General features: G+C 46.7%; 2 protein-coding genes across 6 annotated transcripts; one reads left to right on the top strand and one right to left on the bottom strand.

Moving 5' to 3' along the window:
• Window positions 1–13,481: 13,481 nt before the first annotated feature.
• On the bottom strand, window positions 13,482–53,532 carry Slc37a3 (solute carrier family 37 member 3). Of its 5 annotated transcripts, none has more exons than XM_032906707.1 (15): window positions 53,413–53,532; window positions 44,312–44,469; window positions 42,116–42,224; window positions 38,349–38,441; window positions 36,225–36,308; window positions 33,774–33,919; window positions 31,081–31,177; window positions 28,141–28,225; window positions 27,392–27,570; window positions 25,319–25,460; window positions 23,952–24,053; window positions 23,362–23,409; window positions 22,646–22,797; window positions 16,363–16,428; window positions 13,482–14,854 (listed from the first exon to the last, which is right to left on the bottom strand). In XM_032906707.1, the coding sequence occupies exons 2-15, from the start codon at window positions 44,398–44,400 to the stop codon at window positions 14,762–14,764; spliced, it is 1,485 nt and encodes a 494-aa protein (XP_032762598.1). In that variant the 5' UTR covers window positions 44,401–44,469; window positions 53,413–53,532; the 3' UTR covers window positions 13,482–14,761. The 5 variants fall into 5 exon arrangements, with proteins under 5 accessions (XP_032762598.1, XP_032762599.1, XP_032762600.1 ...); XM_032906708.1 differs by having other exon boundaries at window positions 44,312–44,465; window positions 53,413–53,501; XM_032906709.1 differs by lacking the exon at window positions 53,413–53,532 and adding an exon at window positions 53,037–53,356.
• Window positions 53,533–56,546: 3,014 nt separating this feature from the next.
• On the top strand, window positions 56,547–66,181 carry Rab19 (RAB19, member RAS oncogene family). Its single transcript, XM_032906706.1, has 4 exons — window positions 56,547–56,879; window positions 59,244–59,467; window positions 64,057–64,240; window positions 65,332–66,181. The coding sequence occupies exons 2-4, from the start codon at window positions 59,267–59,269 to the stop codon at window positions 65,598–65,600; spliced, it is 654 nt and encodes a 217-aa protein (XP_032762597.1). The 5' UTR covers window positions 56,547–56,879; window positions 59,244–59,266; the 3' UTR covers window positions 65,601–66,181.
• Window positions 66,182–71,427: the final 5,246 nt, after the last annotated feature.

Raw genomic sequence — 71,427 nt, 5'->3', positions numbered from 1 at the left:
ATACCTTCAGATGTAGAGGATCGCCTGAACACCCACGGCTGGTGACAGTGACTGTCAGCTTGGACCAGAGCTCTCTGAGGTACATACTGGCAGCTATGGACAGCTAGCTATGTAGAGGATGGACGCAAGGGGCAGAAAACATGGGCTAGAGTGTGGCACTAGTGCTCAGGCTTAGCATTCATGAAGACCCCAGCATCGGAAGTGCATGGGGAGCCAGAAGTACAGAAGCAGGCCTGTAGTTCCGATGGGAGTAACAGACCAGCATGGAGGCAGTCATAATCGGATGACAGTAAAGGACATGCAGGAGGGAGGGGGCTGGGACAGGGATAGAGTTACACTTAGGAACACTTGTTGCTTTTCTAAGGGACCCGGGTTTCATAGAAGCAGCCATGCTGGTGGGTGGCTCACAACTTCAGCTCCAGGAACCTGACCGCCTCCTCTGGCCTTCTCACAGCCATGTGGAACACACAGAGACACAAACACAAAATAATAAAGAAATAAAAGAAGGAGCAGGTGTACAATGTTATGGTGGGGACTAACCAGAGTCCTAGATGAGAAAAAGAGGGAACGAGGAAGGCCAGAGATGGACATGGTGTTTTAGCTAAAGGAAAAATTTGTCTGGCATGATAGCGTATGCCTTTAGTCCCAGCACTGGGAGGCAAAGGCAGGTGGATATCCGTGAGTTTGAGGCAAGTCTGGTTTACAGAGAGTTCTAGGACAGTGAGGGCTACCCAGAGAAATCCTGTCTTGAAAAACAAACAAGAACAACAAGAACAACAACAACAACAACAAAACAGAAAGAAAAAACTTTAATCCAGAGTGAGAATGCGGACATCATAATAAGAGAGAGATCAGTAGTGATCCTCCCTGTGACCGGTGGTGGTCCTCCCTGTGACCGGTGGTGGTCCTCCCTGTGACTGGTGGTGGTCCTCCCTGTGACTGGTGGTGCTCCCTGTGACTGGTGGTCCTCCCTGTGACCGGTGGTGGTCCTCCCTGTGACCGGTGGTCCTCCCTGTGACCGGTGGTGGTCCTCCCTGTGACCAGTGGTGGTCCTCCCTGTGACCGGTGGTAGTCCTCTCTTCGAAGGTGAGTGGCCATGTGGATGACCAGAATAAACTCATGCATAAGTTACAGTGATCAGGGAAGGAGAGGGCAGCCTGGGAGTGACCACCCAGGGTTACAGGAGGAGCTCTGGGTGTAGCGGAGAAAGTGCAACCAAAGTGGAACAGACAAGGCAAAGACTGACTGTGAGAGAATGAAGAGGAGGAGAAGAGGTGAGAGGTGATCTTCCCACTTCAGATATGGATGAACATTAGAGTTAGTCGTTACACAAAGCCCAAATGTGCAGGAATAGCAGCCGAGCCACGGCAGAGGTAAGAGACACATAGTTAACAAGACTGCAGAACACAGGCTCTGAGTGCAGAATGCAGCCTGTATCGCCATCCAGGAGATCCAACTGTCAGGATAGGATGTGCCCCAAACCGCGACACAGACTCTGCACCATCCCAGCTCGAGCAAGGACAGAAGCTGACAAGCCGATTCTGGGTTCCATGGAAACACAAGGGACCGAGCCTCATCAAACCAACTGTGGAAAAGGACAACGTTGAGGGACTTCGAGCTTCCTGGTTTTCAAAAAGTACAACGAAGCGTTGTCTCAGTGGACCACAAGCCTTTAGTTCACAGAGACGTCTGACTACAATTCAGAGAGGGGAATGCCACCGGGAGACTTTTATTTTAAAGGTTTTGAGAAGCATAGCCTGTGTGTGTGCTGGGTGGACACACAGGCCTCAGCACCCCTGTGAGGTCAGAGCACAGCCTCTCTGGAGGCAGCTCCCGCTCAGCCTTTACCTGGGCTTGTCAGACTATGGCTGCAGCACTTTCCCAGGGAGGTCCAGGAGAAGCCGCAGGCCTGGTCAGGTGGCTCCTAGCTAGGGGAAAGCCCCACCAAGAGCCTTTGTTTTCTGTAGGAAAGGCAGGGCAGGGTGGGGCGAACAGTTCAGGATTAGTGGTTAGAATGATTTGCAGGCTTGGAGTACAGGGGCTGGCCCTGTAGGCAGGTACCTACCCCTGTGTTGACTTAGGGAAAGGCAAATAGTCCTCCTTTACCATCCACAAGGAACGGCCTCAGGAACCCACGCCCTGCGCTCTAAAATCCGCAGGAGCTCAGACTCCTTAAGTGCTAGGTACGGTGGCACAGGATGGTCACCCAGCCCAGAGAATCTTACTTTTTCTGACTTCCATGGGTACCAGACACACATGTGGTACAGAGACATACATGCAGTTAAAAACAAAACAAAACCCTACGTATATGGTCCCATACACTCATTTATTATTTTTTAAATGGAGTAATACCGTCCAGTATTAACACTGTTTATTATATATAAGTACACTGTAGCTGTCTTCTGACACACCAGAAGAGGGCATCAGATCCCAATACAGATGGTATGAGCCACCATGTGGTTGCTGGGATTTGAACTCAGGACCTGTGGAAGAGCAGTCAGTGCTCTTAACCGCTGAGCCATCTCTCCAGCCCCCAAAGATCTCATGTTTAATTATGAGTGTGCATATCTCTGTGTGTGCCTATGTGACTATGTAACCTGCAATACAGAAGACCAACTCCAGGTGTGTGTAAGACACACATGTGATAAGTATTTATAGCTAAAGACACACATGTAATATGTATTTATGGCTAAAGATTAAATGGCATTAGACTCTGAGAGTAAGAGCTTCCTACTTTACCCCATGCTAGCGATATGGCCTTTGGGCTATGACTGATGTATGCTGTCCCAGTTCAAACGAGTAGGGCCTTTGAATTATCACTGGTGTATGCTGTCTGCTTTGACTGAGAGAGTTACAAACATGAGCTCTGGACAAACGCAAGTGTCCTCTGCTCTCTACGTGACCATCTCTGGGAAGGTCGGCTTCTCCTCACTGACACCACAAATAACCAGACATCAAGAATCTAAAAATTAAACAACAAAAAAAAAAAGAAAGAAAAATTTAAAAAATCTATAGTTAATACAGCTGGCTATGATAACCAGATATGAAACGCAGGATGCAGTAGCCATGAAATAACGCAAGTGAAGAGGCCGGGCGCGAAGGACCACGTTTGGAGGACTCCACTCAGACGGCATGTCAGAACACGCAAACCACACACAGAATGCCAGTCAGTGCTCACTAGGAGCAGGGGCGGGGGCGGGAGGAGGACGCAGTGTGGCCACCGACGGGGTGGGTTTCTCTTTTCTCAAAGCAATAAAACAAACGGTTACATAACTTTTTGAATAAGACCAAAAAAAAAAAAATCCAGTTGCTACTATAAAAGAGTATAGTACAGGAATTACATAAAGTAAACACAAGCCAAATGTCCATCACATGCTAGACAGCATACGCTACAAAATAGTTCTCGCACAATAAAAAGGAAGAGCTAGGCCATTCTTCAATACGGTTAAGTCATTTTGTTTTGTTTTGGAGACAGGGTTTCTCTGCGTAGTCCTGGAACTCGCTGTGTAGACCAGGCTGGCCTTTAACTCAGAGATCTGCCTGCCTTCGCCTCCCATATGCTGGGATTAAAGGTGTGCACCACCACTGCCCGGCATGGGTAAGTCTTTTTGTTATTGCTGCTGTTTTGAGACAGGGTCTCATGTAGCCCAGGCTAGCCTCAACCCTGTATGTAACTGAGAATGATCTTGATCTCCACAGCCTCTTCCTTCCACGTCCTAGTGCTGGGTTACAGGTGTGCACTGGGTTACAGGTGTGCACCGGGTTACAGGTGTGCACTGGGTTACAGGTGTGCACTGCCACGTTCACTATAACATAAATAAATCCTGAAAACATGCTAAGAGAAGGAAACTCATTACAGAGGGTCATGTCCTATTATAAGCCACCCCCTACATTGAGACAGAGACAGGGTTTCATATAGCCCAGGCTGGCTTCAAACAAGTGGGAATCCTCCTGCATCAACCTCCTGAGTATTGGGATTACAGATATGTACTAGCATACCTGTCACATGACTCTCTTCAAAAAGGATGAAGTGTTCACTACCCTTACACATGATCCAGCAGAGGGAGAGGCATGTAGCCTTAGGGTATTAAGGTTTTCTGGTGACATGAAGATCTGTGTCTCACCAGGACAGTGACTTTCTGTGTCTGAGAAGGGAGTCACTGTAAAGTGCTAAGCACTTGGTTACTCTGAGAGCTAAGTGCGGTGCACACTGGACAAGACAAGGCCAGGAGCAAAAGGCCAACCACAGGCTGCTGCCAGTTATCCAGACAGAAGATGGCTCTGGAATCAAAATGGAAGATGAACTGGGTATGGTGGCTGACATAGAGGGAGTTAAGTCTGGGTAACAGAGAGTTCAAGGTCAGCCTGGGAGGGCTTGTATCCTCCTGCCTGCCCCTGCCTCTCTACCCAAAGTAATTAGAATATTTAAGATTGACAACCTAATATGAAAGACACCAACCAATATCCTTAAGGCTGTGAGGCTGGGGAATGGCAGACTGTATAGCCCTGAGAGTTACGGTGAAACTGGGCCCAAGTGAGCCTTCGGCACAGTGAAGGACAACTATATGGCAATTACTTGTTGAATAACTAGACGAGGGCTGAGATCAGTGTCAGAGCAACTGCCTAATAAGCACGAGGTCCCCAGTGCCAGGGCACACCTAGGTAGACCTCGACATTCAAGGATACGCCAAAACATTGCAAGCCGTTTATGAAACAGGACCGCCAGGGACTCAGGGGAGGTGGGTGTGTAGACTGTCCTGAGGGCATCTGCTAACCCATATTCAGACATCCTTCGGATTTGTAAGTCACCCCTCGGTCCCAGAAATGGGCAGTGTGAGGCATCGAACCCTGCACCCAGCCCTGAAGACAATTTGAGAATTGGAAATTTTGTAAGAAATTGAGGTTAGACATAAAATGTACTACTTGAGGCCCAGGGCCTTAATCCCAGCCCTTGGGAGGCTGAGGTAGGCAGATGTCTGTGAGTTCAAGGCTAGCCTAGAGTTCCAAGTGAGTGAGTTCCAAGACAGCCAGGGCCATACAGAGAAACCCTGTCTTGAAAACCAGACAGACAGACAGACAAAGTGCTACTTGGTCTAAAGGTTTAAGCAAATAAGTGGTGGATGTTTAAGCAAAGGTGAAAGGCATGGTGGATCACACCTTTAATTTTGGGAGGCAGAGGCAGGCTGATCTCTGAATTTGAGGCCAGTCTGTCTGCATTGCAATTCCTGGTCAGCTAGAACTACACAACAGGACTTTTGTGTCAAAATGGGTGGTGTATACTAGAGAGATGGTGTAGCAATCAGCTCTCTCTCTCTCTCTCTCTCTCTCTCTCTCTCTCTCTCTCTCTCTCTCACACACACACACACACACACACTATTAAAATAATGAAAATAACTTACAGAAAAAAAACCCCACAAAGGAGTGGTATGTGAAACAATTTGCTAAAGAACAACCTCCCATTCTCCATGGGCTGTCGGAGGAATTTTAAAAATGCTTTACAGAGTTGCGGTGCAGCTGGTGAGCTATGAATGCTTGCCATGCATAAAGTCCTGGGGTCAATGCATATAGGCACACACACAAATTAAGATGTGGTCCTGAGGACTGGAGAGATGATTCAGTGGTTAAGAGCACTGACAGCTCTTCCAGAGGTCCTGAGTTCAAATCCCAGCAAACACATGGTAACTTACAATTATCTGTAATGGGATCTGATGCCGCCTTCTAGTGTGTCTGAAGACAGCTACAGTGTACTTATATATAATAAATAAATAAATAAATCTTTAAAAAGATGTGGTCCTGGCTTTCTAATTATGCAAATGGAAAAACAAGTTTAAAAACAGAGTGCCAACACAGGACCTGAGATGTTTATCTAGGATTCTCTTGGGATTAGCAGGAGAAGCAGAAACTGAACAGGAAAGAGTAAGAAGGTAGCAACAATTTCAAATCCAAAGAATAGGGCCTGGCTTGCTCAGAGTAGTAGCCATAGGAACAGTTTCAAGCCTTCCAATTTAATAAGAGAAAAGACAACCAGGTTCCATAGTACATGTCTGAAGAGAGACAGAGTTCAAGGCCAGCTTGGGCTGTGTAAGAAAGACTGTCAAAGACAAGCAAAATATAATGCCTCACCCAGAGGAGGAGGGGAAAGTAACCTGGATTGCTTTAGAATTGAGAACAGGAAGAAATTGAAGGCAATTTTCGTTCAGGAGAACAATGAGTTTCCTTACAGTTAAAGCCATTCAGCAAGAGAATGGGCTCCCAGGAAGCTGCACGCACTTTCCTGGGAGAGGACAACTCCCAAGCAAAGCTCAGTGACCAACCGGGAAAGTGACAAAGAGGACAAGGCATAGGATTCTTCTGCAATGTCAGCACTCAGGAAGCTCAGGAAGGAGGATTGTGAGTTTGAAGACAGCCTGGGCTACACCATGGAACCTGTACCAGAATCACACACACAAACTAAGAAAGAGCTGGGGAAATGGCTTTGTGGGTTACCCTGACAACCTGAATTCAATTGTTATACCCACCATGTAGGGGCACGTGTATATCTGTATCCAAGCACCCTAAAGTGATATGGGAGGCAGAAGCTTGTGGGCTAACTAGCCTGGACTACCCAATGCATTAGAGAGAGACAGACAGACAGAGAGAGACAGAGAGACAGAGAGAGACACAGAGAGAGAGACAGCCTGGCTCAACAAGACAGAAGGAAAGAACAGACTCCTGAAAAATTGTTCTGACTTTACACACACACTCCAGCACGTGCACACCATGTATGTACATATACACAAACACATCTACACACAAAATTAATTAATTAAATGCTATTTGCTTTTTTAAGACGAAGGACCCAGGCATACTGCTATAGGCTTTTAATCCCAGCACTTGAGAGGCAGAGGAGTGGGACCATTGTGAGTTCAAAGCCAGTCTGTTTACAACGCAAGTTCTAGGCCAGTCAAAGCTACACAGTTCACAGTTCACCTGTCTCGATGAAATAAAACACAAAGTTTAAAAAGTAAGGTCTCACCCAAGGAGAACGTAGATTTCAGCCCTGAAGTCCTTAATTCTAAACTGAATTGTAGCCTAATTCAGAAGGAATAGTTGGCGAGAAACAGTGAAGTCTGAGGAGGGAACTTTTCACTTAAAAATATACACCTCACTGTGCCCAGCAGCAAGGCTGGATGGTGGAGGAGAGAGGGTGGTCCAGGAGTTCCTTTTTCCTGGATGCATGACGACTTATGGGCTGAAAGGAGAGGGGTGCACCTGATGTCAGAGTGACCAGGAAGCACCGGAGGAGGAGGCCATCCCCTGGGAGGCTTCTTCCCGGTAGATCAGGAGGATGGGAGGGAAATGAGAACTCACGCCGTAAGAAGGGAACAGAAAGACCTAGGATGCCTCCGACTGACCTGGAGTAAGAATGAAATACAGAGCAGGTTCTGGCGTGAGATCTGGAAATCTGTCTCCCCCTGCGGAGTCCAGAGGCACAGCAGGTCTGCAGAGGGCAGAGAGCGTTCACGTGGGAGGAAGGGAAATGAAGACATAAACAGAAGCCTCTTTCCTCAGAACCACGGCTGTCTTCCAGGTAAGCTGGAGAGTTCCCAACAAAGCCAGGAGGCTGATGCCCGAGGAGGGGCAAGCCCAGCTTCCTAGGGCAACTCCCGCCAGCCTGTTCTCAGCCTGACCCTTCATGCAGAGGCTCCTTCAGTGACCTCTGACTGTAGAGACTGGGCTCTCCTCCTGTCTTACCTCAGCTAAGGAGCTTCCCTACCAGTCAAGCCACAGGCTTGCTTTCAGAAGTTCTATTAAATATAAATCCAGTGACAGGGCAGCCCAGCCTCGCCAAGGGTTATTCACAAGGGTTATCCTGTCTGAGCCCAAACTGTCCCACTATGGTAAGAGCCCTTAACGTGGTAGACTGCTGGGAAAAGGGCCAAGCCACACGCACCTCACACGTTAGCTTCCCCTCCCAGCCCTGGGCTCCTGGTCCCAGAGTCAATAGTGAGGCTGTTCTCTAGTGTTAGCAACTCAAGGCGGTTTTAGGTGCTTGACATTGTACGTAAGGAGCTCGGGGAAAACAAAGCAGTGCTAAATAAACAAACGGATACACACAGAAACGCACCCAGGATTATGGCCTTCTGATGCCCCTCTCCAGGGCTCAGGACGAATAGCTGCTACCCAAAATAAAAGGCTTTGAAGTCTTGGGTGACACTGTACCTCGGTACGATTCTCCCACAAAATCCCCAGCATGCCTGGCAAATGCAGCGTTTTATCCACAGCTCTCTAATGCTGAGGTTGTGAGATGGGAACTTTCTTGGGCCACATAGACAAAAGGGATGATGGAAGCTTCAGGTGATCTTGCCACTTTCTGTCTGAAAGGGCACAAAGGTGTGTGTGTGGGGGGTGTTCTTTTATTTTTAAAAGATTTTATTATTAAATTTCTTTATTTGGTGATGTGCGTGCCTATCTAGGTCAGAAAACAACTTTCAGAGGCCAGTCCTCTCCTCCCACCAGTAAGTCCTGGGGACTCAAACTCTGCTCACCAGGCTTGGTGGCAAGGGATCTCACTGGCCTCCAGGTCATTCCCTTTCACCAGGGGCAATGACAAGCAGTTCAGGGCTGGCTAAGGAAGGAACTTCATCCTAAGTCAATGAAACAGTCAGAGGGAGAAAGGTAACTGAGCGGCAGGCAAGGCGGGAGGGTCAGACCTGGGTAAGCCATGCGCAGGACGCAGCCCCACCCTCGCCGACCGTCCTGCCCAGCACCACAGAAGGGGTGTAAGAGTTTACTGGGTGCCAGCATTCTCCTCAGACTCAAACAGAAAAATCCAGAAGGACAGTGAAGAGGTACTTGTTAACGACACAAAGGGGAAGTCAGGTGGAGGTGGCTTACGCCTTTAATCCCAGCACTCAGGCAGATCTCTGAGAGCAGGAGAGGCAGCAGCAGCAGCAGCAGCAGCAGCAGCAGCAGCAGCAGCAGCAGCAGCAGCAGCAGCAAAGGAGCTGAGGAGATGCTCGGCTCAGAAAGTGGGGCTACAGAGGTGGCTTCGCAGTTAAAAGTACCGTCTGCTCTTGTGGAGGACCAGTTCCCAGCACCATCCTGGTGGCTCACGACTGCCACTGACTCCAGTTCCAGAGGGCCCAACACCTTCTTCTGGACTCCTTGCACACTGGAACACACACATGGTACACAGACATACATACCTGCAGACAAAACGCCCATATACAAAAACCATTTTAAATAATAAGGTGGAGAACAGTAGAAGATACTCAACATTAACCTCTGGACTCTGAGTACTAGGTAAGAGCACCTGTGCACACATGCACATATACACCACACCCACGCCACACCCACCCAAACTAAAAGTAGAAAACTACTACTATAGAGAGGGGCTAGGATCTGGCAGTGCCATAGACCCCCCGAGTGGCCTGGTCACCTCTGCAAAGTCCTGAGCCCAGTGGCAGGTGCAGGGGCCACAGGGAGTTTTCATTAAACACCTCACAACTGCCAGTTCTGCTCGAGACTCATGCACTACACAACCACAGCTTGGAAGAGAGCCTAGGACAAGAGTCAGCTGGAGGGAAGGCCAGGCCACGTGGTGAGATGGAAAAACACTGGTACTTGGTTCTCTCCTATCTCTTTGCAACCCTAGCCAACACGGTCATCTTCTCTGGGCTCTCGACTTCGAGCCTCAGAACCACAAAGCTTGTGGAGCACACGGAACAGTAAATTGGACAGTGGTTTTCTAAAAACTTCCTTACTTTAGGAGTGTGAGTCTGTTGTCTGTCTTAAGGTTTCTGTTGCTATGACAGAAACCATGACCAAAATCAAACTGGTGAGGCTTGTCCCGATCATAGTCCATCATATAGCAGGTACCTGGAGGCAGGAACTGGAGCAGAGGTCATGGAGGAGTACAGCTTGTTGGCTTGGTTCCCATGACTGGCTCAGACGTCCTTCTTTTATAGTCTAGGACCGTCGGCCCATGTATACATATATGGACAATCTGATGGGGGCATTTTCTCAGTTAGGATTCCAGCTTCCCAGATATATCTAAGTTTGTGTCAAGTTGACCAAAAACAATTGGCCCAATGAGGCCAGAAGAGGGCACTGAGTTCCCTGAAACTACCTCTGTATAGGTTTGTGCTTCTAACACGCCATTAGTAACATGTAACTAAAGATAAATGCTAGGTGTAACATTAGCACCTACATCTCCAGCTGAGGGCTCTGTACCGCCTATGTCTACACTAACACTAGTAGTTCACATTTAAGCTGAGTTACTTAAGATACAAGTTATCTATCTCACCAGAGATGCTTCAGGCACTATAGTAAGGGAAAAAAAGGTTGGGTGGGAGGTAAGTGAGATAGTATCCAAAAGTTCAAAGGAGGCAGTGTGGGAAGGCGGTTCCCGTCTGGAAGTCAGTGTACCAGTGAAATGGCTGCCTGTCCTCGGACATGCCGCCTGCACTCGCCTAATTGAAGAAACACAAGAAGTAACCAGAAGATACAATCAGGCAGTAAAGCCAGTGGGCCTGGCGGACAGTGTTGAAGATAAGGGTTCTGGAAGGCCCCAACAGGGAAGGCACGTCACCAGCAGAGTGACTGGGAGGTAGAGGAGACAGGGATGTTTGGAAGAGAGACTGTGAAGGGCTGGCGAGAAGAGACAACCTAGAAAATAAGAGGACCCAAAGAGGTTGCCTGGTCACTGCTGTGGTCAAGGCTCCCTGCTGCTAGGTAATGAGAGCTGAGGACAGGACACCAGTGTAAAGCCATGCAGCCTGACAATGTAGGGGAACTATTGTGAGCAGTGCAGGGGCCGTCTGCAAGGTCCAGGAACCATGGTCTGCTCTGCCCGGCCTCGGCCTTGGAGGAAGAGTGAGAGAGCTGGGAGCAGAATGAGGCATTAGAGGGAAGAGTGACTTAGGGCAAGAAGGAATAAATGCGCATGTCCACCACAGTAAGCTGTGACCCTAACAGTCCAACTCCGTAAGTGTGATCAAGGAAAGCAATGTCAACCTCTGGCCTGCATACCAGCCACGCACACACACACCTCACGAACATGCATGCACATCAATATACATATACACATAAACACACACACACACACACACACACACACGAACATACATGCACATAACACACACACACGAACATTCATGCACATCAATATACATATACACATAACACACACACACACACGAACATACATGCACATAATACATATACACACAAACACACACACACGAACATACATGCACATAAACACACACACATGAACATTCATGCACATCAATATACATATACACACACACACGAGCATACATGCACATAAACACACACACACGAACATTCATGCACATCAATATACATATACACATGCACACGCACATACATACCCATGCACATAAACACACACACACACACGTGCACATACACATGAACCTAGGAGCCACAGTCATCAAATGTACAAATGAGTGTGTACCCTCACAAACCCAAAGAATAAAAAATTGATCAGGCCATGGTGGTGTTTGTCTTTAATCCCAGAACTTAAGAGGGAGAGGCAGTCAGACCTATGAGTTTGAGCCCAACCTGGACTACAGAGTAAGTTCCAGGACAGTCAGTGTTACACAGAGAAACCCTGTCTAGGGTGGAAAAGAAAAAAAAGAAGTGAGGGGGCTCCCAAATTCAACGAGCTGCACAGGCTGTTTCTGTGGGTGGTAAGAGGATATGGTGTCCTCTTTGGCAAAAGGAGGTGCCACGGATGATGTCACCGATGACTAAGGCGGAATGACAGGCGCAGGGCGAGGCAGTCCTGGTAGGCATGGTTGCCGAGCTCAGTTGCTGAGGGGAAAGTTGTGGGTAGAGCTAGGAAGGCAACAGCAACAGGAAAGAAAACCAGGATGCTAGTCAGAAAAACCAGTCAGGACAGGTGAAGACTTGCAGCTAGGCGTGGTGGCTCGTGTGTCACTCCAGCACTGGGGAGGCGGAGGGCCAGTTAATTCCACACCACAGGGTTACCAGGAGAGCATCTGTTTAGCAAGCACACAGGCCCTGGGCACCAGCTGCAGCACCAGGAAAATGAACTGACACATTCTAGGCCTTCGACCTAGCTGACAGGAGGGGGTTTTCTTTCTTTTCCCAAGTTCTTATTTAAGGAATATATAACTACTATTGTTAAATTCCGAAACACGCACACTTAAAGGGCAAAATGTTTCCTGTCCAGGAATTCTTTATCTTAGTGTGTAAAAGCCCCAAATAAATTTTTCCCCCAAAATAATTTTTAACTAACCAAGGATCCACTTTCAAACCAGCCTTTTCTACTATTTCTGACATATGTCAGCATGTGTGCACAGGTGTGTGGGCACATAAGCACACGGAGACCAGGGGTCGGCGCTCGGTACTTTCTCTATCACACCCCCTTCCCCACTGAAGATGTATTTTTTATGTGTATTCGTGTTTTGCCTGCAAGTACTTAAGTGTACCACGTGCATGTGGTGCCTGTGAAGGCCAGAGGGGGGCGCTGGATCCCTTGAGACTGGAGATACATAGATGATCGTGTTCTGGGAACTGAATCTGGGTCCTGAGCCACCTCTCCAGCCCCTCACTCTCTTCTGAGATAGGCTCTCTCCCTGAACTAAGCTCACTAATTCAGCTAGACCCGTCTCAAGTGGTTCCTGAGCACTGGAACTATGTGCTGCTGCACCCAGATGCACACATGGGGACAGGAGTTCATGCTTTCGTAGCAAGCACTTCGCTCGCTCAGCCAGCCCCCTCCCCAGCTCTGACTCTTTCTTCCAGGGAGACATTTAATAACAAAATGAGGTGATCGCCTAGGCATCTGTTAACGTTACTTCCTTCACAGGTTGGCAGAGGTAGATGGAGATTGCACTCAGACTCTGAGAGAAAGGCATCATTTCATCCTGTTCTGAGTGTTTACAGCTCCATTTCAGGTACAGCTTGGAGAGCCAGGGAGAAGGGGGTGCTCAACCACTGGGGACTAACCTGGGAAGGCACAGGCAGATAGCAGAACATGAAGATGCCACCCACTGATGAGGATGAAGCTCTGAGCCACACGTCCGTCCACAAGAGGGTCACAGTAAACAGGCTTGGCCTGCAGGCTCCACTGAGCTCATTCTGCTGCACAGGGAGAGGGCAGGTTTACACAGCGCCTAAGGGCAATCCCAGTACCTAGGGCAGGGGAGCAGCTCTCGCCATGAGGAGCAGCAATGGGCAACTCATGGCTTCACTGTACTTAACTGTAAGGCTGGGCTGGAGTGCAGCACAGTGGGGGACCCACACTGGGCATGTGCAGGACCCAGATTCCACCCTAGCACCACAAAAAGGAAAAACGAGCCAGTGTAAAGCTTAGGCAGGGATTAGGTAACCAGACAGCTGGACGTCTATTACAGAAGCTGGGGGTGGATTTGTCCCCTCTTCTGTGTTTTGTGCTTTCCCTTTATGTCAGTGACTGAACAGGAAATGGTCAGAAATCTGTAGTATTTCATTTTTTGTTGGTTTTTTTAAAAATATTTATTTTATGTTATGAGTACACTGTAGCTGTCTTCAGACACACCAGAAGAGGGCATCAGATCCCATTACAGATGGTTGTGAGCCACCATGTGGTTGCTGGGATTTGAACTAAGGACCTCTGGAAGAGCAGTCGGTGCTCTTAACACCTGAGCCATCCCTCCAGCCCCATCTGTAGTATTTTTGCAAGTACATGAAATACACATTTTGGAGCATAAAGCAAGAGGTGGAAAAATATTTCCAAACCCAAAATGAATTAGGTGTCCCTCAAAATTATACATTTTCCTCCTAGTTTGTTTACATAATTTAAAATGTATGTACAGAATGACCTTCATCGTCTTGAACATACACTCTACAATCTTCTAAAAAGGCAGGCCTCGGGCCCTAACAATACACTAACATGATTCAGTACATAAACTTCACACCCCCTGGACAAATTGCCTTTGTCTTTTCTCTAAGCCTGGCCTTCTGCAAAGGTAACTCCAGGAACTCAGCTGTGACTGTGACAGAGACCAATCTTTCAACAATAAGGCTACATAGAACAGCTTCTCAGAGGGTCTTACCTTTCCTAGACTGTGAATGTGGGGTTGAAAGTTCCATAATGGAATGTCTAAAATAACTTAATAGTTCACAAACAGAAGACTGCTCCTAGGAGTCAGTCAAATGTGAGTGAAGTCGGAGGAGAACAAGCAAACTGCCATTCTGGAGAGGACGAGGACTTCCAGAAGCCACAGAGTAACCCAGCCATCACAGGGTGTGATCTTCCACCTCTGCAAGGTGCGCTCCGTCCACGGCAGGCCTGCAGCATCGTCTGGACTCCGCTCTGCTCTGATGCTTAGGTGATCCACGCTCTGCAAACGTGGCATCAGCGCAGCGTACCTCAGTCTCCTCATCAATATAAACTTGCATGATTCTGCCTCCTGCTCACTTAGCTCTTGATTAAGGCTGAAGAACAAGGGTCCAGGACCAAAACCAGTATTTAAGGTCGGAGGGATAAGCTGACAAGCCCAACGAAGATGCTGGCAGCTTCACTTTCCTTCAGTACATCCACAAATGTAATAAAAATCTTCTGTGACTGCTGTAGTGTACAAAAATAATTCGGCCCTTGCTTGCCAGTGTCTGGGTAGCTGGCAGTGTTGCAGGATGCTTGGCAAGCTGAGGCTCCATTAGTGTTTAGATAACTCCACACGAGTGGGCTGAAGACCTATGGGCCCTCATAAGCTTCCAGTCCGTTCCCTCTTGTGGGTACCCGCTACTCATTAAGTATGGGAGCTTGTCTCCTCTGCACAAGAAAGAATACTTCCCTCACTATCAACGGTGAGATAAACAGAATTGTGCAACTTGTCTGTGAAGAGAAAAAAGTTTTTAAAATGAAGCAACAACTTATTTCTTTTAGAGCATCATGATTTGAGCATTAATGACGGATCTGGGCAAAACATCCATTTTGACTTCACAGAAATAAAACTTTCTGTCTTCTGTGAATTAGAAAATGACTTGAAAATTATAGTTAGAATAACAAACACATAATGTCACACAGCTGTGAAAATATAACTTAAGTGTGCCACAGCCACAGGCAAAGCAAGTCACTAGAGATGAACGTCAGGCTTCTTACATCAGACCTGGTGTTTAACAGTGCCTGGTAGCCTCACACCCTCAGGTACTTTGTTCTATTTAGCAGGTCTTCACAAGCCTGTACACTTATTTTTATTATTCGTTCTCCCCCCACCCCCGTGTGTGTGTGTGTGTGTATGTGTGTGTGTGTGTGTGTGTGTGTGTGTGTGTGTAGGGAGGAGGGAGAGCGTCAATGTGCACATGTGTACGCAGGTGCCACAGAACGTATGAAGGTCGGAGGACAACTTGGGGCAGCATGGCGGAAGGCTGAGGCAGGATCTCCCATTTCTGCTGCTGCTCCTACAGGGTAGCTATCTGCAGGCTTCCGGGCGGCTTTCCTCTCTGTCTTCTGGCAGCAGCTATGGGGTCACAGATGTGTGCCATCACACCTCGGTCTTTACAGAGGTTCTGGGTATCACCCTTGGGTTACCAGGTGCGTGCAGCTCGGACTTTTACTGAACTGTCTCCTCTTTGTTCTGTGGAGCTGGGCACTGAGCTCAGGCCTCAAACATGCTGCATCCCAAGCCCACAAATGGATAGTGGAAACGACTGGACTAACTTTTTTTTAAAGACAAGGTCTTTTAGGCTGGCCCTGAACTCATAATCCTGCCTCTGCCTCCTAAGTGCTGGCATCCCAGGTGCGTGTCACACATCTGAGTCATCAGAAGCTGGAGAAGAGAGTCCCCCAAACTTGCTCTTGTTGACAGGCTAGAGGACAATTGTCTAGACTTAGATGGTGGCCTGTTAGGATGCCTAGTTCCAAGAGCAAGGTCATCGGCAGGTGAGCTCAGTTGACCTGTCTTGAGCCCTGTCCCACCAACGATACAACAGAATATGTCACTTGCCTTTTCAACAGGAAGCAGCATTTTAAAGACAGGGCCTAATTGACTCTTTCTCATAAAGCACAAAGTCTCAGCCGAGGCTCTCTAGCCGAGAGGCTTCCCCTGCAGAGTGCCCTGGAGTTGGACGTGTTAATTAGAGCCTCACTCCACTCCTCTGTAACACTGTTGCTCTGCTTCAGAGCGCTCAAGTCCTGTTTAGCAGCCAGTCAGCCGCCCAGAGGAGCGCTGATTAATGAGTCTTTTCAGTATAATCAAAGGTTACTTTTCACACTAAAGTCTTTAAAAGCAATCAGCAATTTTGTTGGTTTCGAATCCTGATGAAATCAAATATTCTAAATTAAATATGGAAAATGGTCAAAGGGAAAACACACTTACCATGAGAATGAAAAACCACACTTACCATGAGGATAAAAAAGTAGAAGACCCACATCCACCCCAAGTTGTCCTGGATCAGAGACACCAGATACTAAAGGGAGAAAGGGAAACCATGATCAGTTCTTTATAAATTTACCAAATGATGGCTGGGGACGCGACTGCCCATGGAGTGCTTTGTTAACATTCACAAAGGCCCCAGGTTTGATCCCCAACATCACATAAACTGAACATGGTGGTGCATGCCTGTGACCTTGCACTTGGAAGGAGGATCAAAAGTTCAAGGTCATCCTCTACTGCACAGGCATTTGAGGTCAGCCCAGGCTAAATGAGACTCTGTATCAAAACGACAGAACAAAACAAACAAAAACAAGCGAACAGACAAACAGGGCTTGTAGTTAAAGCACTGCTCTCACTCATAACCACCCGTCAGTCCAGCTCGGGGGGAACCCACACCCTCTTTGACCTCTGAAGGCACCAGACATCTCTCCACCCATACACATTCACCAAGGCAAAGCACTCAGGCACATAAAATATAAATAAACCAGACAAGGTAGCTTGAAAGGAGATTAGGCAGGACTACTTTGGAAAATCAGGAGCTGGAGTTTGAATAACAACTTGTCGTTTATAGAGCTCTAGATGGGGCCGCAGCATGCCCAGGCTGGTCTTGAACTCACGCTCAGTCAGTCTGAGTGCTGGTAATGACTACAGGCTTGGCCCAACACCCTGCCTCCGTTTACATTTTATTACTGCCTCATCCTGTACAAAACTGCCGGGAAGCTGTGTGCTCAGTCTGCTTTCAGCATCTTCTGCCCCTGCTGCTCGCTCTTTATCCTGGAGCTGATGCTTCCAGAAACAAGCTGTCTCCTCCCGCAGCTCACTCTTCTTTCCTTTTCAAGTGTTTCTGAGGCACAGTCTTAGCATGTAGGCCTGATCGGCCTGGAAGTTGATATATAAACGATGGTGGCCTCAAATGCCCTGCTCACGCTCAGCCACACTCTCTGTTCACAGGGTTACTATGTTACCAACATTCCGCAGCCTAACTCCTCCCCTTTACCTTCAGTTACTGAAAAGAAGCTGAGAGCACTTGACCCAGCTAACCTCCCCCCTTATTACAGGACTATCTGACATAAACTTTGCAGTCCTATGCTTTTTGTAGTGTGTGCGTGTGTGCTCACATGCATGCACATGCACAGGCCCGTGAGTGTGCCCCAGTGTAAAAGCTGGAAGAGCATCAGGAGTCTTCCTCCATCCTGGTGCCTGTTCCCCAGGTCGCCAGACACAGGAGCCGTATTTTCTCAGCTAGGCTGGAACCCAGCAGGCCCCAGCAATCCTCTTGGTCTACGCCTCCCTCAGTGCTGGGCTACAAGTGAGCCTGGGACTCGGGGTCCTAATTCAGTCCTCTTGATTGCCCAGGGAGTACTCTGCCCCCATTTTAACCATTTTAAACTCACAATGATGTACACTCACAAGAGCAGTTTGTTACCTAAATCTTTTTACCCATAACACCAGCCCAGTAAATAGCAGTACGCACAACCTAGCCACTGGTAAGTTCTATCTTGTTTTCTTCTCCCCAGAGTCAGGGTCTCACTCTAGCCTAGGTTGGTCTTGAATGCATTATACAGTCTAGGGCAGCCTTGAACTTGTGTCCATCCTCTTGCCACAGTCTTCCAAGTGTTGAGATTACACCAGTCTTAGCAACTTTTAAATTTATTTTCTGAAGCTATAAATTTGCCTACTGTAGATACTTCATATAAATATTTTTTTTTCTGTCTGGCTTACTAATCATTCATTTAGTAAAATTTTCAAGATTCAACCAAACAGTAAGCAAGCATTAGCTCCTTTCCATGGCTGAACAGAATTTCACCGAGTGCATATATCATGTATTTTTTAATCCACTCGTCTGTTGAATACCTGCTTCCACCTTTTATCTATCATGAATAACACTGTAATAAACACCAGCATATGAATATTAGTCCTTGCTTTCAGTGCGGAGAGGGGAAGTAAACATAGGAGAACTATGCTAGGTCACATAATAACTGCACATTTAATCTTGGGAGGGGTCCACATATTTTCTGCACCATTTTGTTTATGCTCATACCAGCATGTAAAGCTCTGACTTTGTCTGGATGCACAAATGTATGGCACTTAAATGCCTGGTCCCACGGGGGTCAGAGAAGGGACCTGGAGCCCCTGAAACTAGAGTTACAGGCACCACGTGGGTGCTGGGAATGGAGCCATGCCCTCTGGAGGAGCAGCCAGTCCTCTCTCCCGCTAAGTCTCTCTGCAGTCCCTATGCTCTGCTTTTCTTTAACTACAGGATCCTCATGAGCAATCAAGTCGGACATCGGTGCCTCTGTCCGTTTTTCTCTGCCAAGGCCACGGAGACGCTTTCCGTGCATTCATATTAGCCGCTTATATATATTTTTAATAAAAATTTGCCTTATGGGGTTGGGGATTTAGCTCAGTGGTAGAGCGCTTGCCTAGCAAGCGCAAGGCCCTGGGTTCGGTCCCCAGCTCCGGAAAAAAAAAAAAAAGAAAAGAAAAAGAAAAATTTGCCTTATGTTTTCTTTTAAGAATTTCATAATTTTAGCTCTTAAAGTTAGATCTTTAATCTATTTTGAGGTAACTGTTGTAGAGTATAAAATAAGAATTCAATTACATTCTTTTTCACGGGGATCTCTAGTTCCTCCATACCACTGCTGAAGAGAGGACTTTCCTTCTCTAAACCTTCCTGCTAAACAGCCTTGACATTAGTCCTGAAAATCACCTGACCACAGATGAGGTAAGCCACATCCTCTGACCACATCATTACTGAAATGTGTGCTGGGAAAATAAAAGCAAAAGCACTCAGTGACCTGGCCTAGGTGCTATCAGACAAACGGACAGCGCAAGTCCAACTGGGTGCAGCAGCGTGCCTGAGACAGAAACACCTGTGAGAATGAGGCAGGAAGGTCATGGTCAGCCCGGACAGTCTCAACGCCCACTACAGCTTCAGAACACGGTAGCCTGCCAAACGCTAACTGGAACTCTACCCTTAAAAAATATTTATCATTCAAACAACCACAAGGATGTTTTTTGTGTTTGTTTTTCAAGACAGGGTTCCTCTGTGTGGCCCTGGAGCTCAAGGGGGTCAGCCTGAGTGCTGGGATTAAAGGCCACTACCCGACTAGCACTGTTTTCTTATTCATTATGTGTATACATGGGCGCCGAGCTCTCTCTCTCTCTCTCTCTCTCTCTCTCTCTCTCTCTCTCTCACACACACACACACACACACACACACACACACACACACACACACACCATTGTACATGTGGAGGTCAAAGGACAACCTGTAGAATTTAGTTCTCTCATTCTACAGTGTGATGGCCAGGGATCAAACTCAGGTGGTCAGGATTGTTAGCAAATACCTTTCCCCACTGAGCTACCTTTAAAAAATGTTCTGTCGATGTGCAGTTTGATAACATAAAGGTTCATCCACTACAAGGACAAAGCACAACAGTTTTCAGTGGATCTGAATTTATGCAGCCAATCATATGCAGTTAGCAATGTTCTGACCAACTCCAAAAGCGGCCAGCCACAGCAGTCACTCCTAGATACTCCACCCCTAGGACTCCAGATCAGTCTTTTTTCCTATAAGTGTACCAACTTCAGCCATTTCACATGAATGAACACACAGCGTCTCCGTGACTGGCTTCTTTCAGTAGCATATTGTTGAGGTTCGTCTATGCTGCGGCATCTTCCAAGCCTTCGCTGTTTCTAACTGATGGGTAACACTCATCATGGATATGCCGCATCCTGGTTACACATTCACCGACTGCTGGACACGTGTGCTGTTTCTACAGTTAGTGGATAACATGTTGAAGTTTCTTTCTTTCTTTTTTTTTTTTTTAAAGGGTTTGTACCTATCTTTTTAAAGGTTTATTTATTTATTAAGTGCACTGTAGCTGGCTTCAGACACACCAGAAGAGGGCATCAGATCTCATTACAGATGGTTGTGAGCCACCATGTCGTTGCTGGGATTTGAACTCAGGACCTCTGTAAGGGCATTCAATGCTCTTAACTGCTGAGCCATCTCTCCAGTCCCATGTTTAAGTTTCAATGGAGACATTAGACATTTGTTCTCCTTTCTCCTTAGTAGACAATGCAGTTTGATCTAATCCAGAAATGTGTGTCCAAAATGCAGTAAGAGGCTTGGCGAACTGGCCCAGCAGATAAGGACACTGGCCACCGAGCTTGGTCACCAGAACCCACACACCAGAAGCACGTGTGACACAGCACAGATACGCCCATTCACATACACACAACGTAAGCATACGTAAGCATAGGAACACCAAGCCCCCTTTTTACGTTAGTTGTCTGGAGACAGGATCCTGCTACGATTTGGATGGCCTGGTTGTTACTGCACAGCCCAGGCTGACCTTAAACTCAAAACCATCCTGCTGCTTCCTGAGGGCTGAGATTATAGGCATGCACTACCATGCTGTATTTTATTATTTTGTTTTGGTTTTTTCCTGAGGCAGTTTCTCTGTGTATCCTTGGTCATCCTGAGACTCGCTCTGTGACCTCAAACTCAGAGATCCTCCTGCCTCTGCCTCCTGAGTGCTGAGACTGAAGGCATGCGCCACCACCGCCCAGCCATGCTCAGTTTGGAACAGAGGACCGAGATCCAGATTGGCGTTGACCATGTGTAATGGCTGTTCACCAGGTGGCAAGCAGCAACTGCTATGGCAACCAGGAGGAAAAACAATAAAGTCTTAAAAAGTCCAGGGAAGGAAGAAGCAACATTGACCTGGAGGAGTCCAGGAATGGCTAAGGGCAAGGCTGATAGAGTCTTAACCTTCAGTCACAGAGTTTATATATAAGGCAAATCCTTAGGCAATGAAAAGTCATCCAAGAGTCCCCAAGAGCTGTGCATGGTGGCTCACACCTTTAATCCCAGCACTCAGGAGGCAGAGGAAGGTAGACCTCTGAGTTCCAGGCCAGCCAGGGCCATCTGGGAAATAAAATATATATGAGAGGGGTTGGGGATTTAGCTCAGTGGTAGAGCACTTGCCTAGCAAGCGCAAGGCCCTGGGTTTGGTCCCCAGCTCCGGAAAAAAAAAAAAAAAAAATCCGCAAGAGAAGGAATAACCACAGTGGAGAATGATTTACTCCTGGCCCAACCGCCTGACTGTGGCAGTCAGACTCATGGTGACCCATGCTTACAGTTGAGACACGCAGGACTAAAACTCCAAGTAGCCAGCACACTAACACAATCCCAGCACATGAGAGGTGGGTCAGGAACTCAAGGTCAGCCTGGCCTACATAAGAAACTGTCTTCAAAAAGGAAAGAAGAAAATTCAAAGTAAAATGTCTTAGGAAGGAACAATTTAAAATCCTCAATGTGATGGGGCAGGAAAGATGGCCAAGGGTAAAGACCCTTGTCGCCAAGCCTGACGTCCTGGGTTCAAACTCCAGGCCCACACAGTGGAGAGAGAACAGATTCTGACAGGTTGTCCTGACTCCCACATATATGCCCCATGGCATGCACACACGTACAGACATGTACATGTATAAAACCAGACGACTAGTCTCCTCCCCTCTGACGTGAAGCCTTCCGAATGGGTGACAATATCCCTGCTTGATTTCCACCCAGAGCAAACAGAGATAATTCTCCTACTCTCGTTAAATTATTTTTTTAATGCTTTTGTTCTTTAATTATACAGTCAAATATCAAATATTTCTTGTAGGTGCTTTGGAACCAGCACGTCCCCCGTGTGCCAGGAGCAATGACGTAGGGCTACAGGGGTGACCGGTCACAGTGCTGCCCTCACGGAGCCTGCACTTCTGCAAAGCATGCACTGTCTGGCCGGGTCACATCTGGATGGGCTACTGTCCCTCACTGTTTGCTCCCTCACTGTCCACAGGCACTAGCTATCAGTGATTCACCCCACTAATCAAGCAAACCAGCAAACTCAAATCATCCTGACTCCCACGGTAGGGCAGTCTCAGCCTAGAGGCTCTCCACCGTCCACACGGGAATATATAGGTCCACAGGTCCAACTCAGCATGTCTGCAGACCTCCAGGATTCTGCATCCCGGATGATTTTGCTACAGGACACCTATGGTCAACCTCTGGGACCAGTCATAAATGTCTGGCCTTGGAGAAAACAGAATGTACCCAGAGTTAGCTACACAATCTATGGCCACGTGTGATGTCTTCCATGCTAGGTCCCACCTAGGGCTGAAAACCTAGGGTTTTCTGTGCAGCAGTCCACAGCGCAAGAGCGCCCCCTGCCGTGGGAGTCAGCAAGCACATGCTCTCTCACCTGGCCCACGGCAGCACCAATACTCCCGGTTCCATCCACGATTCCTGTGACTGTAGCCAGAGCCTCGCTGCTTCCTTGGATCAGTTCTTGGCGACCCAAGTCTGCAGAAATAGCAGAGCTAACCATATTGGACGGTCCACCAATAAAAAACCCTGAAGCCATAAAGAGAACAGGTTCATGTTAAAATATGATCCACATTTCTAGCCATTGACCAGAGATGAAATATCCCAGTGTCTTAGCCAACGAGTTGGGGAGAAACAGAAACTAAAGGAAGTGCTTCTAGATAGTATTTTCAGACTAATGGTGTCTGTTCTTCTAAAATCCCTTCTGCAATGATATGACACTCTGGTGTGCCTACAGCACCTGAGGGAAAGAACATCATGGCGGGACGGTCAGCCTTTTTGATGCAATAGGCATGACCTCATTATCAACAAGTGGCAGCAGCTTGTCAGGGTCTATTACAGCAGAATTATGTCCCCCAAACACCAACCTACTCAGGTCACCCAACACGCTGGAAAGAGAGGGATGAGACAGTGTTATTTCAAAGGGGACCAACGGGATTTTATCTGCCACTGCTCTTGTAAGGCCACCCCTCGATGGGCATGGCTTGGCTCTGGTAAACTGAGTCATGCTAGTGTCAGTCCACTTGTGGGGGACAGCTTTCTCTGAACTCCCAGAGGGACAGCGCAGTGAACAGAAGTGTCAGTCCACCGTACCTGTGATGGTCATCAGGAGTGCATTGACGGACTTGTTGTTTGGAGAGCCTGTGAGAGAAGAGACACAGCCCCGTGACTGGAAAAGCAGTTGCATGTGCCTCCTCAGCAGTGCACAGCCAGCGGCTGCATCCCGGCCACCTCACAAGCCCTCCAGAGACAACAAAGGCAGGCGACTCTCAGGGCCCCTTCCAGCTTTTGTCCTGCCTGCCTCTGGCTACTGCTCAAGCTAATGAGATGTCTAAAAGCCGAGAAAGACTCTGCCCCTTTAGAACACACACACATACCCCAAGACCTACTAATTACCATCTTCCCACTTTTGAAACCTTGCCTCTTTTTATGGTTTTATTGGCTCTAATGCTGTCCCTCTGGAGCCGCCCCTCAAACAAAGCAATACACTCCCAAGCAAGCTTTTAAACAGGTCCACAAAGCAAGGGAGATGACAGTTTCCTCCCCACACAAATAAAACCATGTGATGACAGTTCCCAGGCACTCACAGCTAATCACAGACCTCTCCCTGGCTGACCACTGACTCTGGGCTAGTGCCCACCTTCAGAGAGCAGGAATCAATGCAACTGCAAAGGAATACTCACGACTATACCCAACAAGGGACCCAACTGCCAGGAACAGGCTGAGGGCCAGCACTGGTGCTCTCTTCTGCAGGACGTCAGAGATGAAGCCTTGCAGAGTCCCACCTTCAAGCACAAAGAGACGTCAGTGGAGAGCAGCTTTGGCTGTTCCTCGGGGGCCAAGGACACAGCTGGTTCTCCCAAGTCTCCCCCCACAGTCACTGCCCGTGGACAGGACACCACAAAGGAAGAAAAAAGAAAGCCACCGAAACCATTAATAGTCATATTTATCACTTTCCCTACCAAATAAAGACTGAACTGATTCCCCTGGATTTCCTCACTTGAATTTAAAGCATGATGAATGGAATCAAGAGAGCCTGGGGGCTGGAGCAGGAAGCTCACAAACGTGAAAGCGGCTCAGGCTGCCTGTGTGACTAGAGAGGCTCGGCCGTGAGGCTCGGTCAGCGGCACAGCCCCGAGCTGCAGCTCCAAACTACTTCCTCCCCTTTGCACCGAGATGCATGCTTGAATTATGGAGGATACAGAAGCATGGTCAGGTCTCGGGTGTCTACGTTACTCTTGGCTCTGGACCTAAGACTACCAATAACCAAGTTCAAATGTAATAGCAGTGTAACGCCTAAGGGCCTACTGTGCAGTTCGTGTGCTCAGGATAGCGTAGCTTTCCTGTAACTATGTGTAAACACCACACAGAGATGTTTAGGTGGGGCCCCAGTGCATAATCCGCTGGTCTGGTTTAAAGGTTTATTTCCTTGTTCGTACTTCTGGTTCTAAGGCAAAGCCACTGCTAAAATCTGTTATAGAACTAGTGTTACAGTGCATTTGCTATATGGTTCAATCCCCAGCCTGGAAATAAAACAAACCCGTTGTATACAGCAAGGCAATTGGGAACACACACAAGAAAGGGAAGGAAAGTCCCTTCTGTTTCCCTTTCTCTGGCACCTGACAATCTACGTACTAAGGCACTATGTTTGCTTCCTTGGCCGGAGACAGCGGGACAGTGGGAAGAGGCCAAAATGAACACATTCCTACTCCATCTTGAATCTCTCACAAAATCAGCTTCAAAGCCAAGCCATCCCTGAAAGCACACAAAAGCCCTGCATTTAAAGAGATTCCCAAGTGTTCCCAGGACAAAAGAACTGATCCGTCAACCGCAGACTAAGAGAAGACAGCCCTATAAATCACAGCCTGTCTCAAGCTGGTCTTCCTTCCTATGGACTTTTTGTTCTCACAGAAGTTTGCGTGTTTACTGGGAGGACAGGTTGGGAAAGACGGCTGTGGAACAAGCAATAAAACTTCAAATGAGGCGAGGTTCCCTAACTGTGAAAGACGGCCGGCGACTAACTGCGGGAGGGAGGTGCACACGTGCGTACCTATGATGCCTCCAACATCGTACCAAATGGACAACTTGTCAGCTTCAGCCTCCTTCCACCCGAAGTTGTTACTCAGATAAAAGGGCAACCAGAAGAAGAAGGAGTAATTCACTAGCTTCAGGCAGGCGTAGGCCAGTGAGTACTGCAAGAAAAATACAACTATCAACAAGCAGCACGCTGCACAGCATGACATCGTTCCTGACTTTACCCAGAAGCCCTTTTCTCTTTATTTCTATTGGTTTCAAAAAAAAACAAAAACAAAAAACAAAAAACAAAAAAAACAAAAAAAAAACCCAGAAAAAAAAAAAAAAAACAAAAAAACAAAAAACCCCAAAGAACTATGCACAGGTTTTTCCTAACTACCCCCAGTTTCTTCTCCTATCATTTCTCTGGTAAAAGCAAGCCAGTGTTTGAAACCCAGAAAGCACCCTACCCATATTTCTTTATTTAGACAAAAGGTCCCTGGTGTCCATGCTTCCAACCAGCATCAGCCACAGGCAAAGTCGGCCTAGCAAACCTCAGCTCACACTGCCAGCAGCCAGGCTTTCTTGGTTCTCTTCCCACAAAGTTAACTCTGCAAACTACAGAGAGTAAGTGACTCGGTCACAGACAAAAGACATCCACCTGAGGATCAGGTTGGCGCTTCCAAAAGCCCTGCACCCCACAGAAAAGAGTCAAAAAGAGAAGAGCCATGGTCTTCCCTGGCCTCTGGCTCTCTTGTGAACGAGAGCTGCCTTAAGTGGGTGATGGCTGAGACTCCTAGATCCAACACATACATTATGACCAGGAAACCCTGACCATTAGCATCAAAGGGAAGGCAGAGGAAGAGGGCGGACTTCAAAGGGTGTCTGGCTAGTACTTCTGCCCCTTCCCCCCAGTGCCAGTTATTTCCCAGGTGCCACTTGTTTTAAAAGAGCTTCCCTGGCAGGCAGGGCAGCAGACGCCCCATAGAGAGTCAAATCCCAATCGCTGCAGCTCTCTGCCCAGACAGCCTGCTACAAAGACAAAGGCTTAACTAGACTTCCTCTCCACCCTGCCTGTGCCGGAGAACAATGGCTCAGGACGTACAAAGGAGCCAGCAAATGAGTTTCTTGTTTAGCCACAGCGAACCGAAGTTCTGTCTCAACCAAAACAACTGCCAGTAAAACAGTTTAATAACCGAATGAACGGGCCTAAAGGGCCTAAAAGAATCAGTCTCCCTGTGCCAGTCGCTGTCTTTGGATTCAAGGATTAGAGAGTGTTACGCTTGACTACCTGTTGGAAGGGTTGTTTCCCAGCAGAGAGGCAGAGGGCAGAAGAGAGCTGGGAGGGACAGAATAGCATGGCCTACAGACTTGTATCAGGAAAACAAGGTGACCAAACAGATGCTTTGACGACTACACGATGAGCTAGGTAAGCTGGGTGTCATCTCATCCAGGGCACTGAGACACAAGGATGGGTTGGGTGACTTACCCAGGTCTCACAGAAAGTTACTGGGCAAGCGGCAAACACAACCTAGGCCTCTTAACCTCCACTCCAGTGCTAGGCACCTAAAACATCTGGACAGACAGACTGCAGCAGGAGGGGTTCGGCTCAGACAGAGTTTATCCTGACTGCAAAGGCTGTGGAAATGCTGGGACCCATTACCAAGAAACACTTGTATATTCTGTCTTAGGCAACTCCCTACTCCCTGGAATGATCAGAACTCACAAATAAGGCAGATAATGAACTGTTCAAGCCCCGTCTTGGTCCAGGAGAATCCGACAGATTCAAGACACATATTTAGAAACTTGTTAGTTTTGCCTTGGTGGTTGCACGATGGGTCAGGATCAGCAGGTCCACAGTCACAGCTGGCCTTGCCCACCTGACCCAGGTTGTCTGAAGCTTCTAGGTGTGACAGGCTTAAGTGAAGACTTTTCAGTTCTCCCAAGGCTGAAAGTCTCCACTTATCACGGCTACCAGGGAAGCCGACAGATGCTACACAACCCTCTCAGACTGTCCATAAACTGAAGGCAGCATGCTCCCTCCCACCCAGCAGAGCACCACTGAAGGCCTGGGGCCTGGCCAGCTGTGGGAGGAGACAAGCATCCTTACCGGTATGACTCCAGGAAGGCAGCAAGCCTGGTGAAAGCTTATTGCCTTCACCTGGATGACAGCTCTGTCCTCCTGGATTGAATAATTGGGCTCATAGTCATCTTCATTTTCAGCACCATTAATGAGTGGCCTCTGTGAATCTTCCTCCGAGCCCTCCTCTGCCTCGATACTCGGGAGACCTAGGAGGTGTTAACAGCAACTGTTTACAGAGTACAGGCCTGCGTGCCCAGCCTTCCTAGGCTCTGCACACTTCACCACCTACAAGGTTCATACTCTTCTTATTTTCATTTTGTAGAAGACCCAACTAAGGACAACTACATCCAACTGACTCCACCGAGCCTTCACTCAGGAAGAGCTACGCACTTCTCTGTTCCTGAGGCTTTGCTTGTACACCCCGCATTTAACCATAAGAAAGTATCAAACGCAATCCTTTCTTATAGAGGAAAAGAATCCATTCTTAGCCAGCATCTCACTAACGCAAACCATGGACAAGTGTTCAGTTCTTCCTGTACTCAAGAGAAGGTGAGCTGCACTCCCCTCAACTCCCTGCAGTGGTATAAGATGTGGCTGTGACAGGGGACAGGGGACAGGGGACAGGGGACAGGGGACAGGGGACAGGGCAAAACTGCTCCTTTAATTCCCCAAGAGGAGTGTGCAGCTTTCCTTAGAAAATGTCATTTCCTGTCCTTGGACTTTCCTTGGCTCCTAACAGTAAGATATTTTGAATGGAAGAGATGGCTTTTCCTCACCAATTTCTTCTGGTGACACTAGAAGTCCAAAGAAGATGACGATCCCACCAGCAAATTGCACAGACGCGGTCACGAGAAAGGCGTACTAGAGGAAAGGAGAGAGGTGGCTCTTATAGAGGTCATCACAGCTATGTTCATTACAGACAATGAGGGAGGGTGGGGACAGGAAAGACAGGGAGGACTTCAGTGCCCTGAGCTCCAGGCTGGGCACTGTTCCAAGTGACCTACATGTGACTTCCCATTGCATTTTCCCATTGAGGACATGGTTAGACTCAGAGGACCACAAGGGTCACCTGGATACTAAGTGGCTACTATTAGGATTAGAAAATCAGGATTAGGGGTTGGGGATTTAGCTCAGTGGTAGAGCGCTTGCCTAGCAAATGCAAGGTCCTGGGTTCGGTCCCCATCTCCGAAAAATAGAAAAAAAAAAAAGAAAATCAGGATTAGTTCCTCAAATCTCATTCTTTTCATTATTCACACTCCTACAAAAAGCATCTGCCTTTGAAGACATTAAATCAAGGGGATCAAACAAACTCAAAACAGTGTTAAAAGGTAACACGCAGGTAAACAGACAAGAAGAACCTAGTAAGAAACATTCAAGATTGGAGCTGGAGAGGTGGCGCAGTGGTTAAGAGCACTGACTGCTCTTCCAGAGATCCTAAGTTCAAATCCCAGCAACCACACGGTGGTTCACAACCATCTGTAAAGAGATCCGATGCCCTCTTCTGGTGTGTCTGAAGACAGCTACAGTGTACTCACATACAAAATAAATAAATAAATCTTTAAAAAAAAAAAAAAAGAAAAGAAAGAAAGAAACATGTAGGATTCAGAAGGAAGCACCAGCTAATGGATGCTGACCCAGCAAGTTGGTGTGAAGGGAACAGTGGAAAATTCATCTTCCAAGGCACAGGTACTACAGGCTAGGGATGAGATGGGACATTCTCTACAAGCAAGTCTTAGGTGAGGCTTTGGCCCAGAACTACAGGGAAGAAAACTGCCACGGAAAATGGCAGAGGTCAGGAGGGAAGACTCGATGGCCAGGCTGTACTGCCAGCTTATCAATAGGGAAGACATGTTGATAGTGTTGATATGGACAACGAGGCAGAATTTTTTTTTCTTTTTTTCTTTTTTTTTTTCAGAGCTGGGGACCGAACCCAGGGCCTTGTGCTTGCTAGGCGAGCGCTCTACCACTGAGCTAAGTCCCCAACCCCGAGGCAGAATTTTTAAACAAGTGAATGACAAAATTAAAGCATTACTCCAGAAGCCAGCCTGAGGAGCAGCACAGGCGTGAGTGAAATTCACACTTGCACCAATTAGTACAATCCAGGTGTGACAGGTGTGAAACGGCCTGGAACAAAAAAGGTGATTGTGATAGAAGACAGGCCTGGACCACATCTACTCTCTGAAAGAGCAACTGACTTAATTATTTAGGTTTCTGAATGGGCATCCTACTTAAGAAAATATGCATTCAAAGTGGAGTAAATCCTTTTCCCCAACCCCTCCCCAGCCCAAACATGTAAACACTGCTGTATTTTATGTTCTCCATGGACCACGGTTAGGAACCATACAGGCTAAAACGGCCCCTTTCATTTCTCCGTTCTCCCAATGGCTCTCAAGGCACACTGCGTGGCCTGCTTGCTGTCTGTGAGGTCTTCCCTGTGTCTTAATCATTTTCAGTTCCGAGCTTGAGTCTACGTCAGTTACATGGCATCTTCCAACAGGTACAGCAGAGTTTAATACTTCCCCATCAGCTGACATTTAACACCAATCTTTGGCTATTACAAACTGTGCTGAGGTGACTGTAATAGCATTTGTTTGTGCGTGTGTGAGCACGTTCACCGGTGCCGATGCTTCCTGGAGGTGAAACAGCTTGGTGAGAGCAGCTATAACTTGAGACATTGCCAATCACTGCCGTGTCATTGCCTCACAGCCTCGAGGAAACGACAGGTTACCAACCTGAGTCTTACCAAGCTAGTAAATACTCAGGAGAGACTTTCTGTCCCTTCCTTCCTTACTTATTTTTCCATAAAAAAAAATTATTTACTGGTTCAAAAAAAATAGCTAAATTCAAAATATACCAAGAATTCTGGATAATTTGCATGCTTCCCTTTCTTTGTTCATGCAAAGAAATATTGGAAGGCAGAACAAAGGCGGCTCAGCTCTCCAGACACTCAGACTACGATGCACCAGGTAGACCCAGCTTCTCGTTCTGTTAGTTCTAGGGACTGTTTCCTAGGAGAGCTGCACTTCTAGCACCACTCCAACTCCCAGGGATATTTGGGATAGATGCCTACAGCTTCCTTGGCCATTTGATGCCTCAGGAATACAAAGCAGTTAAACATTCCAAGCAATTGGCAGCATCTCATGAGATACTCCCAAAAGGCTCAAGGGTCAGGAAGGAAACGACCTGTCTTTACCCCTCTTTCTACAAGCACAGGCTTACTTAAACTTGAGCCAGCCGGGAATCCACTACCCCACCCCATTCAGACGCTGCCAAATGCACATCAGACTGATCAAGCCCCACCCCAAAGGCTTCCTCCCGTTGGCATGGACTCTAGTTGACAGTGTACCTGGAGACTGAAGGTCCCTTCAGAGGCTCTTCCACACCCACAAAGGATGTTGGCAGCTGGGCTGCCCCCACACCCAGCCTTGCTCAGTACCCACGGTTCTACATCCTTTCCTTTCTTGCATGCTGGGCTATCAATCAAGTACTCAAGTACTGGTGATCATCACACAGCCCAAGCCCCTCAAAACCAGGCTAGCTTCCTTCTATCAGTAACATTACACACCACGGCTCCCAAAACACAAAGTTTTCTTGCCAGGCCTGGTGGTGCACTCCTGTAATCTTAGCACTTGGGAGGGAGAGGGGAGAGGGTGAGGAGTTCTTGGTTAACTAGCAAGAACGAGTGTACACACATAAGCTGTGAAAGAAATACCCACCTCATAGCCATACTGGAGAACCGATGAAGCCAGGCATGCTCCCAAAATATTGCCCACTGAAGCACAGGCACTCCAGAGACCAAAGACAACTCCTCGGCTAAGGAGAACAATGGAGAACCAAAGACACTGTGTCAGAGGGATTCTACACCCAGGGCAAAATGAAAAACAATGGCTGAAACAGCAAAGATGTGCATTACAAAAAAATAAATAGGGGTTGGGGATTTAGCTCAGTGGTAGAGCGCTTGCCTAGGAAGCGCAAGGCCCTGGGTTCGGTCCCCAGCTCCGAAAAAAAGAACCAATAAATAAATAAATAAATAAATAAATAAATAAATAAATAAATAAATAAAACAAAAAAAACAACAACATTCTATTTAAATTTTTGAAAAATACATCAGAATGGTAAAACCAGATTCCTGAGATGTAGTGCTATTACACTTTCATTTAGAGCCTGGACACTGAGCTCAGAGGTACAGCCCCCGCACTATAGTAGTGAAGGCCTGAGTTCCTTGTAGGGCAGGTCAAAGAAAAAGAAGTGAAAAGAAGCCAGGTATGGTGGCTTATACCTCCAAGCCCCGCACTTAAAAGACTAGGGCAGGATTAGAGCGAGTTCAAGGCACCCACACTACATTGCAAGACCCCCATCTCAACAAAAACAAAAGATGAAAAGCTCCAATATATAAAATTACTAAAACCCATCAAGGGGTCATGGAGGAGGCAAATCAGGAAGCCAGGACCTAGCTGCCCACTGAGAAGAAGAATCTGGCCTGTGAAATCTGTGATTTTCAGCACTCAGTCTCAGGGGACTTTGCGATTACTTTGTGGTCAGCTTCCCAAGCAGTCAGAGTCTGAAGCAGTACTGTCCTGACTTCTCTAAGGACAGCTGTTTCTTTAGCATCAGTCGGCTGGCACTTCAGAGCCCCAGCAGAAGGATCCCAAGTTCAAGACCAGTCTGAGCTCCACGGTAAGACTCTACCCCAAAGGCTTCCTCCGATTATCATGGACTAATCTTTGCTGGCAGTGTACCCTGGAGAAGCAAAGTCCCTCAGAGGCTCTTCCATGCCCACAATGGACACTTCCATAATGCCAAGGTCCACAAGAACTCTCACTCAGTTTTATCATCCTTTTCATTCTAGCCCTACATTCTTGAAAAACCTCCAAGGTGGGCTACAACATGAGCATTAGTGTTCATCACACAGCCCAGGCCACTGCAAACCAAGCCAGCTTCCTTCCATCAGTAACACAGAGCTTTCTTGCCCGGCCTGGTGCTGCATGTCTGTAGTCCTAGCACTCAGGAGGCAGAGGCAAGCGGATCTCTGTGAGTTTGAGGCCACCTGTTCTACACGTTCTAGGACAGCCAGGGCTACATAGAGAGACCGGAAATTTAAGCTGGGTTGGGAGCACACACTTGGGAGGCAGAACAGGTAGATCTCTTTGAGTGTGAAGCCTGCTTGGTCTACACTAGTCAGGGCAACATAGCGAGATGCTGTCTCAAAAGAAAAGGGAAAAAATTTAAAGGGCTGGGGGATAAAACTTTGTGGTAGAGCACTTGCCTAGTATGTCTGAAGCCCTGTGTAACCTCTAATTCCACTATTAAAAAACAAACATAAAAAGGAAGTGCCTTTACCATGCAACCGTACTAATACGTGGGCAGAAGGAAGCAGAGGGCACCGGCCTGCTGCGATATAATCAGAGCGCTCTGGAATGTCACTCATCCTTCTGCAGGGCAGCTGACAGGCAACGGTCACAGCACTACAGACTGTTTGTGATCAAGGAGCTCCAGTTATGAAACTGGGCAGGATGGAGGCTGCGAAGCATCCGCCAGTGCACGGTGAACGCCACAGCGGAAGGGGAACGTCTGTGCATCCTCTGCTTCCCATGTATAAGAGTAAATGTGCGAAGAAGCCAGGTGGAGATAAGCATGCCCCTGACAACATAGACACACTGACCCAGTAAATGACTAGACTCCAAGTCAACACTGCTTCCAAAACAGTGACACGCTGCAGAGCAAGTCTAGTTCCCTCAACTCTGTCCTACGACTCAGACCCAGCATGCCTTCTTCCAGGCTGGCTTAAGAGCCACCAGCAGGTAGGCACCTTCCTTTATCTTGCAGCCCACACCACACATGGCAAATCCAATATAATCTAACCTGAAGGCTGAGGGGTAGGGCAATGCTCAATCTAAGCTCCAAAGTGTGCAGCACCTGAATTACGGCCCTTGCTTGTGACCTTAGGCATGTCCTTAGGAACATGGGAACTTATTTCCTGTGTACTGGCAGTATCTTCTACATGTGACACAAGTGCTCAACCCTGGGGCTATCCCCCCAACTTTCATGAATAACTTTCGGGCTAAGTTTCCTTATGTTAATGTATGATAAGGGAACCACAGAGTCCCAAGATGTGACAAAGAGGACTACACTCAAGAGAACGCCCATAAAGGATGGCACATGAGTGGGAACTGTAACCTAAAGGAGAAGAGCTCAAGGAGGATGAACGGGGACACACAGCCTTAGGAATATGACTCTCTGGGTGTCTATAGACCATCACTGAAGTCCACAAGACACTCTGCCTTGGGCCTTGTATCCTGAAACTGCTCAGAGAGATGATGAGACACGCTCTGAAGCACCAAGTAAACAAAATGTGACCCAGACGCAATGGCCCGACATCAGTGGCAGTCAGAAGAAGGAAACAGCATACCCAGCTTTCCCAAACCAGTTGCCCATCACAGCAACCACACAGGGCCAGCCAGTGGACTGCAGCAGGCCGTTCACAATCCACAGGCCACAGTAGAACCACTTGTTGTAGAAGTGCAGCCATTCCGTAAGAGTACCAAAGACAAACACCTTCGAGAGAAGGAAAGAGAAAAGGGACATGTGACATCCACACAGACAGTTTCAATACACCCTGCTTTCCAGGATACACAGAAAGTACACTCATGGGATAGGGAGAAGGCTCAATAGGTAAGTATGAGACCAAGTGCAAATTCCTGCAGCCATGTAAAAACCTGAGCGTGGTCATGTGTACCCTTGTCACCCCAGAGCTGTGTGGGATGCAAAAAGAAAGATTGCTGAGGCTTGAGAGATGCCAGGTAGCGCCAGGTTCAGGGGGAGACCCTGCCTCAAGAGGATGGGGTTGGAAAGGGGTAGATAGATAGATCAGGACCCACTCTGCCCCCCGCATTGGCCTCTGTATGTGCACACATGCGGGCACATACTCGTGCGGGCACATAATTATGTGCACACACACACGCACATGCACACACGCACACGCACACACTTGCATCCTCTACTCTAGAAGCAGATTCCTCATTTTCTGTCTTCTTCCATCTGCTCCCTCATCCCCTGTGTGAATGGCAATCTCAAGAGGGCTGCAGCGCCACACAAACCCACATGCCCATGTTCAGTCAGGACAGAGCAAGGCACTGGGCATCAGGGCAGTCCCAGGCGAGCACAGCTGTTGTTATGGCAACTACTAAGTTCACTCCCATGAGTGCATCCTAGCTGTCATCTGCTGAATTATTCAACAGTTTCTACCATGGGCCTATTTTTTTCCAGACACTTTGCTCAAAGGGACTTTTGATTCACAGTCGAACCCTATTTTGAGAGGTCTTGGTATGGGTGAGTAAAATACTGTCAGATCTCAGTTGTAAATTCTGGAATAAGCACAACTACAAGAACAGAAAAGTGGGCAGTGGTTGCCAGCAGCTGGGAGAAGGGGGAGAGGTAGTCCCTCAGCTTTGCTTGTCTGGGGAAGCAACACTACATGCTTAAGGGTTTATGGATGCACTGTTTAAATACTGAAAAAGCATGAATATAAGTAAGTACAGGCCATCTGCTTATGATAAACTGCTTTGATTTCTAAAACTCTAAGAAAAAAATTTTTCCCTGTAATGTAAATGTCAGACATTGAAAAACTATAATCTCGGAGTTGATTCAATCAGTAAGAACCCCTTGCTAACTGGCAGTAAATGACAATGGCTCTGATATGGATCCCGCCTTGCACAGCACCTACCTTGTGAGGCGCCATTCCAAATGGTGGCAGGCAGGCAGACACACGCACCCACGCACGCACCCACGCACGCACCCACGCACGCACCCACGTGCACACTGCAGCAGTGGGAGGAGGGATCTGCACATCCCTTTGTAATGAGGAAGGTGAGACACTGCAGAACTGGGTCAGAAAACAGGAGGAAGAAGAGGCAAGCCCAGGCTGTCCCAGGCTGTCCCAGGCTGTCCCAGGGTCTGTCGTGTTACTCTGGAAAGCCAGACTGAAGCAGAAGCACAGGTGAGGGAGAAGACAGCAAGAGTACCCAAGAGGTCAGGAATGTGCCTGCCCAAGCAGGGGAGGAAGTCAGGACTCTCACTGACTCAGAGAGGTGCAGGGGTGTCACCTGGCCATGGCACGAGGGCCATTTGAGACAAGAAGGAGAATAAAAGCACTGGGTAGGAAGCAGTGTCCGGGGAAGGTATCAGAAAATATTTTGTCTTCAGCAAAGAGAGACAAGCAAATATGATTGGCAGGCAGCCTGAGACCAAATGCAGACAGCACTACGCTGTTTATTCAGACTACGGGAATCAAGGAAGGACAACAAGATCCACCTGAAGCTGGGCAGTGGTAGAGCACACCTTTAATCCCAGTGCTCAGGAGACGGGGGCAGAGGCAGGAGGATCTCTGAGTTCAAAGCCAACATGTTCTACAGAGTGAGTTCCCGGACAGCCAGGGCTACACAGAGAGACCCTGTCTCAAAAAACAAAAACCAAAAAAATAAAAAAATATAAAAAAGATCCACCGAAGCCAAAGACACACAGGGGGATGGCATGAAGACGGCCTCTCTCCTCCACTCCAGATGGAGGTAGAGAAGGGCTACCTAAACTCTAGAGCATCTGGTCGAAATAGTAGTAACTGTTTATTTTTAAATTGTATTTATTGTTAGTGTGTTTATGTTTGTGATATGCAAGTGTGAGTGGGTGGGGACACATGCAGGGTACACTCGTGAAGGTCAAGGGGCAACTTTCAAGCCCAGTGTCTCCACACCCACGGTGGGATCAGAGGACTGAACTCAGGTCATCAGCTGAGCTCAGCTTCTTTAACTAAGCCATCTGGCCAGCCCAGTAATAACTACAATAATTATAAAATCTTCCAGCTTACCACAAATGCAGAAGAGCACATGCCAAAGGACAGAACCCATCGCAGATTCAGCCGGTCCCCTATGATGCCACTGATGAAGAGGCCCTAAAATAAAAGCATTTCATTTGGTGGCTCTACAAACAGTCACAGTCGGTCGAAGCTGGGAGCACACATGACACATGAGGCAAACCAGAGAGGTGACTGAAAAAAGAAATCAGCCCTTATTCCCATGTCCACCTTTGTTCAGGAACGTCAGTGCTTCAGCAAATAACAGTGCACCGTACATGCTGCAGGGAAGCCAAAGCCAAGCCTCCAGTACACCCCGTTTTCAAGATGAGCTGGGCTAAGCAGTCCTCAGCCTTCCTGCACTATGAACCGCCTGCCCTTGGAGCTAAGGAGTGTTGCCACGTGCGCAGTCTGCTGGTGACTTGTAAGGTGCAGGACAGCTCTCTAGCTGTCTGTGCCCCTTGGCTTTCAGGGCATCTCTAAGTAGAGGACGGATGGGAAGGCTGGAAGAGGCGTGACCAATGAGAGGCCTAAGTGGCCTGTCTTCTGCCTGTCTTCCCAGTGCCAAGCAGGAACTAAATACTGAGATCAGTCCAGACCCCGAGGGCAACACACCTTACATTTCTGCCACAAGCGTGTAAAATGAGTAACTGTCCTGACTTCAAGCTATTTCCAATACACTGACTGTCTTGATGACACAGAACCCTTAGATGACAGATATCACAAGTGCTTGTCCCTCCTCACTGCAAGCACAGCACACAAGCATTAAAGTAGGCTCAGTGATCTACAAACGCCACGAGAGGCCTTGTGCCATTTGTGACCAAGGGGACAATGAAAAGCTCTTTCGGATGATGAAATCAGCTGGTTACGTGTTGCTCCCGAAAGCAGAATGCCTGAGAGTCATCTAAGAAAGGCAGATCCAGAGAAACAACCAACTTGGAGCTGGAGAGATGGCTCGGCAGTTAGGAGCAATGGCTGCTCTTTCAGGGTCTGATGCTCAGAACTCACAACTATCTGCAGGCCAGGTCCCAGGGATCTGATACAGACACCGGGCACACAAGCGGTGCACAGACATACATGCAGGCAAACCGCCCATATACATAAAATAAAAATCTACCTGGCATGGTGGAGCGTGCCTTTAATCCCAGGACTTAGGAGGCATAAGCAGGAAAGTCTCTGCTGAGTTTGAGGCAAGACTGAGCTATATACAAAGCAAGCTCTAGGGCAGCCAGGGCTACACAGACCTTACTGCAAAAAGAAATTAAATTTTCCAAAGGATCTTATGAGGGAGAAGGGAAATCAGTAGTAGTAGAACATGTGTCCAGGTATAAGCCCCAGGTTTGATTCTCACCACCACAATATTTAAAATAATGATGATGATGATGATGATGATGGTAATATAATAATAATAATAATAATAATAATAATAATAATAATAATAATAATAATAATTGGGGTCTAGAGAGATGGCTCAGTGGTTAAGAGCACTGACTGCTCTTCCAGGTGTCCTGAGTTCAATTCCCAGCAACCACATGGTGGCTCACAATGGCTCTGTGATGAGATCTGATGCCCTCTTCTGGTGTGTCTGAAGAGAGCAACAGTGTACTCACATACATAAAAATAGATAAATTAATTTAAAAAAATGTAGTTACTTAAAAATTAATATAATTATATATAAATTATATATATAATTTAGTAGCTTTTAAAAATTTATATAATTATATATAAACTATATATAAAATATATAATTTTAATATATTAAATTTATATAATAAAAATCTTTGATTTAAAATTTTAAATTAAGGGCTGGAGAGATGGCCCAGAGGTTAAGAGCACTGACTGCTCTTCCAGAGGTCCTGAGCTCAATTCCCAGCTCACAGCTCTCTATAATGGGATCCGATGCCCTCTTCTGGTATGAAGACAGCTGCGATGTACTCATATACATAAACTAAGTAAATATTTAAAGAAATTTAAATTAGGAATATTTTATATAATAGTTATTTTAAAAACAAAATATAATTTATATATGAATTTATAAATTATACATTAAAATTATACATAAACTAATATAATTCTAATACATAAAAATTAAGCCATTATTTAAAAAACAAAAGTCAACGTCATAATATTAACACTTACCACCGCATAGGAGAACAAAAAAACAGTATCTAGTGTTCCGAGAAAAAGAGTGGCGTCCTCCGTGCTGGGAAAGAGACGGTTGCTGCTCCAGATCTGCAGAAACACAGGACACGTCACTCCGCTGCGGCCTCAGTACCTCATATTGTTCATCCACCTGCAGCCACCATGACTGCCTAACCCCAGTGGTGAAGGGCGCGGCAGGGACCTCTGGTAAGGAAACGCAGGCACACGAGGAAAGGGGTGATCCCAGACCAGGCTTCCTGTGTGAAAAGCCAGCTCTACGAGGGCCTGCTGCCCCCTAGGGCGTTTGGGATGCTCCTTAGCACAGAGTCTCTCTTAAGTAAAATGCTGAGCTGCTGGTAATGGGGAGCTGCTGGTGGCCTAGTCGTCCGCGAGGACACTAGGCGTGTGTGCAAATGCAGGCATCGGGAAGAAATCAATTCTGACTGAATTAGATACCCTGTAGATGAGAGACCGTGCCCTCCATCTAGGAAAGCCATGTTTCATATGCCTTAAAGTAACCCCCGAGCTGGAGAGATGGCTCAGCGATTAAAACACTGGCTGCTTTCAAAAGGCCCAGCTTCGGATCCCAGCATCCACCGTGTGACTCACGACCAGAAGCCTGATGCCCTCTTCTGGCCTCCGTAGGAAGCAGGCACACACGTGGTGCATACATACAGGAGCAAAACACTCATACACATATTTTTTTAATAAAAAATTAATAATAAAAATAGAATAAAGTGAGCTTCCCAGAGCAGACACTGGAGCTGGTGTTGCAGGAAGACCTGACCACAAATGAATGCAGCTGAGTGTAGGGACCACACGTCTGCTTGTGGGTTACAGCAGTGGTTAGAGCACCTACTCACCTACTTTAGGATATTAAAGAGAAATTTTACTGTCAGAAGTATTATTTTTCTAACATTTATTTTTAGAGTCTGCAAGGTATAGGCCAGCAGGTATAGTCCAGGCCACTTGAGTTCAATCCCTCAGACCCACGGTGGAAGGAGAAAGTGGACCCTGGAAGTTGCCCTCTGGCTATCTACATACTTGCCGTGGCATGCACATGTCCTCACTAATACACACGAAACAATTTTAAAATTTTAAGATTTATTTTTGTTTCTACCCTCCTTTGGGGGGGGGGTTTGCACATGTGTGTGTGGAAGTGTAGGTACTGTAGAGGCCAGAGGCACTGGACCCCCGAAACAGAAATTGTAAGCTTCTGACATAGGTGATAGGAACTGACCTCTGCAAGGACAAGTGCTCTTAACTGCTGGGCACCTTTCCAGACCTAAAACACGGCATCTTTAACAGGAAGTAAAATCCTGGGGCTGGTGATATGAGTCAGAGAAGGAGAAAAGCTAGATCTAAACTAATTTCCCAATTTCTGCTGTGGTTCAGAGCACAGGATCCACAGGATGGGGCTTGGCAAGGCAGTGGTGGCACGTGCCTTTAATCCCAGCACTTGGGAGAGGCAGGCTGATGTCTGTAAGCTCAAGGCCAGCCTGATCTACAGAGTGAGTTCTGGTAGGCCAGAATCTGATTTCTTAGGGACAACCAATCCAAACTGAAAATCAGCAGCTCTGATTATAGACAAACTAAATGAAAACCTCAGGAGCTGGGGTAAAGCCCAGCCTAGCACACTTGTGAAGCACATGCCTGGGACAGATGAAATCCTGGAGCACCAGGACTGATTGATTAACCAGTGAGCAAGCAAGGATCAATATTATTCCTAATAATAAGGGCTAATAATGGGAATAATTACCACCAAAAATAGTCAACCCACAGGCCAAAGATAGCCCTCCTTAGCAAAGCCTGCTGACCAGGCTGGCCCCTCAGCAGGAGGGCACTCTCCTGAGGACTGAGAGCACTCTCTGTACCCAGCAATCCTGAACCCTGATTTCCTGAGACCCAGGAATTTTAATATTGTGTCTGTGTGGCCAGCCCCAAATAAAATCCCTGGGTATGAGTCTCCAATGGGCTTCCTGAATAGACAGCAATTCACATATGCTGTCACAGCCGCTTGCCCTAAAGTAGAAACCCACCCTGGGAGGGAACCTGCAAATGTGTGCCTGGTTTCCGTTTGCTAATTTCACTTCCTGCCCTTTCCCTGTAATAAATCACACATGTGAGTGCTGTGACCACTACCTATCAAACCCCGGGTGGTCTTGGGGACTGCAAACCCAGAAACGCAAAACCCAAATCTAGTTTTCTGGGTTCTAGGCAGACTGTACCCGAATCCCACACTGAGAGCTCAAACATCGCCAACCTATAGCTGAAGGAGACAAAGATGTTTGGCAGAAACGAGGGGCCAGCAAGAAGGCACTTAAAAAAATATCCAGAGGGTTGGGGATTTAGCTCAGGGGGAGAGTGCTTACTTAGGAAGGGCAAGGCCCTGGGTTCGGTCCCCAGCTCCGAAAAAAAAAAACAAAAAAAAAAAAAAAAAAAAAAAAATCCAGGACCCACAAGGTGGGAGGCAAAAAACGAACTCCTGAACAAACACTCTGAATATGCAAATAAATAAAACTCTTTTTTTAAAAAGGAGGAGGAGAGGAGGAGAAAGAGGAAGATGATGATGATTATTTCATCCCAAAGAGAAAAGCAAAATTTAGGCAGAAAATGGGCAAAGAGGAGCTAGAAAGATGCTCATCAGTTATGAGTGCTTGCTGTTCTTTCAGATGACTGATATTCACTTCCCAGTACCCACATGGGGCAACTTATACCCTCCAATTCCAGAAAGTCTAATGTTCTCTTGGCCTCTGTGGGCACCTGCATGCATGTGTGGGCACACGCACACACGCGCGCACACGCACACACACACACACACACACACACACACACACACACACACACACACACACACGCCCCAAAAATGTTTTAAAGGAGAGTTAATTTTTAAAAAGAAAGCATTAGCCAAGCTGGGTGGCACTCGCCGCTAATTCCAGATCTCAGGAGGCAGAGGCAGATCTCCGTGAGTTCAGGGCCAGCCTGGGGGCAAGCCCAGAGCAGCCAGAGTGTACAGAGATCCTGTCAAGAAAGGAAAGGAGCGACGGAGAGAGGGAGGGAGGGAAAAGTAAAACAAAAAAAGAAAGAAAGAAGTAAGTGTCTGGGCATAATGACTCACACCTTTAACCAAGCACTCAGGCGGCAAAAACAGGCAGATCTCTGTGGGTTTCAAGCCAGCCTGGTGTACAAAGCAAGTTCCAGGCTAGCCAAGACTTCACAGTAAGACCCTGTCTCCAAAAAAAGGAGGAAGAGAAGGAAGAAGAGGAAAAGAGATGGAGTGAAGAAAAGGAAAAGGTAAAAGATTAAGTAACAACTAAAAATAAAAAATAAACTAAGGGGGCTGGAGTGGAGAGGTGACAGAGGTTAAGAGCACTGGCTGCTCTTCCAGAGGTCCCAAGTTCAATTCCCAGCACTCACATGGTGACCCATAACCATCTATAATGAGATCTGGTGCCCTCTTCTGAGTGCCAGAATGCTGTATACATCATAAATAAAATAAATCTTTAAGAAAATAATAAAATAAATCAAGGGGAGAAACACGCATGGCATTTGTTAAACTCAGTGAGGGCGAACCAGAACCCTGTGATTTCACAACAGTGAGAAGTAGGGTGCACGGGCTGAATCTGAAGGTTCTGAAATGACGGCAGTCTGGACCTCAGACCCTAGGACACAGAGTCTGAGAAGACGATGGAAAAAGGAACTAAGGAAGCGCTTATGGGCAGACAGAGGGAGCCCTCCTTAGCTCCATCAGGTACTCTGCATACCTCTGCAGGCAGGTCAATCGATGTGTTAAAAGCATCTGGGGTCCACTGCTTGGAAATGCTGACTTTGACGTTGCTAAATGTTTTCCTTGACGCATGGAGCAGTGAATAGCTGCAAAACACGAGAGAAGACACAGCTGAACGAGAAGCAAGGAAAACAGGTCCCAGCAAAAGTTAGACACCTGAATACTTGCTTTGAGTCTGGAAGCTTTATAAAAGAGAAAACTTTCTGCTGCTTTGTAAAAACTACTAATTAACAGAAACTCTGCTAGGCAGATGATGTCAGTGCACACGTTTAATCCCAGCACTCAGGAGGCAAAGGCAGGCACAACACGGAGTTTGAGGCCAGCCTGGTCTACAGAGAGATAAAATTCCAGTGCAACCAGGATTACACAGGGGAAACCCTATCTCAAAAAACCAAAGGGCAGGTGGGCGCTCCTATCTTCCTTGTGATCCCACTGTCTGCTGTTTGTGCATAACTTACCCTGGAACTAAATGTGACGGGCTGCGCCTACTTTAAGGCATGGTACCAGTTCTGGAAAGTAGCCTTGCCCTCAGGTTTCTGTCTCTCCCTCACACAGATGCCTGCCCCCATCTCAGACAAATGGAGAGCTCTAAGTCAAACTGTCAAAATTACCTACAACTCTTATAAGCCTACAGAACCACTTTTCTAATTATTACTGGAAGAGAAAGGAATAAGAGTGCCTCTGATAGGGGTTGGGGATTTAGCTCAGTGGTAGAGCGCTTGCCTAGTAAGCACAAGGCCCTGGGTTCGGTCCCCAGCTCCGAAAAAAAGAAAAAGAAAAAAAAAAAAAAAAAAGAATGCCTCTGATAGAGATTAATGGGGCTGGTGGTGGCTCGGAGGCTAAGGGAACCTGACTCCAAGCCTAATGCCCTGAGTTCAATCCCCAGGGCACACATAGAAAAAGGACAGAACCAGCTCCAAGAACTTATCTCCTGACCTCCACACTCAAACCAAGGCAGAGATCATGCCCATGTCCAAGAAAATATATCAGAACAGTTGGATAAGAGGTCTCTGTATAATATGCCCCTACCCCTAAATGTACCAGTTCAGGTTATATTCTTCAAAAGGTCACTTAGGGCTACAGAGTCAGAAACATGGGGGATGGAGAGATAGCTCAGCAGTTAAGAGCCCTCATTGCTCTTCCAGAGGTCCTGCAACTATGTGTAATGGGATCCGATGCCCAGATCTTCTGGTGTGTCTGAAGACAGCAACAGAGTGTGTGTGTGTGTGTGTGTGTGTGTGTGTGTGTGTGTGTGTGTGTGTGTGTGTGTGTGTGTGATCTTTAAAATAAAAAAGAAGAAAGAAGAAATATGGACAATTCCTCCAATCATGCTAATTAGTCAGGGGTTACTTACTAACCCTCAAAAGTTACCACAATTCCTTACACATGTCTCTCATCTTTGCTGCTCTGGTAGGCTCTTGGTTCAAGGTGGGACATTTAGCAGCACCCCCAAGTCTCTGACAGTAAATGAAAATAGCAACCCTCCATCAAGACAATCAAAATGTCACCGAACTGTCAAATAACCCCTAGAAAGCAAAATGAAAAATGACCTAGAGAACTTCCATCCTAAAGTCATCAGTAAAGTAAGTACAACGGGGATACCTGAATGCACATATATAATATAAGGGCAGATGTAGAATTGTGATTTCAAGGCTAGCCTGAGTTACACATGTATAGGTCGTGTGTGTGTGTGTCTGTGTGTGTGTGTGTGTGTATTTAAAAAAAAAAAAAAAAGGTTGGACTGTGGCTGGGGTGGTGGTGCACACCTTTAAGCCCACCGTGACTCCAGAGGCAAAGGTAGGTGAGTCTCTGTGAATTCAAGACCAGAGTGGTCTACATAGCAAGTTACAGACCAGCTAGGGTTACATGCTGAGAAGCTATATCAAAAAGGTTGACTCAGGAGGGCGTCATTAAATATTTAGGGGGAAGAAGTGCAGCTCAGAGACTGAGCTTACTCTCCATATGCTTGCAGCCCTGAATTCCATGCTGAGCACCAAAACAAAACAAACAAAATAGGAAAGAAAGCTATCAGAAAGAAAGCTATCACAGAGAAACCTTGTCTCAAAACAACAACAAAGAAAGCTATCTATTTCACTAGAAGCCTGTGACAACCAGCATACTGATACAGTATCGTCCCCACAGGCAGAAGACAAGACTGTCAGCAAGCCATTACCTGAAGAATGTAAGCAGGAACACAGCAACATGGTGATGGCTGAAGCTGGTGAGGAGAGTTCCTCTTTGCAAAAATCGTGGCCAGGCCATGCTCTTCCCACGTCCCTCTTCACCTTGACGTCAGTCTTCCCAGTGACGGAATTACATTGTTTCTTCTTTCTGGAAAGACAAAGATACATTATTGACATTTCTTCAAACATAAAGCAGACCTACTGACACACACCTGTACTTCCAGCACTTGCGAGGCTGAGGCAGAAGGATCAAGAGTTAGCTCAAGGGCATCCTCAGCTACAAGGTGAGTTTGAGGTCGCACAGAGGACACAGATTCGCTTGCCAGCACCCACATGGAGGTTTGTTCACTCCAGTCTCAGGGAATCTGATACCTTCTTTTGGCTCCTCAGGCACCAGGCACACATGTGGTGCAGACACGCATGCAGAAAAACACACATAAAATAAAATTTTAATTTTAATGTATTAAGGTAAGTATTTTAGTTTAACTGGTCATGGTGGCACACATCTGTAATCTTGGTATTCAGGAGACAGAATCAAAAGTTCAAGACTAGCTCAGGATACAGAGCAAGTCACTAATCATCCCCCCAAAATAACTGTTTTAGCCCCAAATCAATAGAATGTAGCTAATTCCACTTTTAAATATTCCTTCTGAAAATGCTAACAAATTTATGAGCATAGTAAGACTCTAAAAATTCTGACAAAAGAAAAAAATTTTATAATTCCAGAAGTTACAAAAACAAGAGCTATCATGTGCTGCTACTTAAATTACAGTTCTTGGTCTTGGCAGATTGCTTGCCTGGCATATGGGAAACCCTGAGTTTGATCCCCAGCATCATATAAACAAGGCATGATCATGCATGCCCGTTATACCAGCACTGGAGAGGGGGAGGCAGGAGGATCAGAAATTCAAAGCCATCCTCGGTATACAACAAGCCCTAGGCCAGCTGGGTGTGTATAAAACAAAACCAAACAAAAAACAAACAAGAAATTGGTTCTTTTACCTGAACACACTCCAGGTCAGAACCCTGTAAGAACATAAGATATAAAATTCAAAATGTAATATAAGAAGAGCTAGGGCCAGCAAGACAGCTCAGTCCATTAGGACACGGGCCGCCAAGCCTGATGACCTAAGGTGGATCCCCAGGACCCACACAGAGAGTAGAGAACCAACTCCCTCCCTCAAATTGTCCTCTTACCTCTAAAGTGCACCATCCCCCACATAAGAATAAGTGTAATAAAAATAATAAGTGTAATAAAAATAAATAAATGGATACCTACATTAAACTCAATGAATTGAGATTACTATTGCTTTAGTAGTAATAGTTGTTTAATCAGAGCCACATAAATAAATGTATATATGTATGTATGTATGCATGCATGTATGTATGTATATATGTATGTATTGAGATATGAGACCATGTGGATAGTTTCTAAATAAGCTATCTTATCCTAAGCCATGGAGATGAAAGATAAAATACGTGGGGAAAGAGTTTTAAATAGTCACCTGCTGTTGGCAGACTGCCATTTGAAATGAATACTATTATAGCATTTGGTCCTATGTAATTAGAATAATTAAAAAGTACACTGTGCACATATATCCCTCACAGCCCAGACACAGCTTCCAACCAGATGTGAGCGAGGGGCCCTTGAGCACAGGAGTTTCTGCCAAGTCTGGATGTCAGTATACCCTGCTTTCAACAGATCCAACACTCTGAACACACACACTGTTCATGCCTAGTGTTTTTCAAATTTAGCCAGTTCAGTTACGATGAATAAAACCCATTTTCTCTATTTTATTTATGTATTTCCTTCCTTCTCCTTCTTTTCCTAATCAGGCAGGGTCTGGTTATCCTACCTAAGCCGGCCTTGGATTCTCTACATAGTCAAGGATGACCTGATTATCTGGCTTCCTTCCATCACCCAAGAGTGCTAGGATTATAGGTGTGCACCACCATAACCCGTCGGAAGTCTAGGCAAATACTCTACCACTGAGCTATTGTTTGAGAAATACACCTGCCTCTGTCCCCCACGTGCTGTAACTAAAGCTGTCCACCACATGTCCAGCTTGCTGACTTTCCCCTAAGGACACATCCTGGACAGATGGCTCAGCAGCGGAGAGCACTAGCATCCACTGGTGGCTCACAGCCCTCCGTACTCCAGCTCCAGGGAGTCTGACGCCCTCTTCTGACCTTTGCAGGTATTAGGTTCATGCAGGCAAAACACGCATACACATAAAACAAAATTTTTAAAAATATTTATAAGGACATGTCTCAGGCTAGCCTCAAACTCACTATGTAGTTCAAGATGTCCTCCAACCTGTTGCAATCCTCCTGCCTTAGCCCCCTAAATACTAGGATCATAAGTATAATCACATTCCACTTATTAAAGTCAAATTTCTGTTTCTGAAGTCATAGTAACTTTAGTATTTTCTCAGTGTGAATACTAAACACATAACTATCATGTAATAGTTGATGGTGCTAAGAATTGGCTTTTCTTATTATTTATGTATGTATTTACTTATTGTGTGTGAGCGTGAGAATCTGAGTATGTATGCTAAGATACACCATGGAGGTCACTTTTGGGAGTTGTCCCATTACTGTCCCACCAATGTCCTCTCACCATTCATTGTGGGCTCTAACCCAGGACATCAAAGCAAGCGCTGGCTTTTCCTATTTTTAAACCACAAAATGCAGTGTATATTTGTCATATGCAGTATGTTTTGGAGTGTGTATACCAGTGGAATGGCTCCATCAAGGGAGTTAACAGATGCACTGCCTTACCAGCTATCACTTTCTGCAAAGGGAGACACTTAAAATGTACAAGACACATTGTTATTACACCAGTTACCATACTATACATACAATAGGATCTTGAACTTGGTCCTTCTGTCTGAAGGAAATGTATCCTTTGAGCAATAACCCTCAATTTTCTACACTGATATCTTAAAAGTAAAAATAATACTAATAAAATAAAATGTTAAAAGTAAGGCCTTGGGCCAAGTGGAGGCACACAGGCCTTTAATCCCAGCACTTGGGAGGCAGAGGCAGGTGGATCTCTGAGTTCCAGGCCAGCCTGGTCTACAAAGCCAGTACCAGGATAGCCAGGGATACACAAAGAAACTTGTTTTGAAATTAAGAGGGGCTGGGGTGAGGGAGGAGAGAGAGAGAGAAAGGAAAGTCAGTCAGACAGTCACAGGTCAGGTTGTGACACACCCACTCTTAATCCCAGCAGTTAGGAGGCAGAGGCAGATGGATTTTTATGAGTTCAAGGTCAGCACTAGCCTATAGAGTGAGTTCCAGGACAGCCAATGCTGCACAGACAGACCCTATCTCAAAAAATGAAAACAATAAAAAGGTCTTGGCAAGAGATATTAGCTCCTACTTGTGGGCTACACTTTGATCTCAAAACTCAGGAAGCACATATGCATATATATGTGTGTAAATACGTGTGTGTGTGTGTGTGTGTGTGTGTGTGTGCACCCTCTCTGCAGAAAAGAACAAAAGTACACTATGAATGCTGATACAAGATGCCTTTACTCTGCCACACATCTGGAGATGGTGTCTCCCTATACTATGCTGCTTTGGGATTTAATAGTTCCCTAAATTGTTACATTGTTACTCCTAAGCTTCTACTTTCTTTATTTTTAAACACTGTCTCACTGTGTTGCCCAGGCTGGTCTAGAACTTGAAGCAATTCTGCCTCAGCCGCTCTCCCGGAGTGCTGAGGTCATACGGGTGACCACTATTTCATTTCTATAGAGATATTTACAGTTTATTCCAACCCAAATTTAGCAAGCCTTTAAAAGTTTCTTGTGCTGGAGATGGTGAGGCAGTACTGTAATGCCAGTACTTGGGAGACTGGGCAGGTGCCTATCTAAATACATAATACATACATACATACATACATACACACACACACACACACACACACATCGTACATACATAGGTAAATACACAAATAGTGAATAAATGTTTTAATTGGAAATGTTCTGAACTAATGACACTTGGATCAAAGTCCACAGACAATGAAACCATCTAACGGACCCAACACTCCTGCACAGTCTGCACCACTGTCCAGCCCACCCTCCCACCAGGCTTACTAGGAACCCAGAGAGTGAGCTAACTAATCCACATCCTTACCGACATCTGACTGTCTCTGTCTCTGTGCCTCTCAAGAAGCCACCACCCCTATCACAGCTTACCTGCCTCAAAAATCAAGAGGTCCTGTCCACCTTGTCCCCAGGGCAGCTCTCACCCATGTTCCTCTGAAGCTCTTGCTACACTACCCTTGGGTTGTGGTACCCACTACCACAACCAGCCCTCCACACTGGACAGCTCCTGTTCCACAGGCCCTTCCCCTTTGCTTTCAGGGGTTTTGAGCAGGCAACTGGAAGAGGAAAGAGTCCCCTTAAGACCCTTCTGTAGTCAGGCCTTCTTCACTTGCCCTTTCCCTGTGTCCCCAAGAAGCCTTCATGGGTGAAACTCAGGCCCGGCATCCGCTCTCACAGGCATTCTAAACACCCTTGCCTTTTAGAGTGCTTGAGTTAGTCAGCTCCAACACGCATTTCACCCAGCCAGGCGCCTCCCTTACCCACACTTCCTTACCAGATTACATGCCATCTCCCCAATGAGTCTCTTCTTCTCCCAGGGCTGGCCCGCTTCCTTCCCTATATCCTCACAGCTGAGTTCTGTCAGAGGAAAATCACACAAGCGGGCTGACTTCAGATTCAAACCGCAAACCTCAAAGGGCAAGCACCACTGCCCGACAAGCCTCCCATACTTCCCTAACAGCTTCTCCTTCTCAGCCTGTGGGGTAGAGCTTTCTCTCTTTCCTTTCTAAACTCCAGTACCTTTTCCTGCTCTGTCGCCCGGGCCTGTGCCTTTACACCAATGCCTCCCAGGTTTATGCCACTAACCAACTAACTGCACGATTGGCCCTCCACAGATCCAAACTGGGATCCATTTGCTCCAAATCTATCCCTCCCCTGGGATTTCCCAGGATTCCCCACCTCAGAAATAGCACCACCATTCCTCCTGTGAACAAAGGAATAAATAGGATTCATTATTTTCCCCTTTCTCTGAGCTTCCATATCCAGCCCATTACTAAATACCTTTTTACTATGTCTCCCTGCAACCACCCTAAAATGACCTTCCCTGATCTACCACCTGTCAGCTATAACAGGATTTTTCTCCCCATATGACCCCACCCACAAATAATTCCTCACACCTTAGCAAAAATACATCAGACAGAGCAGCACACGTGTAAACACAGCACTCAGGAGACTGAGGCAAGATTACTGATTTTTAAGGTCAGCCTGAGCTACACAGAAAAAGACTCTATCCCCAAAACATATAAATCAAGGGATAGGACCCAAGGTAATGATAGAATGCTGACCTAGTGACACCCCCCCCCCCAAAAAAAAAAGATGGGTGATAAATCAAATGGTTTAAAACCTGTGATGGCTTTTCAAGAGTAGATTAAAAGGTCAAACTCTTTGTACAGCCTTCTTCTCCCCCTGTCTGACTTAGTGCCCTGAGTAAGGGATAAGGAACGGCTGGGGCTGGTAGGGGTCTGCCTGAGTAGATGACTGAGCTGGAAAGGTTGAGGGTTGGTAATAAACAATCCAGGTAGATGTGTTAGCTGTCCCACCATGTGACAAATACCTGATGGGAAAGACGTAAGAGAAGGACATATATTGGCTGGCAGTTTCAGAGACATCAGTCCATACTTGGTTCAACTGACTCTGGACTTATGACAAGGCAGAACTTCAGGATGAGAGGGCATGGGGGTAGGGGCTGGGGGAGGGGGATGCTCACCTCATGGCAGCCAAGGAAGCAAAGGGAGCAACAAGCAGCAGACCCCGTGACCTCCCATCAGTCTGACGGGTATGAACTCATCAGTAGCTTAGCCTACTGAAGAACTTAGCATCCTAGTGATCCAATCACACACAACAGCACTGCCACCTGGTGACCATGATGCCCACAGATGAACTTTGCAGGATGGCACCTCATGTGCAAACCGCACAGAAGATCAAAAGGTATAAAACAGTAGACAGTGGAGACAAAGCCTCCCTTTGTTTCCAAGTACCTTGTCTGAGCAGTTCCTGTCCTGTCTTGCAGATTCGCCTTAGGCAGAGCCTCTTCGGCTAACCCTCCAGCACAGAACACAGTTCAGTACTTTCTCTTCTTCGCTGGGGCAGTGTGCTGATTCACCCACCTCTGTTTCTTCAGAGGCGGTCTATTTCCTCAGCACCTGCCCACCCGCTGCTTCTAGGCATGTGCAGTTCCCATTACGTGAACAAACTGTCCATTTTACCAGTCCCACCCTGAGTTCCCCATCCTTTGTCAGGCCATAATCTACTCTCTGTCCACTTGTCTCCTTCCCTCCGTCACCCTCCCTGTACCTACCCCCATCTCCAATCCCTGAACCCAGCAAGCCATCTCCTCTAGGCCTTTGTGCTTTACTCTTGGTTCTTTGCAATAGCTTGTTCCTCTCTTTCTTGGCTCATGTCTCAGATGTCACCTCCCTAAGCGGCTGCCCAGACAACTCATCAAAAATAGTTCCTCTTGCGGCCAGGTGTGTGGTAATGAATGTCTTCAATCCCACAAGAGTGAGCAGAACTGAGTGTGTTTGACGAGGTCAGCCTGCGCTACAAAGCAAGTTCTAAGCCTGTCAAGACTTCACAGTGAGGCCCTTTCTTAGACAGACAGACAGACAGACAGGCAGGCAGACAGACAGACAGGACGTTCCCATTAACCGGATTCTGAGCCACACCGACCCACTTATGAGGGAGAGAGAAGACTGAACACCCAGGGAGAGAGCACTTGCCTAGCATACACATGCGAGGCCTGGGTTCAATAAATAAATAAATAATTTCTATTCTCTGTTTCTGTTTCTTTAACAATTTGCATGTTTATTGTTTATCTATAAACTCCATTTAAAAATAAAAAAAACAAAAAAACAAAACAGTGTCTCTCTGTCCTAAATCCACAGCCGTGTTCCCAGGGCCTACCAGAGGATTTAAACAGATTCCAAAACACAACAACAATAACAACAACAACAACACGAAACTTTGTCAGTGACTTCTTTAGTTGAGTGCCTATAAGGCACCAGGACCCTGATAGGTACTTTGCCAATATAATCAGTCAGCTCTCTGGGTATTTCTCATATGTACACGTGGAAAAACTAAAAGAAAAAAAGCGCCTTGGGCTGCGTAACACATGATAATTAGAATTACCACAGCTTAATCTCACTGGTATGTAGTTTAGGATGGGAAAAGTCCAACTTATAAACAAATGTGGTTCCCTAACATCCTCAAATGTACGGATGTGGCAATCATCTGGCTCCCAAGGATTTGATTCTTACATGTGCGAAGTAAAAAGATTGTGTGTACTCAGAGCACTGGCTGGTCTGTAGGCAAGCTCTAGACGGATTGGTGAGCTGGGTCCTTTTACAGTTCTGTATATGCTAGCACTGTATGCCAATGCTCACACTTACACAGTATCTTTCTGATCTCTCGTCTAACTTAGAAGCTATTTACTGGCACCTTATACAGCCTTTCTCTTTTCAAAGCTCAAGCCTTCCCAGGTGCACACTCCTATAATCCCAGCAGGAGGGAGAGTCCAAGTATGAGGCCAGCCTGGATGACAGAGCTAGACCTTGTCTCCCAAACAAGCAAAGTACACATTCATTTGAGAGCCTGCCTTAAAAGTATGGTGTATCTCAGTGGTAGAGTGCTTGACCTGCACCCATGTCACCTGCCAGGGTGGTGCACACTATTTACCCTAGCACTCCAGAGACAGAAAGATTAGAAGGTCAAAGACAGCTTCAGTTACACAGGGAGATGGTGATTACCTGGACTATTTGACACTGGTCAACACACACACACACACACACACACACACACACACACACACACACACTCTTAAAACTGCCTCATTACCACAGATGTTAAGGACTTAGCTACTGTTTCAGGGTTCCTAAAACCACATCCATTTATACCAGGGTTCCTAAAGCCAACTTTTCTATTCTGGGGCATGTTTCAAAGACAACTACTTTCTCCTCCATCCTCCAGACAAAGCACTAACCGTGCCAGCGATCGCTGCAACGGCTGTCAGTCTCACCGATGATCAGGCACTCATCCAGAACCTTAAACAATGAACACTGAACTGCCCCTGAAACACTGAGAGCGCTGACCCTAAAGTTCAAGTCTATTTACTTCACTTCTTTGAGGGTCGATTTCCTCTTCACTTAAGGATTAAATGAAACGACTTACTGGGATTTTAGGGTAGAGTCTGTTTTACAGGAAACATCTGGCAAATGGCAAAGAAATAATACAACAACTATCAAGGTGTTCTCTTCATCAGCGATTGCTTCGTAAACAGAAATGTGTGTGAAGACACCAAGCCATGGTCAAAGAGGCTTGTCCTGGTAACTATGCATCCTCTAAACACTTCAGTAAATTATCACGGCATCGCTTAACATATTGCAGAAAATGTTAAAAATGGACACATCCCCACTGTCTTATCAAAATTAAGAACAGGCCACACTCTGCAAATAAGAACAACCAAAGTCTGACATTCGAAAAAGAAGCAGAGCCAAATTCCTTAACTGAGGTCGTGGTAGTTACTAGAAAACAAAACCCTAGTTTCTCCACCAAGTCCGTTCTCCCTCTCTGACCTCGGAGCATCCTATACAAAAGCCTCCCACCCTACCTGAAACGTGGCCCTCCTCTTGCTAAACCATGAATCCTTTCCTTGGGTTTCATTTTCTTCCGTTCAAATGTCCCAAGATCCAAGATCCGTAGGCCGAGGGGAACAAGTGCCCCCAACCCGGGAGGTCTGCGTGGGCTGGGCTGGGGCCACCTTCCCTCTCTAGTGTCCTCCTCCCGCTGCGGTGCACACAGCCTCAGGACCGCACAGAGGCAACACCAGGCGCTCCGGTGGGTCCGGGTCGGAGTCTTGTAGGGTCAGCTGCCAGCAGCGCCCGAGCCGCCACACCCACCAGCTGCCCGCGCTTCCCACGCCCGAAGCCCACCGCGCGCCCAACCCCGCCAGGACCCCGAACACCGGAGTGCACGCAGGCTCGCACCTGAGACCCGCAGAAGTACCCGCTCCGCTAGACTCCGCTCCCGCCGCCCCCGCCGCCACCTCACCCAGAGGGATGTGGCCAGAGTTTCCGGAGGCTCACGTGACCTCGCGCACAGGTGCATGCCGGGAACTGTAGTCCGCCAGTGCCGCTTTACCTGAGAGTTGCGAAATCCACTGGTGGGGTTTAACTGAACTGCAGGAAGAGACTAGGCCTTGAAAAGTTAGCTGAGAACAACCGAATGAGAGATATAATTTGAGAAAAACCGATAGGTTGAGCATTTTTTCAAGAGAGTTCTGTTATTCTGTTATTCTGTTTTAGATTCTTGTCTAATTAAATGTAGTTGTTCATATAAGTAGGAACATTCATTCACCTGTCTGTATTCACACCTCTACACCACATTGCCATTACATCAAAATAAGTCATGCATATTAAAATCCCAGCAGTGTAGCTGCAGATACTATTAAATACATACATACATACATACATATATATGTGCATTTTTTAAAATTGGGACTGGAGAGATGGCTCAGCAGTTAAGAGCATTAAGAGCAGTGGCTGCTCTTCCAGGAGACTTAGATTTGGTTCCGTGGTAGCTCACAAACACAACTCTAGCTCCAGAGGACCTGACGCCCTCTCGTGGCCTCCGTGAACGCTGCACGCAGATAGCATACTCTCAGACGGACATGCAAAAATACATAACAACCCTCAGAGCAAGATTCCAAAAGTCGTGATAAACACAAAGCATGCATGTAAGCAGACTCCAGAAACACCTCCATGTGGTCAAACATGATAAGCGTTGTTTTCTGGGGCACTCCTGGATCTGGGTTCATTTCACAGTTAATCATAGGCATTGGTGACGTCCACTAAACTTCTCTTGACTTGCACACCAACTTTTAGCCAAACTTTACTAAGACCCTGAGGGTTCTGGTTAGGAAAGCTGAAGCCACAGCCATAGACCCAAGATTCCTCAGCAGAGGAGAAGCTGGAGTAATGAGCTAATGCAGAAAGCCTTAGGGTCACCTAAAAGCAGCTCGGCAGCCCCAGACCCTAACACGGAGACCTCAGTGTGTTTATTTGTTTTACAGCTTAGGGTGCACACCATAATGAGGGGCTGGAGAGCTGGCTGCTCTTCCAGACAACCTGAACTAAATCCCCAGCACACATAGTACCTCACAACCGTCTGTAACTCCAGGGGATTTGACACCTTTGTCTGACCTCCTCCAGCACCGGGCGTGCACATGGTGCACAGACCTATGTGCAAGCAGAACACCTAACACTGTAAAAGAAAAGGAAAAAAAGGAGGGAGAGTCAGGTAAGGGAGGGACACAGGTAAGGGAGGGACACACCCACTTAGCTTGCCAGGGGAAGCATCTCAGGTAGAAGATGTGGGCAAAAAGGAAAAACACTAGTAAGTAGATTTCCAGATTGTAAGTACTTCAGTTTTCCACCTGTGGATTTAAGATGAAGTGGAAGAGGAGCCGAAGGTGCTGGGGAGATGTGTCAGTGGTTAAGAGCCATCGCCGTTGTTCTAGAGAACCTCAATTCTGTCCCCAGCACCCGTATTAGGCAGCTCACAAGCTGCCATACCTCTGGTTCCAAGGGGTCCCATGCCTTTTTCTGGTCTCCTTGGGCACCTGAGCATGGCGTGCACACACCGAGAGACACCCTCATTCGCATAACTAAGAATCAATTAATTGGACTGGAGAGATGCCTCAGTTGTTAAAGGCTAGGTTCACAACCAAAAATATAAGAATTAATTAGATTGAAAAAATAAAAATGAAGTAGAAAGGCATCCGGCGGGCTATTTAACATTTAATTTCCACGTCTAAGTGCTCTCCCAGTGTGCGGGCTGGGTCTGAGACCACTGACTTAAACAGTAATCATCACCAAAACAGAGAAAGAAGACATTTACTGCTCCCCTCTCTGACACTGACATTTCCTGCCCCAGCCCACACATTTGTGGTGGATTCTTGACCTACAACCAGTTTCCAAGTCACACATGTGACAGTGGCTCTGAAAGCCGCAGCCATCAGCAGCATGCGACGGTGTCATTTTCTCTGGATAGAGTGAGAAACGAATCCAGTTTTGGGTTACCTTGCTTAAAAGAGATATTCCTGAAAAGCCATTGGGTGGGTGGGGTTTAGGGTAAGGTGACTCACAACCTAGAGATTATTTGAAGGTATCACAGACACCATGTTCTCGAACGAGGGACAGCTAGCTGTCTCCTATCTCATGAACGCTGAGAACTGAATTCAAGCTTTCTAGAAGAGCAAGCAGTAAGCGTCCTTAGCCACTGAGCCATCCCTCTGAAAGAGACTAGTTAATACAGTGTAGAATTAATGGACTCTTTTGGTGGGAATAGGAAATTTACCTCAGATCTTTGCTCTTAATGCCAGCGTGAAGGAGGAACCGGTTCTAGGTTCTCTCACACTTAAAGATTAGCCTCTGCTGCTCGGTAAGACTTTTTTTTTTTTTTTTTTTTTTTGGAGCTGGGGACCGAACCCAGGGCCTTGCGCTTGCTAGGCAAGCGCTCTACCACTGAGCTAAATCCCCAACCCCCCGGTAAGACTTTTAAGGAACACTCCCTCCCCACACCCCCACATGCAGTAAAGCAGTTTTATTTTATGTACTATTTTATTTTGGTGCTGGAAACAGAACTTAGGGCTTTGCACTTTCTAGGCAAATATTCTACCATTAATCTAAATCCCCAACTGCTCTAAACTCTTTTAATTCGGGGCCTTTTTGTTTGGTTGGTTTGGGGTTTTTGTTATTTCGTTTTGTTTTTTTATTTTACTTTTATCTATTTGGCATGTGTACATGTCTTCGTGCATGTATTGTAGTCAGAGAACAACTTGCCACTCGTTGGGTCCTGGAGCTAGAATTCAGATCTTCGAGCTAGAATTCAGATCTTCGAGCTTGGCAGCAAGCACCTTTACCTAGAGAGACACCTTGTGGAACATGGCTTTACTTTTTCCAGTTGCTTGAGCACCACCTTTCTTCCAGGGACTTCTCAAAACAAGTCACTCAAGACCCAGATCAGTATCCTCCTCTAAGCCGCTGTCATCTCAGTTAACAGCCTCTCGGCCCAGCCAAACAAGCGTATCGGACAGGATGTGCGATGAAGGATGCGGAGCAAAAGGAGGAACAGGGTAGCTTAGCAGTCGTCAGCTGAGCGAAAGGCAATTCTTTGCGCTTTCTCCTTATCTGATGAATCCTGGCAGGAAAACTAGCTGTGTGCGCTGGGCCCTGTGCTAGCCAGCACCTCGCCTTGGACTTCAGGCTCCTTGCAGGTGGGAGGGAGGCATTGCCCTGTTTCCCTTTCGCTTTCTCTGGCCACCAAACCTGACGCCGCCGGAACTTCAGTTCCCACCGTGCAAGAGGAAGAAGGGGACGGCGGAGGGCTGCAGAGAAAACCAGAAGAAAAAGCAAAAACGACCTGCTCACCAGCGAGGTGGGAGAGTGCCCAGGTAAGCAACAGGTGGACGCAAGAGGTGAAGGGTGCCGGGGTTGTGGAATGGTTTTGTGTGGGAGGACTCTGCTGGTTTCTCCTTGCAGGATTTATATGCTAGCTTAAAGGGGACTTTTGTGGAACCCCGGGCACTTTGAAGAGAAAAAACAGAAAGGGGACTTGGAAACAAGGTTTCAGCTCAAGTTACCGTGATAAGATACCGGAAGTAGGATGGCTTTTTTCAGTTGAAAAGACTGAAAAGACGCGGAAGAAAAAAAAAAAGTGGTTTGATTGTAGCTCACGTCAGCTGGATTAGTTTTCCGTGCGATCTCAGGGGCATCCAAACGGTACTAGACCATTCCTTGCCTCCTTAAAGCCTTTGGTTTTTACATACAGACAGGATGTTTGTGTGCGTTTTTATTTGTCTGTCAAAATAGGCATGCGCATTTGTATGAATTTTTATATATCTGTCAATATAGACGTGGGGTTTTTCTATGACATCAGAGAAAACTAAAAATGAATGAGGGAGATATGAAGGTGTCATAAGGTAAGAGCAATTTACTCAACCTCAAATTCAATCATGAAAGGGGGTGTTTTGGTTTCACGAGATGTTTGGTGGAGAGACCTAACTACATGTGTGAAGGACAGTTTAAATGCCTAAGGGCCTGCCCTTACAGGAATACGCTTGCTGCTTCAAGTATCTGCTGAGTTGTTATGTGGACCAGAAATTTAACATGGTGCAAAGCAAGGGGGGGGGGGTTTTCTGAGATTGACAGATAGGAATCCCGGGAGTCGGGTTTCATTCAGTTCATGGAGTGAAGGGCTGCCCCTGTGCACAACTGTATTGAAGAGAAACAGAGTTCCTTGAGATTGAAGATATGGAAGCACAGGTGAGTGTTGAAACAAGATGCTGAAAGCGGGGATGCAGTTTCAGGTGATTGATGTATTGAGTGATGGGTCTCAAACCTCACCAGATTCTCCTGGGAAACATGCGCATGTGTATCCGTTGTTTTAATGTGTGTGTGTGTGTGTGTGTGTGTGTGTGTGTGTGTGTGTGTGTGTGTGTTCGTGTGTGTGTAACACATCCTGTGGCAGCCAGAGGTCAACCTCATGTGTCATACTCAGCTGCCATTTGCCTTGAACACATTTGACATAAAAATAAATGTTTTCTAGTGTATTTAATCTTATCTTTTGTGTCTGGGTGTTTTGTCTGAATATATGCCTGTGTTCTGCATGCATACAGTGCCCACAGAGGCTGGAAGACGGCACTGAATCCCCTAAAACTGGAGTTATAGATGATTGTGAGATGCCATGTGGGTACTAGGAACCAAACCTGAGTCATTTCTCCAGCCCTATAAATTAAATATATATAAATATAAATGTATATATGTGGATATAGACACACACATACATATGTATCAGGTCTGGGATACGTAACCCTGATAAAGTTCGGCAAATATCATCAAAGAAACCTTTAATACATTATTTTCTTTTCCATACTCAAATCACCCACACCCATAGTGTGTGTCAAAACACACACACACAACCGTGAGTCTCACGATGTAGCCTTAGCGATCTGAAGCTTGCTAAGCATGCCAGGCTAGCCTTGAACTCATAGAGATCCACCTACCTCTGACTGCTGAGTGCTGGAGTTAAAGTTGGGTGTCACCGCACATGGCCTTGCCAAATCATTCTAATTACAGTTTTAATTTTGAATATCCTCAAAATTCTAATTTCCCGGATGAGAGAAATGGAGTACTACCTAGAATAAAAAGACCACATGGGCGCTGGAGAGATGGCTCTGAGGGTAAAAGCACCTGAGTTCAATTCCCAACATCCACTTCAAGCTCCTAGCTGCCTGTCACTCTGGTTCCAAGGCACCCAATCTCTCCAGCCTCTTTGGACATTGTACCCATGTATACTCATAGACATGAGCATCTCCTTAAACTGGCTTCTCAGCCAGATCCTGTCACTGGTCAAGGGCTGACTGGGTAAGCAGTCTTTTAGTGGCTGGGGTGTGTCTTCTACCTGACTGATGGCTAGAAAGTTGCTCCTGGAGGCATTGCCTCCGCTGTCCCACTCTTTGGGTACCTCATCTTCAGGACTGGGACTTCCTCAGCTCTGTAATCGTGTAGAGTCAACTACATGCTATTCCCATGGAAGAACAGCCTTATGTGTCCACCTATACCTGGGTGTGGACTTATGGGGCCTCTCCCTACAGCTGAGCAGTCGCTGGCATCGTTCACCCATGAGAATATTTGCCCTGTGAAAGCCACAACTGCCACAGCTTTTCTTCTTCTACGGCAAGGAGGTAAAGGTGACCTCAGTGCCTGAGCCTGGTTGGTGCGCCCTAGAAAAAAACTAAATGCTCTTATCTCCCTAGGTCTGTTCTGGGAAGCCAGAGCCATGCAGTTCTCCAGCGCAGCCAGAACAGTGGACGAGAACGTGGACTATTTGTTCAAGGTCATCCTTATTGGGGACTCCAATGTGGGGAAGACGTGTGTGGTTCAGCACTTCAAATCTGGGGTCTACAGTGAGTCACAGCAGAACACCATTGGGGTGGACTTCACAGTGCGCTCCCTCGAGATAGATGGCAAGAAGGTGAAGGTGAGAGGGGGACCAGGGGTAGCTCCATTGTTTTCGTTAGCCAGAGGCCCCATTTTAAGTATAAACACAGAAGCCTTAAAGATGATATTGCTAAGTCTACCTAAAGGTCATACGTTCTACAGTCAAAAATAAGGTAAAAGACCAAAAGGATTCACAAACTGGAAATATTTGCACCATGAGAAAGGGCTAGGTTCTCTAATATGAAAAGAACATGGATAAATGTCTAAGAAAAGCCCAGCGACTACCTCATGGTGCCTATCCATAATCCCAGCATAAGACAGACAAAAAGGTTGAGGCCAACCTGGGCCACATATTGGGTGCCAAGCCATGCTAGGCCACATAATAAGAACCCAGTCTCAAAAATAATCAGAGCTAGGTGTAGCAGTGCACGCTTTAGGCAGAGGCGGTTGGATCTCAGTGAGTTTCTATGAGTTCAAGCCCAGCCCCAGCCAGAGCTGTATGAGACCATGTCTCAAAAATAAACAGACAAAAACAAAACAAAACAAAAACAACAACAACAAAAAAAAAAAAAAAAAAACGACCAAATGTAAAAAATGGCCACAGACCAGGAAAACCTCACTTCACCAATTTGTAAGAACAGGGTCAGTCTCAGCATGACAGCTTGCTGCCTAGTCTGGGCCCTACTCAGATGGAGAATCCAGGAAAGTTAAAAGAGAGGTTTACCTGACTTCCTCTTGGAATGCCAAGAAGAGACATAGGTGACGACTTGGTGACCCTTTGCTCTCTGTGGAACCAGACTTCACCCATATTCTCCCAGAATTTATGTTTGTTTATCCCAGACCCTCTCCGCCTAAATCTTGAGCATTGCTTCTGAGGCCATTAAACACATCCTTATGAGATTCATCACTTGTACTTTACTGTGGCCTATGTGACTTTTTTTTTTCTTTTTTTCGGAGCTGGGGACCGAACCCAGGGCCTTGCGCTTGCTAGGCAAGCACTCTACCACTGAGCTAAATCCCCAGCCCCCCTATGTGACTTTTTAATTTTATTTTATTTTCACGGCAGGGTTTCTCTGTAGACCAGATCGAACTCAAAGATCTGCCTGCCTCTGCCTCCGGAGTGCTGAGATTAAAGGCGTGTTCCACCACTGCCTGGCAACTTCTACGATATCTTAGGCCAGTGTATCTTCGTTATTCTCCCTAGACCCTAAATCTAAACCCTAAACACTGCTTGTAAGTCAACAGGGCCCACCTTTATGGAAGAAGCCAATTTGTACTTTGTAAAAAGTCTCAAAGTAAACATGTCTTAAGCTTTGTTGCACACACAGGACTAAATTAATTGTCATCAGAAAACATCTTTTTTTCCAGGGGCTGGAGAGATGGCTCAGTGGTTAAGAGCACTGACTGCTTTTCCAGAGGTCCTGAGTTCAGTTCCCAGCAACCACATGGTGGCTCACAACCATCTGTAGTGGAGTCTTGGCGCCCTCTTCTGGCATATAGGTGTACATGCAGGCAGAACACTGTAAATAAACTTTTTTCAAAAAAAAAGAAGAAAAGAAAAAGAAAACTTTTTTCCAAAATTGCGCTGTGCTTAAACATTGGCTGAAATAAGCAACCTGGTGTCAGACTCCAGAAGTTTGGCTCAGCACCAGCGAACTGAGTTGAGCTGAGCCAAGTTTCATCCTTACCTCACCTAGATCGTTTCTTTGCTGACTGTGCTGCTTTCAGAAAAGCACAAGCACATGTGTACCATACAAATATACACACAACCCGTAAATAAAACGTAATAAATAATAAGTATAAACACCCATCGTTACTCTCAGAGAACTATAAGACGGTGGGGCGAGCTGCTGTGTCCCTGTAATCCTAGTACTAAAGAGGCTGAAGCAGGAGGATCGCAAGTGTGAGGCCAGCCTGGGCTGTATGCAGAGAGACTTTGCCTCTAAATAAATAGGTAGACAGACAGACAGACAGATAAATAACATTTAAGAAGGCATTTTTAGGATCATTAGGAAATTTTTAATATGGTCTCGCTATTAGATGACACCAGGGAATTGTTAGCCGTGAAGCTGGCATTGTGATCATGTAAATGAACATCTCTCTGTAGCTTGGAGAAGAAGTAAGTCCAGAATTCAGAAGGCAGAGGCAGGAGGATGACAGCAAATGTGACGGGCAGACAGCTGCCGGTCTGGGTTTAGAGTTACCAAAAAAGAAAATAGCTACTGTGTATTAATATAAGTCAGCTGAAGGGATTGGCTATCAAAGAACAGCACAAGGGAATCCCCCAAAAAGGAAAATCCTAATAATTATTGAATCCTAGTATAGGAAGACTCATTTTTTCCTAGTCTCTCCTGTCTGGTGGCATGTTCACAATTTTTCTTTCACAGATAAAAGGGGAGAGGAGTTGGCAGGATGGCTCAACAGGTAAAGACAACCCCAATGACCCAGACACAAGCTGTCTTCCTGTACCTGTGGGCTTTCCACCCAGTCACTTTGTTCCCAGAAATAACGAATCTGAGACTAACTATTTATTAATAAATGCCTAGGCCAATAGCCTTGGCCTAGCTCATCACTTATATACCCTGTTTAAAGTGTAAATCATTCTATGTCTTCCTTGTTGGTTACCTGGTCCTCAGTTTCATGATACAGTCTTCCTCAGAGTCCAAGGCAAATCTCCCTCCGACCTAAGTCTTCCAGAATTGTTCTCTATCTCTGCATAAACTCCCACCTCCTATTTCCTGCCTCAGCTCATTGGCCATAGGGCTTTTTATTGATAGGTGATGTGTCCATACAGTTCACAAAAGATTCTGTCCACATCTGACCTCCACACATACACCATGGCATACAGTCCCCAATGCCTAGACACAGGATTTTTTTTTCTGATACTACAGTAACTAGGGCTTTGTACATGTTACACAAACACCATACCTCTGAGTTACATTTTAGTCTTTTTTTCAAATATTTTATTTTTGAGACAGTATCTGGCTAAATCAGTCTGGCACTAAACTCGCTTTGTAGCACAGGCAGGCTTTGAACTTGTGATCCTCTTGTCCTGGCCTTATGAGTAGCTAGGATTACAGATACCAAGCCTGCTAAAGATCAGTATCTACATAAATGGTATGACATAGGAGGGGAGCAATGCCCAGCATAGAGACTCATGCCTTGGATATCAGCACTTGGGAGGTAGAAGCAGGAAGATCATGACTTTTAGGCTAACCTCAGCTGTTTACTGAGTTCAAGGCCAGTCTGGATCATATAAGGCTTTATCTTAAAAATGAAAACTTGGGGGCTGGAGAGATGGCTCAGAGGTTAAGAGCACTGACTGTTCTTCCAGAGGTCCTGAGTTCAATTCCCAACAACTACATGGTGGCTCACAACCATCTGTAATGAGATCTGATGCACTCTTCTGGTGTGCCTGAAGACAGTTACAGTGTACTTATATATATAAATCTTTAAAAAAACAAAAACAGGGGTTGGGGATTTAGCTCAGTGGTAAAGCACTTGCCTAGGAAGCGCAAGGCCCTGGGTTCGGTCCCCAGCTCCGAAAAAAAGAACCAAAAAAAACCCAAAAAAACAAAAAACAAAAACAAAAACTTATACACAGGGATGGAGAGACCACTCAGTAGTTAACAGCACTTGCTTCTCTTGTAAAGGACCCAGGTTTGATTGCCAATACCCACATGGCAGTTTACAACAGTCTATTTCAGTTCACAATCTCCAGTTTCAGGCTGTCTGACCTCCAGTTCCGGGGTATCTGATGCCTTCTTCTAGCCTCCATGGACACAAATGGTGTAGGCGTACAAGTGCACATACACACATGCATGCACGCACACATGCACGCAAAAATACATCTACAATGATTCTAAGTTATTTTTCTTTCTTTCTTTTTTTTTTTTTTTTTTTTTCTTTTTTGGAGCTGGGGACCGAACCCAGGGCCTTGTGCTTACTAGGCAAGCGCTCTACCACTGAGCTAAATCCCCAACCCTTTTTTTCTTTATTGGAAGGTGCGAGTTGGTGCTGATGTGATTGACGTCTCAGACAGTAACCTGGAAAGTATTGTTGAAGGAAGCTACTGAATGTGGACATTCTGAGTGATCCTTTAAAACCAATGCAGTTGAGCCTATGCCATCCCCTTTGCCAGAGTCCTTCCCAATGGGTAAACTTGAAATACAAATCTGAAAATCTAGGCCAAGGGATGTTTGAGGTCAGCAGTCAAAAGAAAAGATGCAGGAATAAGCACCTCCTCCATCAGTGGAAGAGACCTCAGGGTGACCGCTAAACCGGAGAGCACACTTTGGCCCTTCCCATCCCTACTGAACCTGAATGGGTTGAAATAAGACCCGGGAATTTGTTTGTTCTTTTAAAAACCTTATATCTTATATCGTTTATCTGCTGTGTGCGCCAGCACATCTGCCACCGTGTGTTTGTGAAAGGAGGACAACCTGCCAGAGTTGGCGCTTTCCCTTCAGTAGGGGTGCCAGGGGTTGAACTCAGGCCATCAGACTTGGCAGTAGCGCCTTTACCCACTGAGCCATCTTACCAGCCCACGGGAAAATGCTTGTATGATGACTTAAATGAAGGAACGTCCATGCTGCTAGAACTCCTGTCATGGCCTCCGTCCTTCTGCAGATGCAGGTGTGGGACACTGCAGGCCAGGAGCGCTTCCGTACCATCACCCAAAGCTACTACCGGAGCGCCCACGCGGCCATTATTGCCTATGACCTCACGCGGCGGTCCACATTCGAGTCTGTCCCTCACTGGATTCATGAGATAGAGAAATATGGAGCCGCCAACTTGGTCATCATGCTGATCGGTAGGACGTTTTCCAAGCAGTTATCTTCCTGACCCAACTCTGCCCACGCTCAGCTTGCAGTCCTCGGTAGTGAACTGTGAGATCCTGAGAGTCTGAGAGCGAGGCCAGCCGTGTAATCCCAGGTCTTTGGATGGTGAGGCAGAAAGGCGGGAGGTCAAGGGAAGCGTGAGTAAGAGACAGTGAAACTCTCTTTAAAAGGTGGGGTGGGGAAGGAGATAGTCCAGTCAACACAGTGCTTGTGGCGGAAGCCTGAGGACATCAGCTCAGATCATCAGAACCAAGATCAAAGGCGGGTGCTATGGCGCACATCGGTAACCTAGAGCTGGGAAGGAGAAACAGGAGGATCCACCGGGTTCACTGGCCAACCATTCTATCGGAATCAGTGAGGTCCAAATTCATTGATAAAAAGAAGTGTAAAGAGTATAGGAGGCAACTTCTCATGGTAGATTATACCGACGTCTACCTTGTAAAGGTCTTTAGCATATGGAATTTCTCTTTTTAAAATGTCAATCCAAGGGCTGGGCATGGTGGCTAGAGACAGATATTTCAGAGTTGAGGATTTGCCAGATTCAAGTCCGGTACATTTGGTGTTCTGTAAAGCATAGCAGGGCCTAGACCAATACCTTATGGACTGTGACCATATAACAAGGTCCAGTCTAGCCTGGGCAACGTGAGATCCGTCTCAAAGAACACAGGAGGGGGTGGGCAAGATGGCTAAGTGATAAGGGCACTTGCCACTAAGGCTTAAGACTTGAGTTCAATCCCCCAAGAGAAATAACTCTTTTTTGGTTCTTTTTTTCAGAGCTGGGGACTGAACCCAGGGCCTTGCGCTTGCTAGGCAAGCGCTCTACCACTGAGCTAAATCCCCAACCCCCCGAGAAATAACTCTTGAAAGTTGTCCTCTGACCTCTACATATGTGCTTTGGCATGAGAATGCACCATGCTCCAACACAAGAAATAAATGCAATTTAAAAAATATAAAATTAAGTACAGAGACAAACAAGGGAAGGGGAGAGGGAAGAGGGTTTACTTTGGATCAAGACAGGTTCTGTTACTCATTCGTGTTACATTTACACATCTTTCACCCGCAGGGAACAAATCAGACCTGTGGGAGAAACGCCACGTCCTGTTTGAGGACGCCTGCACACTGGCCGAGAAGTATGGCCTCCTGGCTGTCTTGGAGACATCCGCCAAAGAGTCCAGGAACATAGATGAAGTCTTTGTGCTCATGGCGAAGGAGTTAATTGCCCGAAACAGCCTGCACCTATATGGGGAGAGTGCCCAGCAAGGTCTTCCCCAGGATTCCAGCCCAGTTCTTGTGGCCCATGTCCCCAGTGAGCGCACTCACTGTACTTGCTGACCATGTGTGGGAGGCCAGCACGCAAGCCAGGGTATCCAGATGCCAGTGTCTCCCGGTAGCATTGCAGGCTGAGCCTTACTGATGGGCAGCACAGACTCTCAGGAAAGGGGACACCACTGTCCTCAAGGACTCCTATTGAAATGAGGACTTCAGGCCCTGGAGGAAGAGGGTTAGGATGGATTTTTTCCATACTAGTCTCTGCCTCCCCAACGCCCAGAAGTTTTATAGTGGAGTTTGCTTCTCTATTGTACAAAGACAGTAGTTAAGTGGGGAGCAGGAATATGCAGAAAGGATATTTGGAACATTCTAGATTTGGGAACAGCCCAGGTACTATTGGGAAAGGCCTGTAATGAAAAGCCAGCCTGCTTTCCAACAGTCAACACAACCAGGCCTTCTTCCTGAGGAGCAAGGCCTATTGACCTTGAAGCCAGCAATGCCTTCTTGCTTCTTGGTTAGGAACTAGGAGGCAGATAGAACTGGCTTGCCCTCTGTTAATCTGTTTGACCAAGAATTCTTAAAATATCTCCTGTACAGAAGTCAGTCCTGTGTTGAAATTAAATTGTCCTTACATTATTAGCAAACCAGTGTTGTGTCGCCTCCCATAAGATGTGGTCCCAGAGTAGCTGATGCCTTCTTACTGTGGAGGAGCCCCTCCTTCAGAACTACAAATAGAGGGCTAGGGTAACTCAGTGCTAGAGCACATATAATGTTCTAGGTTCAATCTCCAATGCTGCAAAAATAAATGAAAATCAATGATAAATTAATTTAAGCATAAAGGAGGCATGGTAGCATGAGACTGTAACCCCAGCACCTAGAAAGGAGAGCCTGGAGGGCCACAAGTTCAAGGCCATCCTGGCTCCATACTGCATTTGAGGGCAGCATAGGTCTGTATGAGACCCTGTCTTATTGTACTTAAAAGTGTAGGGCTTGGTGGTACAGGCTTGTAATCTCTTCTGCTCAAGAGACTGAGGCAGGAGGATCAAAAGTTCAGACCAGGGCTGAAGAAATGGCTCAGTAATTAGCAGGTACTGCTCTTGCAGAAGACCTGAGTTTGGTTCTGAGCACCCATATTGGGCCACTCACAACAGCCTAGCTGCAAGCCCTCCTCTGGATCTCACAAGGACCTGCACTCATGTACACATAGTGTGTGTGTGCGCGTGCACACACACACGCATGCACACACACTTAAGCCTTTAAAAGGCTCAAGACCTGCCTTGACTAGAGAGCAAGTTCAAGGCCAGCCTGGGTGATTTATCAAAAAAAAAAAAATCATAACTCCAAGGGCTGAGGATGTATAGGGGTGGTGTGCTTTCCTAACATGTTCAAGGGCCTGGGTTCAATCCCCACTACCAGAAACCAAACCAGACCAAAAACCTACCAAAAAGTAAAGGAGACACGAAACAGGTACTGTGAGGGTCATACCAAGTACATAAGGGATCCCAGAGCTTCAGGAGTCTATGCCCCAGAGGGCAGCAGCACCCTGATGAAGGACACATTGGCAGCTAAAGGCCAACGACTGCCCTCTGTGACTGACAGAAGTTGGGTGACACCAGTGGGAATCAATAGACCCCTAGTTACCAACCGCAGTGCAGGAGGGAAGCGCCTGAGACTAGCTGAAGTCTCGCCGCCCCAGGCTCTCTCCCTGCCTGCCCCTGCCATGGCTTGGCTCCCCTTTTCCCTGCTCTCTTCCTAGCACCTCAGTTGTACTAAGGCCTGGCAGGAGACAGAGAGCTCACTCCAAAAGCACTCGCATCCCTGGGGAAGCCAAGTCCTTCAGGCCACCTCGGTCCTGCCTTCTCTCATCCTGACATCCTGAAGGCCTTATGTTGATTGTTCTCAGGCTTCTCATAAGGACGTTAGGTAGGAATGGAGAACTTGACCATGGCCAACAGTTGGGAGATGTGAGGGAATTTGAATTCTGACCTTCATAATGGATCCGGAAATGAATCTGTCATTGCAAGATGAGAAGAGCAATGGAGAAAGCCTGTCTCTCCCAGTTTGTGCCTGCATAAACAGAGGGCATTTTACATACCCTCTCTTTCAAGCTTCCTTTGAGAAAGTCATAGTTTTATTTTTTTAAAGATTTATTTATTTATTTCATGTATGTGGATACACTGTTGCTGTCTTCAGACCCACCAGAAGAGGGCATTGGATCCCATTAACAGATGGTTGTGGTTGTTGAGAATGGAACTCAGGACCTCTGGAAGAGCAGTCCGATGGCAGCTGAGCCATCTCTGCAGCCCGAAAGTCATAGCTTTCATGTATTGTTTTAACTTGTGTGTGTGTGCATGAATGTGTGTGCACACACGAGCGCTGTGGTACACTCATAGCTGCCAGAGATTGAATTCTGATTGCTAAGCTTGGTGGCAAGTGGCATTCACTGAACCATCTTGCAGGCCCCCCCACGATGTCTTCCTAGAACACAGGTTCTTGGGACCTTCCCCCCTAACCCCCCACCTCCGGTTCTCGGAGTCATCCCCCACAGGTTCTCGGGGCGTCCCCTCGGGTTCTCGGGGGCGTCCCCTCGGGTTCTCGGGGCGTCCCCTCGGGTTCTCGGGGCGTCCTCCTCGGGTTCTCCGGGCGTCCCCCTCGGGTTCTGGGGGCATCCCCTCGGGTTCTCGGGGCATCCCCCCGGGTTCTCGGGGCATCCCCCCGGGTTCCCCCGGGTTCTCGGGGGCATCCCCTCGGGTTCTCAGAGCATGCCCTCGGGTTCTGGGTATTCGTCAGCTTTCAGTACCTGAGAAAATGAGGTTGTGAGGGGGAGAAGTTAATTTTGGCTCAGGTACAGAAAAGTCATTGTGTGGGCTGTGGCGGCACGGTTCATCACAGCAGGAGGAGGCTGTGTGGTGACAAAATGGAAGGGAGGAGTTAAAGAGTCCCAAGACCTCCTTCAAGCCACGCTGCCACTGACTTGGCTTCCTTGTACTGGGCAGACCCCCTATAGGATGCACTTCCTGCTTCCTGCCCGTCGTAGTGTCACCTACGGAGACGTGATCCTTTAACACGGAGCCTTGAGTTAGTTCTCTCCAGAGAACTGTAACAAAAAGAGCCAATCTGGTCCCTCTCCCTCACTCTTTCTGGCCTTCTCAAACAAATGTCTGGCATGGTGATACCATGCACCATGACGTTATATTGTAAATACATCTCTCATCAGGGCCAGCACCATGACTTTTAACTCATGAGTTAAATAAGTCACTTTCCTTTTGTGAGTTACCTAGTCTCAGGTATTTCATTACAGCAATGTGGATGGACTGCCGCAGCCTGCCAAAGGTCGTGTGTAAACAGTGGATGATTAGTGTCAAGCATCCTTGATAAGATCATGACTTGGGGATGCTAGGCACTCGCTGTGGCATGAGATCAGGTGGCATGTGTCCTGTGTAGGAGATGCTTCTTATCTGAGATCTGCTGCTCTCCAACTAATAAACAGAGTAATGTTATTCATTTGTTCATTAAATGGAAGGTGGTTTTGGCTGTAGTACTTTGCAGATCAGTAACTGAAACCCTCTTACTATACATATAAATGTGGGGCCAGGGAGATGGCTCAATGGTTAGGAGCGCTGTCTGCTCTTCCAGAGGTCCTGAGTTCAATTCCCAGTAGCTCATAACCATCTGTAATGGGATCTCTTCTGGTGCATCTGAAGACAGCTATTGTGTACTCATATACATAAATAAATCTTTAAACACACACACACACACACACACATATATATATATTTTAAGGTAGAGCACTTGCCTAGTATACATTAGGCTCTGAGTTTAAGTACCAACATTCCAAATAAATGAACAAAAAATTAAATAGTTTAAAAAATTAATTTTTTTTAAAGACAGTCTCATGTAGCCCAGGCTGGCCTTGAAGTCCCTGTGTAGCCAAAAAGGACCTTGCAGTCCTGACTCTCTGGCTTCTATCTCCCAAGTACTAGATTACCACTGTACACTGTCACTGGATCACTCTGCTTTCTGGAGCAAGGACTTGGAGAATGCTTGTTGCTCCTCTGTAGGATCTGAGCTCATTCTCAAGCTAGGTGACTCACAACCAGTCTGGCTCCAGATTTGACGTCTCCTGGTCTCCATAGATACCCGCACACGTGTGGGTACTCACTGCAAACACACACACACAAAACTAAAGACACATCGAAAACATTAACCGATCTAACCATAGCATGCCTTAAATCTCAGCACTCAGGAGGCAGAGGCAAGAGGATCCCTTTGTGCTCCAGGCCAGCCTTGTCTGCAGAGTGAGTTCTAGACAGCCAGAACTATATAGTGAGATCCTGTCTTGAAAACAAAACAAAACAAAACAAAACTCAAAACAAAGATTAAAATCTGCAAGACAATAATAGTATGCACCTTTAATCCTAGTATTGTGAGTTCTAGGACAGTTTGATCTACTGAGTGAGTTCCGGGTCAACCAGGTCTACACAGTAAAACTCTGCCTCCAAAACAAAAAGAAACAAAGAAATCTCTTTTAGCTGCCCTTATGGGTTTTGTTACTGTTTCCCTCTCTTTGTAGCAGGTCTGCAGATTGAACCTTGTGAGGATGTAAGCCTGTTCAGCTGGGAAAGCCAAGGGCTTGGGCCCCTTGCACACAGGGAGACAGGAGAGGTCACAGACTCTTTCCTCACAAAGAACTTCAGATCACTCAGCAATCTGAGGAAGACTAAAATGCATGTTTAAAATAATTACAGGTCAGAGGATGGCTCAGAATGTTTAGAGAGGTTTACTGCCCAGGCTGACAACCTGAATTTCTTCCCAGGACTCACACAGTGAAAAAGGAGAAGCAATTCCTGCAAGGAGTCCTTTGACCACCCCATGTACACAGTTCGCAAGTACACACCACACACACACACACACACACACACACACACACACACACACACACACATACTGTATCCCCAAGGGCTGAGGATATAGCTTAGTTGACAGAGTGCTTGCTTCTGCAAACCCTGGGCTTCATCACCAGTACCAAGTGTGGTAGTACTTACTTATAATCCTAGCACTTGGAAAATAGAAACAAGATGCATAGAAGTACAAGTTTATCCTCAGCTAAATAGCCGCAAGTCGGAGGGACAGACTGGGATACAAGAGACCCTGTATCCATCAACCAAACCATTAGAACATAAAGCTAGTGTTGTAGCATATACCACTAATCCCAGGACTTGCCCTGGGGTATCTGAGACAGGAGGTTCATACACTCAAGGCCAGCTGGGACGTCAGAGTAAAACCCTGCTTCAAAGAACAAATGCCAGTGCCACTTGCTTTGTTTGTTTGTTCTGAGACAGGGTCTCAATATGTATCCCTTGCTGTCCTGAAACTCATTAGGCTGACTAGTCTGGACTTGAATTCAGAGCTGGGATGCTGGGATTAAACGCATGTGACACCATACCCAGCAGCACTCTGAAGGCAAAGGCAGGTGGATCTCTGTGAGTTCCAGGGCATCCTGGTATACTTTGTAGGTTTCCGGATAGCAAGGGATAAACAGAAAACAAAACCAAAAAAACGTGTCTTGAAAAACCAAAACCAAACCCAAACAATAAAAATACATAAAAGGAAGAAATTCGTACCTTGAAAGGAAGTGCTCACCAGTGGGTCGCTGGGCTGCAGACCTGTGGGCGCACGTTCATCTTGCCTTGCTGTGTCCCTCTCACCAGCACTTTGAAAGTTTCCTCATCTTCTATGATTTATACACTTTGGGGGACAGTCTGGACTCTGTCCTCCCTACAGATCCCATGTGGGAACAGAGTCCACCCTGATACTGGCAACCTCTTACTAAGCACCCCGGCTGGGCTACTGTTGAAATTCTCAAGTACGCACTTGAGAGGGACTCAGG

This window comes from Rattus rattus, chromosome 6, assembly GCF_011064425.1.
Source record: "Rattus rattus isolate New Zealand chromosome 6, Rrattus_CSIRO_v1, whole genome shotgun sequence".
NCBI classification, from domain to species: Eukaryota; Metazoa; Chordata; class Mammalia; order Rodentia; family Muridae; genus Rattus; species Rattus rattus.
This window is presented reverse-complemented; position numbering and strand designations above follow the sequence as displayed.

Excerpts from the sequence above, each read along its gene's own strand:
- Rab19 (XM_032906706.1), top strand. The coding sequence starts at position 59,267 with ATGCAGTTCTCCAGCGCAGCCAGAACAGTGGACGAGAACGTGGACTAT. Across the intron at positions 59,468-64,056 it reads TAGATGGCAAGAAGGTGAAG|ATGCAGGTGTGGGACACTGC; the intron begins GTGAGAGGGGGA and ends GTCCTTCTGCAG. Across the intron at positions 64,241-65,331 it reads CTTGGTCATCATGCTGATCG|GGAACAAATCAGACCTGTGG; the intron begins GTAGGACGTTTT and ends TTTCACCCGCAG.
- Slc37a3 (XM_032906707.1), bottom strand. The coding sequence starts at position 44,400 with ATGGCCTGGCCACGATTTTTGCAAAGAGGAACTCTCCTCACCAGCTTC. Across the intron at positions 33,920-36,224 it reads TGTGCTCTTCTGCATTTGTG|GTGTTTGTCTTTGGTACTCT; the intron begins GTAAGCTGGAAG and ends CTTCTCTCGAAG. Across the intron at positions 31,178-33,773 it reads AACTGGTTTGGGAAAGCTGG|CCGAGGAGTTGTCTTTGGTC; the intron begins GTATGCTGTTTC and ends TGTTCTCCTTAG.